The sequence below is a fragment of the Melanerpes formicivorus genome, unplaced genomic scaffold (genome assembly GCF_026170545.1).
Source record: "Melanerpes formicivorus ecotype bairdi unplaced genomic scaffold, bMelFor1.0.p_v2 SCAF_14, whole genome shotgun sequence".
Classification (NCBI taxonomy): domain Eukaryota; kingdom Metazoa; phylum Chordata; class Aves; order Piciformes; family Picidae; genus Melanerpes; species Melanerpes formicivorus.
In genome coordinates, this window is record NW_027142366.1 from 18,463,559 (window position 1) to 18,522,870 (window position 59,312).

The 59,312-nt window shown below is 59.8% G+C and overlaps 1 protein-coding gene across 1 annotated transcript; it reads right to left on the reverse strand.

Moving 5' to 3' along the window:
- Positions 1-2,491: 2,491 nt before the first annotated feature.
- Positions 2,492-40,960, reverse strand: PRR35 (proline rich 35). Its single transcript, XM_068147379.1, has 3 exons — positions 40,907-40,960; positions 5,754-7,468; positions 2,492-3,440 (listed from the first exon to the last, which is right to left on the reverse strand). The coding sequence occupies exons 2-3, from the start codon at positions 7,376-7,378 to the stop codon at positions 2,492-2,494; spliced, it is 2,574 nt and encodes an 857-aa protein (XP_068003480.1). The 5' UTR covers positions 7,379-7,468; positions 40,907-40,960.
- Between the last annotated feature and the right edge of the window lie 18,352 nt (positions 40,961-59,312).

Here is a 59,312-nt window from a genome sequence, read left to right on the forward strand (position 1 = left end):
CTCCTGCTGAAGCCCAGGTCACACAGCTCAGCTACCCAGCTGCTGTCTTGGGCCTCCAAGGTGGCCAAGTTCTGCTGAGCAAACCACTCGGGGCTGGGGGCAGGTGGAGGTGGATGGGTGGAAGGATCTACAGATCTCGTTCCTCAGGGGAGGCAAAGGCTGGGTGGGCAGGGAGGGATGTCACGGGGAAATGGAGCTCCAGGCTCTTGGCTGTGCCTGGGGGTGCTCTGCTGTGTGCCAGGTGAGGGTCCTGCTGTGAAAGATGCACAGAGAAGCTGCTGTGGGGGACAGTAGGGAGCCCTGAGATACGGGAGTGAGGAGCTGCTAGCGTGGGGAGCAGTGGCTGCCAGGGCTGGGTGAGACAGGGAGCTGGGAAGGGAGGGGGGGTGCCAGAGGGCACAGGGTGCCAGGAGGAGCTGGGGAGAGACTGGTGGGCTGTGGGGAGTGGGTGATGTGAGCAAGGTGCTCGGTGTGGGCAGCCTGCTGTGTGCTGGGGGCTATGGCAACATCTCCGGTGCTACGACATCCAAAGGTGACAGCTCCGTCCCCACTCAGCTGGAATGGCTCAGCACCATCTCTCCTGGGCTCTGGCACTGAGGATCCTGCACCCAGGCTCTGGAGTCTGTTCTGATGGGGGTCTCAGGACCTTCAATTTGACCTCATGGGGCCAAGGCCGTGCTGGGAAGCAGCAGGAGGTGGCCCATCAGGAAGATCTGGAGCTGGCTCAACAGGGCAATGGTGGTGAGCTGGAGCTCCTCTCCTTCTGAATGCCCCTCCCCACCCCACTGCACACCTTCCTCCACACAGAGGAGACCAGTGACTCCACAGGCCTCAGTGCCCTGAGCAAGGTCCTGCAGTGAGAAGTACTCCCCTCCCTTGAGCTTTGTTCAGAGACAGACACCTGAGAAGGGTCAACTCTTCCTCCTGCCTGTGTCCAGCAAAGTCCTTGGGAATCCCAGGTCCCACAGCAGGGTTGTCCACGTTGTGCCCAGAGAAGAGCCAGCATCCAAAGCTCCCTTGCTGTGCTGTCTAGGTCCCCTGTTAGTGGCTTTGCTCGTTGTTGTCTTTGCCCTGCCCTCCTGGCCCCCACCCCAGCTCCCCTCCTTGCAGTGAACAAGCTCTCAGGTCAGATCAGCGGAGGCCCTGAGTGCTAACAAGAGGGAGATTGGGTCCTAAAAGGATGAAATAGGGCCAAAATTGACTATCTGGGGGCCTAAGCTCCTGCCCAGGGAGGGTGGATGGGAGAGGAAAGCTGGCCTGGCTTTCCCAAGCTGAGCAGAGCACATTGTACATGCCACAGCAGCAAGGAGTCCTGGCCCAGGCATGGGGACATCCTGAGCCACAGCAGATGCTGCTCAGCAGGGTGGCAGAGCACAGGGAGCTGTGAGTGCCCTGGGGTGGGTACCAGCCTGCCCAGCAGAGGCAAGAGCATGGGGAGAAGGTGGCCTTGAGGGCACAAGAAGCAGACTTGAGTGGTTGGGTCTCCAGTGCTCTGGCTGAGGGGTGGCCACCCAGTGTTGTTCCAGCTTGGAACAGGCCAACCTTGTCCCTTCACAGCTGTTCTGAGGGTCTTTGCCCCTTGAGCAGGGGGTTTGTGACAGCATCTTCTCACTGTTTTGCTGTCCCACGTGTCATCAGGTTGGGGGCTAGGACTAGTGGGCAGGAGCTCGTGGGAGCTGTACTCTGCAGGCCTGGGAGGTGAGGAACATGCATCACATCTGCATGGGGAGAGGCCATCAGGGCAGAGGGGGAGAAGTCCTTTCAGTGTAACGGAGCCAGACACTTGGAGGACGTCTGGGGCAGGAACGAGTCAGCACAGCCCAGCAGTTCCCACACGTGGCAGGAGAGCTCAGGATCCAGGTGTGAAGAGGTGGCAAGGGGAGCTCCTGTGCCATCTTGTCATTGTGGCTGGGAGGAGGAAGCTGTTGTCTCCACAGGGCAGCAAGCACTTGGCCTCTGGGTCAGTCCAGTTCCCTGCCGTGACCCTCAGGCCACAGCGGGGAGAAGCCACTGTGTCCTTGCTCTGCATGAGGCGACAGCCACAGCCTGTTTGAGCACCACCAAGCTGAGGCTTGCCCTTGCAGACACCCTTTAAGTGGCCCCTCTCCTGTCCACAGCTGGTGGGAGCTGGGCGGCAGAAGTCCCTGAGTGTCTCTGAGGAGAGGGCTGGGTGAGCCTTCTGCTGACAGCTTCGTGCTTCCCTTTTGGAAGGCAGCTGCGGGAGCAGGGACCTGAGGCTGTGGAGCATGCAGAGCCCAGGAGCACCCCCCAAGGACGGGGGCAGGACAGGGTCTGGTTGCTCACACCTTGTGCAGCCAGCCGGGAGAGCTAACCGGGCCCCCTCCCCCGCGACGTGGCCCCCGGGCGGGCAGTGGTTAAGCTTCCATCCGTGGGGGAACTGCGGGAGGGGAGCGGCGGGGGAAGTGAGGAGGGGGAAGCATGAGGTGAGAGCAGCGAGAGCCAGGAGCTCCGGAGCGAGGAGGGCTCGGGCTTAGGGGTCTGCATGCAGGGGGCTGTGGGCGCCGGCGCCGTCGGGGTCGCCGGGCAGGCTGCAGGGCAGGGAGCGCGGCAGGGAGCGGCAGCCCCGCGGACCCTCCTCGGCGCCCAGCGGCAGCGGCGGCGCCTGGCCGGCGCTGGAGCGGCCGTCGGAGCACAGCAGGACGCTGGAGTCCGCCTCGCACTTGGTGGTGCGGCTGTAGTAGGGCTCCATGGCGTGCCGGAGCTCCGGGGGCACGGCCAGCGGCAGCACCTCGCCCTTGAGCAGCGCCGCGCCCAGCTGTGCCTGGCAGGAGGCCGGGCGCAGGCTCTCGGAGCGGCTCATCCGGACCAGCAGGTCCACGCTCTTCTTCTCGGCCTCCAGCAGGCAGCTGGGCAGCCCCTCCCCGGCCCCGGCCCCGGGCTCCCCCGCCGCTGCCGCCCCACATCTGCCGGCGGCGCCTTGGTCTTTGCCGTGGAGCTTCTGGCTTCCCAGGCCGGCGCCGCAGGGCTCCTTCTTGTCCTGCTGGACCTTCTCCAGCCCTTCGGAGGATCTCTTGACCGAGAGGTCCAGGGGTCCCTCGTGGGCTCTGGTGGCTTTCTCCAGCGCCTGGTGGATGTGGTAGAGCTCCCTCCGGATTTTGACCAGCTGGTCCCTCAGCTCTTTTTGCCCGGGGGTGTCCTCCTTCGCCAGGTCAGACAGTTTCTTCTCCACCTCCTGATACTCCTCTAAGGTTTTGGACAGATCCCCGATAAGCAGGGTGGTGGCCTCGGGGTCTGCCACGGCGGCAGAAGTCTCTTGGGCTTTGCTCTGCTTGCAGAGGCCATGGTCCAGGGCAGCACCCAGAGGGGGAAGGGCATCGGAGTCGTTGCCCCTCTCGGGTTCCTCGGGCTGGCCTGGGAGGACCTCTGTGTGCCAGTGCTCCAGGGCCTTGGGGATGTGGCCAGGGTTGGTCCTTGAGCCACTGCAGAGAAGAAGTGGATACAATCAGTAGGATACAATCAGTAGGGAAAGAGAAAATCCTTGGGCACATGTCTGGATTCAGCCTGGGTCCCTCCACTGGCAGCTGCCAATGGCAGACCTGTCCAGGAAGGGCAGAGCCCTGGCTGGGCCTGCTCCTGGCACTGATCTCCCAGGAGGTGGATGGAGCCTGGCACAGGCTGTTTCCTGACCCCCCCCAACAAAGAAGAGGACCAGTCTGGGGTGCTGATAACTGGACCTGAGCAAAGCCTTCAACACTGTCCTGCACCACAGCCGGGGCTCCAGGCTGGTGACACATGGGTGTGATGGGTGACCACCAGATGGATAAGGAACTGGCTTGATGGCTGCACCCAAAGAGTGGCTGTCCATGGCTCCATGTCCCAGTGGAGGCCAGGGACAAGCAGAGTCCCTCAGGGATCAGTCCTGGGACCAGGCTTGTTCAACATCTCTGTGGGTGCCATGGACAGTGGCACTGAGTGCAGCCTCAGCAGGTTTGCTGATGGCACCAAGCTGTGTGGTGCAGCAGACAGCTGGAGGGAAGGGATCCATCCAGAGGGACCTGGACAGGCTGGAGAGCTGGGCACAAGCCAACCTCATGAGCTTCAACAAGACCAAGGGCAGGGTCCTGCAGCTGGGTCGAGGCAATCCCAGGCACAAATCCAGGCTGGGCAGGGCCTGGCTGGAAAGCAGCCCTGAGGAGAGAGCCTTGGGGGTGCTGGGGGAGGAGAAGCTCACCAGGAGCTCTCAGTGTGCACTTGCAGCCCAGAAAGCCAACCAGAGCCTGGGCTGCAGCAGGAGAAGTGTGGCCAGCAGGGCAAGGGAGGTGATTCTCCCCCTCTGCTCAGCTCTGGGGAGACCCCACCTGGAGTCCTGCCTCCAGTTCTGGAGCCCCTAGCACAAGAGGGATCTGGAGGTGCTGGAAGGTGTCCAGAGAAGGGCCAGGAGGATGAGCAGAGGGCTGGAGCACCTCTCCTGTGAGAACAGACTGAAGGAGTTGGGGCTGTTCAGTCTGCAGAAGAGAAGGCTCCCAGGTGACCTCATTGTGGCCTTCCAGGATCTGAAGGGGGCTCCAGGAAGGCTGGGGAGGGACTGCTCAGGATCTCAGGCAGTGATAGGACTAGGGGGGATGGAATGAAGCTGGAGGTGGGGAGATTCAGGCTGGAGGTGAGGAGGAAGTTCTTGCCCATGAGAGTGGTGAAGCCCTGGCATGGGTCGTCCAGGGAGGTGGTTGGGGCCCTGTCCCTGGAGGTGTTTAAGGCCAGGCTGGATGAGGCTCTGGCCAGGCTGATCTAGTGTGGGGTGTCCCTGCCCATGGCAGGGGGCTGGAACTAGATGATCCTTGTGGTCCCTTCCAACCTTGACTGATGCTATGATACTGTGATCAGTGACCCCACCTCAGGCAGCCAAACCTGGATTCTCTTTCTTCTCATTGAAGCACAGGAGAAGGTTGATGGAAATGACCACTCAGGTTGCCCAAGGAGGTCATGGATGCCCCCTCCTGGGAAGGGTTCGAGGTCAGGTTGGCTGAGGCCTGGAGCAGCCTGGGCTGGTGGGAGGTGTTCCTGCTCATGGCCAGGCAGGGGGGGTTAGAACTCCATGACCTTTAAGGCCCCTCCCAACCCTTGTGATGATTCTATGAATCTGTGAATCCCACAGTCCTGGAGGCTCAGTTCCAGAGGACCTCTCCAGCCAGCCTGGAAGCAGGTGGCAACAGCAAACCATGGAGAGCTTCTCCTTCAGGTGCCCCAACAGCAGGGGGATTTTCAGTGACATTTTTGTCCTGCAGCCACAGCTGGACTTGCAGAAGCAGGGGAGGGACTGAAATTTCCTTCCAAGGAGCTGTGCACATTTCTAGCCCCAGGTAAAAGGAAATGTTTGGCAACCTGACCCTCCCTCTGGGCTTTGGAACCAGAAGGCAAATCCAAGGAATGCAAATGTGGCTGTTTAAAAATAGGCTCCAGCAGCCCTGGGGTGGCTGGGGACCCACCAGGAGATCTGCTGGTGCCTGGAGAGCGCAGGGCCACACCACAGCACTGCTGCCTCTCTGTAAAGCAGGGGACAGCAAGTGGTGGCATAGCCCAGGTGCTTAGATGAGGCCTGAAGGCCATTCAGGTCCTCTGTTCCTGCTGGGCACTGGCATGGACCCTCAAGCTGGAGCGTGCTCAGCCCTTGGAGACTCACCTCATGGTTGAGAGGCACTGGGAGCAGGGGGGGGGTCAGTAGTACCTTGGGGTATGAAGCTGATGCTTAGGGTCAAGCAGACGTGAGGGAGAGGCAGAGACAGCAGGCACCTTACCTGCTCTGGTAGCTGAGCTTTCCAGGCAGAAGCCTTTCTGGTCCTATCAGATCCAACCCATTGGCTGTCAGCTTCCTCTTCAGAGAGCTGCCTGGGGGGCTGCTGCTGCTCTCCAGGCAGGTGACCACCGGTAGCTCTGTCTTCCGCAGGCTGCCAGGGGCAAAGGCTCCGTCCTTCAGCCCCACCACGGGCTGGTAGATGTCACTGGCTGGCCTTTTGCCTAGGCTGTTGGGGCCCAAAGCTGGGTTGCTCTCCTTCTCCTGGGACAGCCACTTCTCCTCTTCCTCTTGCCCCACCATGGCAGGGTGGCCGAGCTCGGAGGCCGGCTCCTCTCTGACGCCTTTGGGCCAGGGAAAACCTGTCTTCAGCACTGGGACCTTCAGCAGCCCTGGCTTGCTAGGCTCACTGGGAGGTTTGGCTTGGGGCAGCGTGGGCATGACAGAGCCCAACAGCTGCTGGGTTTCTGGCTTGCTGGGGGACATCTTGCTCTCAGGGGAGCCGAAGGTGTGCTCGAAGAGCAAGGGGTAGTAGAAGCGGGGAAGGAAGGCTGAGCGCTCAGGGCTCTGCAGGGGCTGGAAGTGGGAGGCATGGGGGTGCATCAGCTGGGCTGTGGAGGCCAGGAAGGGCAGCTGAGCCAGGTGTGGGTGTGTGGTGGTGCTGTTGGCCATGCTGGGGCTCAGGTAGGAGAAGAGGCTGGGGTTCAAGGGGTAGTTAATACCTAGGAGCGAGAGGTTGAGGCCCTGAGGTTCGTGGTAGTCGCCGTAGGCTGGAGGAGGGTAGCAGGGGATGATGTTGCTGTCAGTACACGGAGGGGAGACCTCAGGTGTGCTCCTTCTTTGCCCATTTGCCACCAGCTTCCACTGCTCCATCAGGATCCCGCTGCTGGCCAGGCATTTCTTTGGCACTCTGCAATGCTTTGGCTTGGCGTCGAGCTCCGGGGAGGCTGCTTCCCTGCCTTTCATGACGTGGTTCTTGAGGGAGAAGACGTCAGTGATGATGAAGTCAGGCTCCACTTCCTTGCAAGGCTTGTCCCTCTTGTTCTTGAAACCAAAGACCAGAGTGTTGAGCTCTGCTTCAGCAGGGTCACCCTGGCACCCTGCCTCGTCGCTCTTCTCTTTCTTCTCCCCCGCGTCCATCTCCCCCAACAAGCCGGCGACGTCCTCCTCCTCATCTTGGAACGGGGCAGCTTCATCTCCAGCCCCTTGGGCGGGCAGGATCTCCACCCCCGGCCCGGGCTTGTCCTCCTGGCCGTCCCTGCCAGGGGGCTGCTTGGCCCTGGCCAGGCCTGCCATGGCGCTGCTGGAGTCGCAGGCGTCGTGCTGGTCGCGCCTCCCGCGCAGCCGCGCGCCCTCGCCGGCCTGCAGCAGCCGCAGCTCGGGGGGCAGCAGGTTCCCCTTCTTGTAGGGCCAGTCTGACTCGATCAGGAGGGAGAGGGAGTTCTTGCAGAGGCTGTACTTCATGTGGTTGTAGAGGTGAGACTTCTCCATGCAGGTGAAGGGGCACTGGAAGCATTTGTAGTTGTAGGGCTTGCCCCAGGGCCTCGGGATGTAGTGAGGCTTTTTCGGCTTCCTCTCCTTGTGCTTGTAGACCGAGGTCAGCTTGCAGCCCACATCCTCCTTGGACATGGTGGTGGGGGCCTGGAGCTGGCTCCTTGTGGGAACGAAGGGGCACGGCACAGCAATCTTCCCACCCTCCTCCAGGAGCCACTCTCTGCCCTGGAAGAAGCACAGCATGGAGCTGGTGAGCTGAGCCTGCAGCTCCCCGGGGACAGAGACCATCACAGAATGGTCCAGGCCAGAAGGGAGCTCCAAAGCTCATCCAGTCCAACCCCTCTGCAGTCACCAGGGACATCCCCGACCAGATCAGGCTGCCCAGAGTCCTGCTGAGCCTCACCTTGAATGGCTCCAGGGATGGAGCCTCAGCCACCTCCCTGGGCAACCTGTTCCAGTGTTCCAGCAGCCTCCTGGTAAGAGGGATGCTGAGCCTGCAGTTTCTCAGCCCAGCCCTTCTCCCAGTCCTGGGGCAGTGTTTCAGGAGGGCCACTGGCAAAGCTGAAGGATCCATCCAGCCTCAGCTCTTGGATCTGACACTCACAGTGAAGAACTTCTTCCTCACATCCAAGCTCAATCTGCTCTGCTCTAGTCTGAAGCCATTGCCCCGGGACTGTCCCTGCAGGCCTTTGGGAGCAGTCTCTCTCCATCCTTGTAACCCCTTCAGGTCCTGGCAGGCTGCTCTGAGGTCTCCCTGGAGCCTTCTCCTCTCCAGGCTGCACACCCCAGCTCCCTCAGCCTGTCCCCACAGCAGAGCTGCTCCAACCCCCTGAGCATTCTCATGGCCTCCTCTGGAGCCTCTCCATCAGCTCCAGGTCCTCCCTGTGCTGAGGGCTCCAGCCCTGCACCCAGCCCTGCAGGGGAGGTCTGCCCAGAGCAGAGCAAAGTGCCAGAATCTCCTCTCTGGCTCTGCTGGCAGCACTGCTTTGGGTGCAGCCCAGGCTGCCCTTGGCCTTCTGTGCTGCATCTCCCACTGCCTGCTCCTGGCCAGCTTCTCACCTCCAGCACCCCCAAGGCCTTCTCCTCAGGGCTGCTTTCTCTCCCCTCCTCCCCCAGCCTGTGCTGCCAGTGAGGAGGTGCAGGACCTGCCCTTGCTCTTGTTGAGCCTCAGGAGCTTCCCCTGGGCACCACCTCTGCAGCCTGCCCAGGTCCCTCTGGATGCCCTCCTGTCCCTCTGGGGTATGGACAGCACCACTCAGCCTGGTGCCCTCTGCACCCTGCTGCTGCTGCCTCAATCTCACTGCCTGTGGCACTGAGACAGATATTAACCAGCACAGAGCCCTGAGGGGCACCACTGTCACTGCACATGACTCTACCTGTGAGCACCTCCTGGCCCCGGGAGCAGGACTGCTGGGACCTTGGTCTGGAGCTCCTGTGCTTGAGATTTAAACCCAGACTAGGGCTGGAATTTTTGCCCAACCCCCACTGGTGTGCCCCTGCAGGCTGCTCCCGTTGCTAACCCTCTTCTCTCAAATCCCAGAGGAAAAGGAGGACACTGAAAGACATTGGAGCTCAACCACCTCGAGCTGACATTGAAGTGTTCAAGCAACCAGAACCTCCCTGGAGCAGCCCCAGCCCCAGCCCAGAGCTGACTTCCCTGCTGAGGGCAGGGAAGCAAAGCAAAACCTGGCAGCAGCCCCCAGTGCTGTGCTGGGCATGGAGCTGTGAGCTTGCCTGTCAGCTCCTGGGGTGCCACAGGGCTGGAGCCAACCAAGATGTTCCCAAGCTTGTGCACTAGAGCTGATGAAGAGCTGGGCTGAGTGCAGGCACCTGCAGCCCTCCCCAGGGATGTGCAGTCATAGTGCAGGGAGGACACAAAGATGCTCAGAGGGCTGCAGAACCTCCCATGGGGCCAGGCTGGGAGAGCTGGGGCTGTGCAGCCTGCAGAAGAGAAGGCTCCAGGCAGACCTCAGAGCAGCCTCCCAGTGCCTGAAGGGCTCCAGGAGAGCTGGGGAGGGACTTGGGCCAAGGGCTGGGAGTGCCAGGCCCAGGGCCAATGGCTTTGAGCTGGGAGAGAGGAGACTGAGAGTGGAGAGGAGGAAGAAATTCTTGGCAGTGAGGCTGGGGAGACTCTGGCCCAGGCTGCCCAGGGAGGCTGTGGCTGCCTCCTGCCTGGAGGTGTTGAGGACCAGGCTGGATGAGGCCCTGAGCAAGCTGTGCTGGTGGGAGGGGTCCCTGCCCATGGCAGGGGCTTGGAGCTGGGTGGTCTTGAAGCTCCCTCCCAACCCAACCCATTCTGTGAATCTATGGACAGGCTGAATGGGCAGAGGCTGGGCAGAGGCTGGGCAGAGGCTGGGCAGAGGCTGGGCACTGGCTGCCCTTGCCCTGGCAATGCTGCTGGAGGGGTCCTGCCTCCCTGGGGGCATGAGGCTGATGTGCCAGGGTGGTGGGTAATTCATCCAGGAGACCCAGTTTGGGCTAAACCACATCTCTCCACTTCCAGGTGTCTTTCCCTAGATCCAAATATCCCCTCAGCCTCCTGACACTGGCTGCTTCCCACCACAGCTCCCCTGGGGACAGCAGCCTGTCCCCCTGTCTGTCCCAGAAAGCAGGCAAGGGGAGCACAGTACCTCGACCCCTCACCTCCTGGAGGAGCTGGGTGCATACAGACTCCATGCTCACCAAACTGGAGTCCTTCACAGGTGGCCAGGCAGTGACTGCTGCAGGGCAGGGCACCCAACACTCACACCTCTGTCACTCCCCTGGGCACCAGGAGGCACTTCCTGACTTCTCCCCCAGCAGAACAAAACCTGGGTGCCCTGGGAGGGCAGCAGGCTTGAGGGCTCATCTGTAAGGCTGAGGGATCATTTGTCAAGGAGCAAATTCTTGCCCCTCACAGAAGGTCCCCAGGGAGCCCCCTGCAGCTGGGCTGGTGTGGGGGTGCACAGCCCAGGGAGGAGCAGTGGACAGCAACACCTCCAGGTTGTCATGATGTGGCGGCTGGAGCCAGGCAGGGACACAGTCTGCTCCCTGGCTCTTGGGGAGCAGGAGATGAGCTGTGGAGGATGGGAAGGGAAAGAGCACAACCCTCTGCATGGGGGCTTTGGGCAGCCAGGACCAGGAGCTGCCCAGGGGCAGGTCCAGGTGGTGGCTTCAAGGAGCTGCCAGCTCCTGCAGTGGGACCAGCCCAGCCCAGCCCCTGTCCAGCCCAGCCCACAGCCCCCAGCCTCTTGCACATGGCCTGGGGGAGGCTTCTCCGTGGGGCTGGGGGTGAGAGCTGCAGCTCCCAGGATGGACAGGCACAGCAAGGCCCAAGAGCTGAGATCAGAGTGGGATGGGCAGGGGAGGAAGGGGCTCACCTGGCAGCAGCACACCAGGAAGGGGCCACCGTGGGGCCCCATGATGCTGCCCTCCTCCCTGGGCTGCAGAGAGGTATCATAGTATCATAGAATCTGTCAGGGTTGGAAGGGACCACAAGGATCATCTAGTTCCAACCCCCCTGCCATGGGCAGGGACACCCCACACTAGATCAGCCTGGCCAGAGCCTCATCCAGCCTGGCCTTAAACACCTCCAGGGACAGGGCCCCAACCACCTCCCTGGACAACCCATTCCAGGGCTTCACCACTCTCATGGGGAAGAACTTCCTCCTCCCCTCCAGCCTGAATCTCCCCACCTCCAGCTTCATTCCATTCCCCCTAGTCCTATCACTGCCTGAGATCCTGAGCAGTCCCTCCCCAGCCTTCCTGGAGCCCCCTTCAGATCCTGGAAGGCCACAATGAGGTCACCTGGGAGCCTTCTCTTCTCCAGACTGAACAGCCCCAACTCCTTCAGTCTGTCCTCACAGGAGAGGTGCTCCAGCCCTCTGCTCATCCTCCTGGCCCTTCTCTGGACACCTTCCAGCACCTCCAGATCCCTCTTGTGCTAGGGGCTCCAGAACTGGAGGCAGGACTCCAGGTGGGGTCTCCCCAGAGCTGAGCAGAGGGGGAGAATCACCTCCCTTGCCCTGCTGGCCACACTTCTCCTGCTGCAGCCCAGGATCTGATTGGCTTTGTGGGCTGCAAGTGCACACTGAGAGCTCCTGGTGAGCTTCTCCTCCCCCAGCACCCCCAAGGCTCTCTCCTCAGGGCTGCTTTCCAGCCAGTCCCTGCCCAGCCTGCATTTGTGCCTGGGATTGCCTCCAGCCAGCTGCAGGACCCTGCCCTTGGTCTTGTTGAAGCTCCTGAGGTTGGCTTGTGCCCACCTCTCCAGCCTGCCCAGGTCTCTCTGGATGGATCCTTCCCTCCAGCCTGCCCAGGTCCCTCTGGATGGATCCCTTCCCTCCAGCCTGTCCAGCTCCCTCTGGATGGATCCCTTCCCTCCAGCCTGTCTGCTGCACCACACAGCTTGGTGTCATCAGCAAACCTGCTGAGGGTGCACTCAGTGCCACTGTCCATGGCACCCACAGAGATGTTGAACAAGCCTGGTCCCAGGACTGATCCCTGAGGGACTCTGCTTGTCCCTGGCCTCCCCTGGGCCATGGAGCCATTGACAGCCACTCTTTGGGTGCAGCCATCAAGCCAGTTCCTTATCCATCTGGTGGTCACCCATCAAACCCATGTGTCACCAGCCTGGAGACCAGGCTGTGGTGCGGGATAGTGTCGAGGGCTGTGCTCAGCTCCAGGGAAAGGACATCAGCTGCTCTCCTCTCATCTATTAATTTCATCACCTGCTCAGAGAAGGCCACCATGTTGGTCAGACAGGATTTGCCCCTGGTGAAGCCATGCTGACTGTTCCCAATCACCTCTTCACTATTCTTCTGAGCCAGTAGTGCCTCCAGGAGGATCTGCTCCATGATCTCCTCCATGATGCTGCCCTCCTCCCTGGGCTGCAGAGAGGTCCCTCCAGTGAGCCCATGTGGCTGCCCCAAGAGCCCCACTGCCCCCTGCTCCCTTCCCTGAGCATCCTGCTCCGGGTGCATGTCACTGCTCTGCAGAGCTGTGTGCCCTGCAGGAGTGGTGGCCCTGGGGACAGCAGCAGAACAAGAGGACAGAGTCTCAAGCTGTGTCAGGGGAGGTTTAGGCTGGATGTTAGGAGGAAGTTTTTCACAGAAAGAGAGATTGGCCACTGGGATGTGCTGCCCAGGGAGGTGGTGGAGTCCCCATCCCTGGAGGTGTTTAGGAAGAGGCTGGATGAGGCCCTTGGTGCCAAGGTTTAGTTGAATAGATGGTGTTGAGTCATAGGTTGGACTTGGTGATCTCAAAGGTCTTTTCCAACCTGGTTAATTCTGCTCTGTTCTGTTCTGTTCTAGCACCAGCTCCATGCCGAGGTGGAGGCTGTGTCGGGCTGCAGGGTGCTCCATGCTCTGCCACCCACTCTGCTCCCCTAGCACCAAGGGGCAGCACCTGCCCCTGGGAGCATGGGCAGAGCTTCTGTGTGGTGGCACAGGGAGCCACCTGTCAAGGACCCTTTCCACTTTCTTCCTGAAGCTTGTCACCACAGAGGAGAATCCCTTGTGTCAGGAAGGGGCCAGACCCTGCTCAGTGGTGCCCAGGGACAGCACAAGGGGCACAGACTGGAACCCAAGGGGTTGCAGCTGAGCAGGAGGAGAAAGTTGACTGGTGTGAGGCTGCTGGAGGCCTGGAGCAGGCTGCCCAGAGAGGTTGTGGAGTCTCCATCTGTGGAGACTGGATTGTGTTCCTGTGTGACCTGCACTGGGGGACCCTGCTCTGGCAGGGGGGGTGTTTGGATGATGATCTCCAGAGGTCCCTTCCAACCCCTCTCCTTCTATGATTCCATGATTCCAATGACCCCATGTCCCCCAGGGGTCTGAGAAGAGCTCCAGGGGTGCAGACCTGACCTCCAGCAGCCAAGGCTGGTTTCTCCCAACTCAGAGGGAGGGATGCTCAGGCACAACAAGCAGCAGCCTGACCACCTGCCCAGAGGAACACTCTTGTCCTTGAGCCCTCTGCCTGCCTCATGCCTGCCAGAGCTCTGCCACCCACCATGGCACTGCGGGCAGCACAAGGGATGCAGCAGCAACAGCTCTGCAGGATGGGATCCCTCCAAGCAGCTCTGCCTGGTCCCAGGAGCAGCTCTGCAGGATGGGATCCCTCCAAGCAGCACTGCCTGGCCCCAGCAGCAGCTCTGCAGGATGGGATCCCTCCAAGCAGCTCTGCCTGGTCCCAGGAGCAGCTCTGCAGGATGGGATCCCTCCAAGCAGCACTGCCTGGCTCCAGCTGCAGCACTGCCTGGCCTCAGCAGCAGCTCTGCAGGATGGGATCCCTCCAAGCAGCTCTGCCTGGTCCCAGGAGCAGCTCTGCAGGATGGGATCCCTCCAAGCAGCACTGCCTGGCCCCAGCAGCAGCCCTGCAGGATGGGATCCCTCCAAGCAGCACTGCCTGGCTCCAGCTGCAGCACTGCCTGGCCTCAGCAGCAGCTCTGCAGGATGGGATCCCTCCAAGCAGCTCTGCCTGGTCCCAGGAGCAGCTCTGCAGGATGGGATCCCTCCAAGCAGCACTGCCTGGCCCCAGCAGCAGCCCTGCAGGATGGGATCCCTCCAAGCAGCACTGCCTGGCTCCAGCTGCAGCACTGCCTGGCTCCAGCAGCAGCTCTTCAGGATGGGATCCCTCCAAGCAGCACTGCCTGGCCCCAGCAGCAGCCCTGCAGGATGGGATCCCTCCAAGCAGCACTGCCTGGCTCCAGCTGCAGCTCTGCAGGATGGGATCCCTCCAAGCAGCACTGCCTGGCCCCAGGCACCAAGCCTGGGCTGTCCCCAGCACCCTGGAGGTGGCTGTGCCCTGGTCCTGCCCCATCTTCCCCTGCACCCACCCTGCCAGAGGGCAAGGAACCTGCAGCAGGGAGCCAGGCACCTCAGCCCTGCTGTGATGATCTCCCAAGTCAGCTGAAGAAACATTTGCTGTTTATATGCCAGAGGCAGATTAAATCTTTGCTGGGAGACTAGAACTGGTTGTTCCATTCCTGCACACCTGATCCTCCTCCAACCAAAGCCCTTCATTCCCCTCCTGTGCCCAGCAGTGCAGAGGACAGCAAGAGACATCCCACATGGGGACAGGCAGCTTGGCTGCTGCCACCTCCTTAGTGCTGCAAGGGAGGAGAAGAGGCAAGAGCAAGGAAGAAGAAGGAGAAAAGTTGCCCAGCAAAAAAAAGACCTCGGGGTGCTGGTGGACAGCCCTCTGAAGATGAACCAGCAGTGTGCTCCGACAGCCAAGAAGGGCAGCAGCAGCCTGGCCTGGAGCAGCAGCAGGAGCAGGGCAGAGATTGTGCCTCTGGGCTGGGCACTGGGGAGGCCACAGCTTGAGTGCTGGGCTCAGCTCTGGGCTCCTCACTGCAGGAAGGAGATGGAGGAGCTGGAGCAGGGCCAGAGAAGGGCAAGAGAGCTGGGGAAGGGTCTGGGGAAGAGGGCTGGGGAGGAGCAGCTGAGGGAGCTGGGGGTGTTGAGCCTGGAGAAGAGGAGGCTGAGGGAGACCTCCTTGCTCTCTGCAGCTCCCTGAGAGGAGGCTGCAGCCAGCTGGGGCTTGGGCTCTGCTCCCTAGGCTCAGGGGACAGAAGGAGAGGCAATGGCCTGAAACTGTGCCAGGGGAAGGTTAGGTTGGAGAGGAGGCCAAATGTCTTTGCTGGGAGAGTGGTGAGGGCCTGGCAGAGGCTGCCCAGGGAGGTGGTGGAGTCCCCATGGCTGGAGGGGTTGCAGAACCCTGTGGCCATGGCAGCTGGGGCCAGGGTTTGGTGGCCATGGTGGGGTTGGGTTGCTGGTTGGACTGGCTGCTCTGAGAGGTCTCTTCCACCCCAAACAGTTCTGTGATCCAATGAGAAGGTGGAGCAGTGCCTGGCTGGGACCCAGGCTGGCTCCAGCGCAGCAGAGGCCTCCCCGGAGCCGGCTGGGGCCCCGCGGAGCCGGGAGCCGGGTGCTGGGCTCCTGGTTGCTGAGCAGCTCCCGCACCAGCAGATCTTCGTGGTCTGCTGAGCCTCTCCCTGCCACAACGCATTACTTCCAGCGGGCTGGCAGCTGCGGCGGTGGGGGCCGTGCCTGGGGGCAGCGCACGGCGGGGACCCAGCACCTGTGCCTGGGAATTGCGGCAGCCCTGCTCCCCTCGCCGGCACCGCCGAAGGGAGGGCACCGCTCAGACCGAGCCAGCCAGGCAGCAAGGAGACAAGGGGGAGAGACAAAGGGAAGGAAGGAAGGAGGGAGAGATGCCCGGGAAGGAAGGAGAGAGAGAGATGCCCAGGAAGGAAGGAGGGAGAGATGCCCAGGAAGGAAGGAGAGGGAGATGCCAGGGAAGGAAGGAGGGAGAGATGCCCAGGAAGGAAGGAGGGAGAGATGCCAGGGAAGGAAGGAGAGGGAGAGATGCCCAGGAAGGAAGGAGAGGGAGATGCCAGGGAAGGAAGGAGGGAGAGATGCCCAGGAAGGAAGGAGGGAGAGATGCCAGGGAAGGAAGGAGAGGGAGAGATGCCCAGGAAGGAAGGAGAGGGAGATGCCAGGGAAGGAAGGAGGGAGAGATGCCCAGGAAGGAAGGAGGGAGAGATGCCAGGGAAGGAAGGAGAGGGAGAGATGCCCAGGAAGGAAGGAGAGGGAGATGCCAGGGAAGGAAGGAGGGAGAGATGCCTGGGAAGGATGCCCAGGAAGGAAGGAGAGAGAGACAAAGGGAAGGAAGGAGAGAGAGAGATGCCCAGGAAGGAGATCTGCAGTCCCCAGTGCTCTGCTGTGCTGAATATCACACAATCATAGAGTTGTTAGCGTTGGAAAGGACCTCAAGGCTCAGCCAGTTCCAACCCCCCTGCCTTGGCCAAGGACACCTCACACTAGAGGAGGTTGCTCAGCTCCAGCCTGAGCTCTGGACACAGGGATGCAGGGAACTGTGTGCAACCATCAGGGCAGACGAGCTGTAGCATCTCAGGTTGTGCCAGGGGAAGCTCAGGTTGGACAGGAGGAATAACATCTTCCCAGCAAGGGTTCTCAGGCCCTCTCCCAGGCTGCCAAGGAAGGTGGTGGAGTCCCCAGCCCTGGGGGTGTTTAAAGCCTCCTGGAGGTGGTGCTGAGGGAGGTGGGGCAGGGGCAGTGGCTCAGCAGCCGTGGTGTGGTTATGAGCTCTGGGTGAGTGCTTGGACTGGGTGAGTTCCAAGGCCTCTTCCAACCTCAACAGTTCTATGATTCTGTGACCTCAGAACTCCATCTAGCTCATGTCTCCATTAACAGCCAAAAGCAGATGCCCAGGATGTGTGGTGAGCCCCTCTGGTGGCACCCCAGTGTGCCACCCCTCAGCTGCTACAGCACCTCCCTGCAGCAGCCTGGGTCCTGCTGCCTGCAGCACACGGTGGTGATCCTCCCCACTGTCAAGCTGAAGCTCTGGAAGCATTCAGCCCCCAAAGCATCCCACATCAAGGAGGTCCCAGCACACCATGCACAGCTTCACCCTTCAGCTTCCCAACTTTGTTAGTCCCCACAAGTTTCATTAGATGCCCAAAATTCTTTGGCTGGAGGAAGCAGCAACCGTGGTCCCTGCCCACCATCACACCACTGCTCCACTGGCTCCTTCCCAAGGCTGAAGCTGGACATAAGGCCAAACCCTTCCAGACCTCTTCCCCTTCCCTGAGTCTCCTCCTGGTCTGTGTGAGCTGTTCCACAGACTCACAGAGTGTTAGGGGCTGGAAGGGACCTCAAAAGCTCATCCAGTCCAACCCCCCTGCCAGAGCAGGAGCACCTAGAGCAGGTCACACAGGAACACATCCAGGCAGGTGTTGGCTGTGTCCAGAGAGGAAGAGGCTGGGTCTGGTGGGCTTCCTGTACCACTCCAGACCAGCACTGCACCCCTTGCACCAACGTGTCAGCATATCCTCTCCCACCATGCAGGGAGGGGGAGGCAAAACAGTGCTGAGGGCAGCAGCCTGGGTCAGAGACAGCTCTGCTGCAGTGTCCCTGCAGGAGAAGCTCTGCCCCTCTGACCTTGTCCTGTCTCCTTCTGCTGAACCCCAAGAGCTTTTCCATCTGGAGCAAAGACCCCACCTCCCAAAGTGATGTCCTCTCTCCCTTGCCCCTCTTCTCTGAGTTCTCCAGTGCCGTGTGTAGGCTGCCAGGGAGCTGCTCCCATGGAAATTGGCTGCCCTCAGCTGCTGCCAGATGGCCATAAGAAGGTGGCATGGAGGAAGAGGCTCAAGGAAGGTGCTGAAGTTGTTCTCTACTCAGTGATGCCGGTTTGAGCCTCCTGCCTCACACCTCACCCTGCAGCTGCAGGCTCCTGTGGTCTGTTCTGAGCTGCTCCTACCCTGCATGTGTGGTCCTATGCACACCCAGCACCAGCTGCAGGCACAACCCTTCCCTGCACCTGCATCAACCCAGGTGCTTCCTGCTGGGCTGCCCAGGTCACTCACACTCCTGGGGCCTGCCATCACACCAGTCTGGTCCCAGCAGACCACACCACTGGCCCCAGCATGGCTGTTTGTTGGCAGAAGTTGCCATCTGAAGAGGACCTGCAGGCAGGCTGGGGAGAGGCTGTTCAGGAGGGGCTGTGGTGGTAGGACGAGGGGCAATGGTTTGGAGCTGGAGCAGGGCAGGTTTGGGTTGGACATCAGGAGGAAGCTCTGCACAGTGGGGCTGGGGAGACACTGGCACAGGCTGCCCAGGGAGATGCTTGAAGCTCCATCCCTGGAGACATTCAAGCTGAGACTGGATGTGGCCTTGGGCAGGGGGTTGTACAAGATGCCCTTGGAGGCTCCCTTCCAACCCAAGGCAATCTGTAAATCCCCAGGGACCGTGCTGGCCAGGATGGTGCAGAGGGGAGCAGGCAGAGGGTGGCTTTGCTGTGGGCTGTCACGCAAACCATCCCCTCCCTGCCGTCATCCGGACTCCCCCGTTCCGCTGCTTGCCGTCGGGTTTTACGCGCGGCCGGGGCCGGCGCAGGGGGGGAGCGGCTGGCAGCGGGGATCGATGCAAGCCGCTGCCCTCCCTGCGTGGCTCCGCCGCAGGGGCCGGTGGCTATTAGCGGAGATCGGAGCCCTTCGCGTTTTCGTAGCCCGGGGTGGTGCGGTTTGAGCTTTTAAAGCGTTTATCGGAGGCTGGAGGAAGGTAATTGGCCATGGGAAAGCAGCGGGCACCCGGCAGGAGGAGGGGAGCCTGGCTGGTGGGCACCGGCAGCTCTGCGGCTCCTGAGCCTCACCCCACACGGCGGCTGCAGGCTGAGCTGCTCCTGCGGAGGGGCTTCGAAGCCATCCTGTCCCTTCGCCTTTGGGGCTACCTGCATCAGGCTGCCCGGGGATGTGGCTGAGGCTCCATCCCTGCAGGCATTCAAGGTCACACTTGCTGTGGCCCTGAGCAGCCTGCTCTGGTTGGAGGTGTCCCTGCTGGCTGCAGGGGGGTTGGGAAGATGAGCTTGGAGGGTCCCCTCCGACCCGAAGCTTCCTGTAATTCTGTGATCACACCATGGCAGGACTTGGAAGGGACCTCTGGAGATCATTGATTCCAAGCCCCTGCCAGAGCAGCAGCACCCAGGGCTGGTCACCCAGGTGAGCCTTGAAAGCCTGCAGGGAAGGAGACTCCACAGCCTCTCTGGGCAGCCTGCCCCAGGGCTCTGCCACCCTCCCAGGGCAGAAGTTCCTCCTCATCTTTAGATGGAACTTCCTATGGTCAAGTTTGGGCTCAGTGCCTCTTGTCCTGTCCCTGGGCACCACTGAGAAGAGTCTGGCCCCAGCCTCCTGCCACCCCTTAGATGTTTGTAAGCATTCACAAGACCTTCCTCAGCCTCCTCTGCTGCTGGCTGCCCAGCCCCAGCTCCCTCAGCCTCTGCTCAGAGCTGCTGCAGTGCCCTCAGCAGCTCAGTGTCCCTGTGCTGGACTCTCCCCAGCAGTTCTTTGTCCTTCCTGAGCTGGGGAGCCCAGAGCTGGACTCAGTGGCTTTGAAACTGTTCCCAACCCAAGCTGTTCTTTCTTCTGGCTTGGTCTCAATTGTTCCACCAAAATCTCTCCCCAGAGCCAGAGAATGTCTTCAGCAAGGCCTGGGGTTTCCCATCTGCCCCAAACTGCCGATCCTGCCACGTCTGCCCACCCACCACAGCTTTGTCTATGAGGCCCAGAGGCCGTGACCCACATCCTGCAGCTCAGCGTGGCTCTGCTGCTCAGAGGGTTCTTTCCCCACTTGGTTGCACATCTCCACACATGAGGTCACCAAACTCTGTGTTTCACATCTTGGGGGGAAGCCAACACCACGGTCCATGGGCCAGCCAAATCTGAGAGCATCTCCGTTCCTAATGTTCATCTTTCCAGCCCGGAGCTCCTGACTGGGAAAACTCCCACTGCCTTCTCAGGCAGCATTTGGGGAAGGCCACTTGCAGACCCAAAGCCAGCTTGTAGCCCTTCCCAAACAGCAGAGCTGAGCTGGCTCTGTCTTTGTGAGCACTGCTACCCAATACCACAGCGCAGGCTGCCAGGGACCTCCTGCTCAGCCCTGGAGCGGGCTCCCAGCCAGGCACCGCTCCCTGCTGCCTGCTGCGGCCGCAGCACCTTCACACACGCAGGTGCCCACTAATCTGGCCTCAAAACGTCCTCCCTCCTGCACTTGGTCAAGAGGTGTTTCTCTGCCTCTCACCTCTCCTGAGCTCCCCTGCCTCCAGCCTGCACCCCGAGCAGCAGCTGTCTGCCCCTGAATCTCGGTTAGCCTGAAGCCTCCCCGGGGCAAGCCTCAGCAGCCGATGAGAAACACGCAGGGTGGCAAGCGTTCAACCAAGTGCCAATGGCTTGGAGTCGTCGTCTCCTGCCTCTGACACACACAACACAACTCACAGGCTCCTTGAGAGATGAGATCAGGCCACCACAGCCTCCAGGCTACTCTGCAGAGACGCGGAGGTCCTCCACCGCAAAAGGCTTTCCTCCCACAGCCTTTCCTGCCGCAAGCCCTGCAGGGGAAGAGGCAGGGCCTGGGCAGGAGATGTAAGACTGTCTCTCCACATTATATCAAGCACCTGCACAAGCTTGTGCCTGGGTCCCACCACAGGAGATTCCTCTGTCTTCCTCCACCTCCACAGAAGTGGTAGAAACCTGCTAATGGAGCCCCGGGAGACCAGCGGCTGCCAGCTGTGGAGTCGGTGGCTCAGTGACAAACAGAGCTCCAAATCTGTGAAGACAACGTCAGTCTCCAAGTGAGAAGGGGCAGCTGGCTGCAGGAGAAAGTGGCTGTGTGAGAGCCAGGAGGGTCAGCAGCATGGCTGGCACTCAGAGGTGTCTGGGGGTGGGCGTCCGAGGCTGGTATGGTGAGCAGGGGGAGAGAGAGGTTGAACCTCCGGAGAGCACTGGGAAGGGGTTTAGGAAGTGCATGCAGCTGGAATGGGAAGGCATGGCCCAGCAATCTGTGTCACACCTGTGGTGTGCAGGGCTCCTGGAGGTCCACAGTCTTCTCTTCCCTTTGGCCAGGAGCTGGCAGGGTGCTTGGTGCAGCCACCTTTGTGCTGGGCACGAAATGCTGCACAGGGAACAGGTCCTGAACTTCCCCCAGCTCCTACCCCCCAGAGGTTTCTTTTCCCACTTGCAGGTTTCTCTTTGTCTTGTTGGTCTGACAGCCCAGGATGGCATCCCACTGCCTGTGACCACTGCCCTGGGAGGTGCCCTCTCAGCCTGGCAGACCTCTGGGGACGGTGATAATCTCTTTCCACTGGTGCCCTGTGATAGGGCAAGGGGCAGAAAGTGTCAGGCAGGAGGTTAGAGCTGAGCAGGAGGAGAAAGTTGTTTGGGGTGAGGCTGCTGGAGGCCTGGAGCAGGCTGCCCAGAGAGGTTGTGGAGTCTCCTGCTGTGGAGACTTTCAAGAGCCACCTGGATGTGTTGTGTGTGACCTGCCCTGGGTGCCCCTGCTTTGGCAGGGGGAGTTAGATGATGATCTCCAGAGGTCCTTTCCAACCCCAACCATCTTCTGATCCTATGGCCCTCAGAATCCTGCTCCTGCTCACCTGGGCCTGTCCCCTGTGTGCACCTGGGCAGTGTGGGGCTCAGCTCTGTGGTGGTTCCCCAAATCCACCTCTTCCTACCACCACACCACAAGCCCTGTGAAAGGTTTGACCTTGGAGGTCTCTTCCAACCTGGCTGATTCTGTGAAAGTCCTCGCTGTGGACTTAGACATCAGGTCACCTCTTCTGCCCCACCATGAGCACAGGTCCCCAGGCTGGGCATGGACACAGCACATCCTGCCCCCTGCCCTGCTCTGCCACACAACAAGGTGCATTTTGTCACCCCCTGCCCCATCAGGAGGCTCTGTGACCTTCCCAAGCCTCTGCAGTCAAGTTCCTCAGGGCCAACACTTAGAAACCTTCCCCTGCTTTCCACTTCCCATTTGTCCTTGGACAGTGAGAAGTGAAGGAGGGAAGGAGGGAGGGAAGAAGGAAGGAGGGAGGGAGGGAAGAAGGGAGGAGGGAGGGAGGGAAGAAGGGAGGGAGGGAAGAAGGGAGGGAGAGAAGAAGGGAGGGAGGGAGGGAGGGAGGGAGAAAAGGAAGGAGGAGGGAGGGAGGGAGGGAGGGAGGAAAGAAGGGAGGAAGGGAGGAAGGGAGGAAGGGAGGAAGGGAGGAAGGGAGGAAGGAGGGAAGGGAGGGAGGAAGGAAGGAAGGATGGAAGGAAGGAAGGAAGGAAGGAAGGAAGGAAGGAAGGAAGGAAGGAAGGAAGGAAGGAAGGAAGGAAGGAAGGAAGGAAGGAAGGAAGGAAGGAAGGAAGGAAGGAAGGAAGGAAGGAAGGAGGGAAGGGAGGGAGGGAAGGAAGGAGGAGGGAAGGGAGGGAGGGAGGGAGGAAGGAAGGAAGGAAGGAAGGAAGGGAGGGAGGAGGGAAGGGAGGGAGGGAGGGAGGAGGAAAGAAGGAAGGAAGGAAGGAAGGAAGGAAGGAAGGAAGGAAGGAAGGAAGGAAGGAAGGAAGGAAGGAAGGAAGGAAGGAAGGAAGGAAGGAGGGAAGGGAGGGAGGGAGGAAGGAAGGAAGGAAGGAAGGAAGGAAGGAAGGAAGGAAGGAAGGAAGGAAGGAAGGAAGGAAGGAAGGAAGGAAGGGAGGAAAGGAAGGGAGGGAGGGAGGGAGGGAGGGAGGAAGGAAGGAAGGAAGGAAGGAAGGAAGGAAGGAAGGAAGGAAGGAAGGAAGGAAGGAAGGAAGGAAGGAAGGAAGGAAGGAAGGAAGGAAGGAAGGAAGGAAGGAAGGAAGGAAGAGGAAGGAAGGAGAGGAAGGGAGGGAGGAAGGGAGGGAGGGAGGGAGATCTCTGCCTTAGCTTTGCTGGCTGGCAGAGCACAGCTCTCATCATGTCTCCTGAGACACACCAGAGGTGCCCCAAGGTCTTGATGCAAGCTTTCCCCCATGCTGAGCTCCGTGCCCCAGTGTGCTGTGCTTGCACCACCTCTCCAACTGCCCTGCTCCCACCAGGGTGCTGCCCATCTTGCAAGCAGAATTCCCTTTGAGGACAGGGGCACAGAGCCTGCCCTGCTCCTCTGCCTGCCCACCACCACCCCTGGCAGCCCAACCCTGCAGGAGCAGGGGAGGGTGAGGTTGGAGAGGAGGCCAAATGTCTTTGGGTGGCAGAGTGGTCAGGGCCTGGCAGAGGCTGCCCAGGGAGGTGGTGGAGTCCCCATGGCTGGAGGGGTTGCAGAACCCTGTGGCCATGGCAGCTGGGGCCAGGGTTTGGTGCCCGTGGTGGGGTTGGGCTGGTGTTGGCCTGGCTGCTCTGGGAAGGCTTTTCCAACCCAACCAGCTCTATGGTTCTGTGTGCCCATTGCTGTATCCTCACCCTTTTGCTACAGGAGAGGATCCCCACACATGGGCATCACAAGCACTGCCCTCGACCTCCCCCTTCACCCCAGTGGGGACTTCAGAATCCGCCGTTCAGTGCCTTCTGCCTTCCTCAGGGTCTTTCCCACCCTCTCCTCTCTTGCTCCAGCTCCTGGCAGACAACATTCTGGCTCTGCTCTTGTGGTGGATGTGGCTCCTTTCCTGCACAGCTGCCCTCTCTGCCAGCTGGCCCCAGACATGTCCTACCTCACAGGGTTACTCCACCCCAGACATGGAACCTCCCTCCTCTGAGTCCCCTCAGGTCTCTGCAGCCAGGAGCTGCTCTGCAGCCAGGAGCTGCAGGAGACCATGTCAAGGGCCCTGCTAAGGTCACATAAACAACATCCCCTTCTGTCCCCTTACCCAGGCAGTCTTCTCCTGGCATGAAGGCTGCTCTCTGGCACAATTTGCCCCTGGAAAATTCCCCCTGGCACCTTCTTGCCATCCATGAGGCTGGGTAGGACCTTACAGAGGACTTGCTTCAGACTGGGTCTCCCTGCTGGCTCTGAGACACAGGAGCCAGGAGCCATCATAGCCCCAGAGGGACCTCTGCAGAGCATGGGCTGGGGTGAGCAGTGCCCAGGGGATTGCTTGACCCCCCACAGCTGACCCCCTTGGGACATTTCTGAGGTGGGTCAGCGTTCCTGGGGGCTTCCCAGGCAGAGCCCTGTCAGTGGCAGCCACCCCTCCCTCATCTGGGATCACCCCAGGCAGCCAAAGAGCCTTCCTCAGTGCCCCCTTGGGACATGGACCTGTGAGCAGACACAGACCTGTGATCAAGCACATCCATTCACTCCCTCCCTCCTGCTCACCTCCCTGCCAGCCCGGGGGGGGCAGGGGGACAGGCAGGAGAGGGCACCCCTTGGCCACAGGAGAGGGCACCCCCTTGGCACAGAGACAGGGCACAGCCTTCCTTCATCATGTCTGGGTGGGGATCTTGGATCTGCCAGGGGCAAGCCCCCCAAAGCTCCCCCCAGCCCTGGGTTGGGAGCACAGGGCTCTTTGCAGCGCCAAAGCTGGCCAAGGTGGGGCACTGGACTCCAACCCCCCCTGTGCCCACAGCCAGGGGAAGGGTGGGCACCCTCCCTGCTGCCACCTGCCAGCTGCCAGTGCTGGCAGCCAGGATGCAGCTGCCAGGGAGATGTTTCAGTCAGCGGACGAGGTCTAACCAGCCACCAAGGAACTGCTGCCTGCATGGCACTGGCTAGGGCTAAGGCCAAACTAAGCTGGCATGGGGGTTGGCAACGGCCAGCCAGCAGGGGGTGGGCAGCACTTTGGTGGTCACACCCCCTGAGATCCAGCCCCTTCACAACCCCCCACCTCCAAATGCCCCCCAGTTAGAACCACGGAGTCCTCTGAGGCTGTTGAGGCCAAGCATCAACCCAGCACCGCTGCTGCCACCAAAGCATGTCCCAAAGGGGCAGGAACCTGAGCCCCTGCTGCTCCCTGCGTGCTCCTAGGTGAGCACAAGCAGATCCCTGGGGGGATGGCTTCCTTGAGGGATCTCTTGGGATCCCTCTTAAAGACTGAGCAATCTTACATCCCTAAGGGGTCTCTTAGGAACCTCTCCTGAGGCTTCTCTTAGGGATCTCTTAAGGATGAGATCATCTCTTAAGGATGATCTTAGATCCTGCAAGGATCTCTTAGGGACCTTCCCTTAGGGTATCTCTTAGGGATCTCTTAAAGGATGAGATCATCTCTTAAGAATGAGATCATCCTAGATCCCAAAGGGTACTGCTAGGAAAGAACCTCCTCTAAGGGATCTCTTAAGGATGATCTTCAGGATCATCTCTTAAGGATGAAACCATCTTGGAGCCCTAGGGGATCGCTTAGGAACCTCCCTTAAGAGATCTCTTAAGGATGAGATCATCTCTTAAGAAGGAGATCATCTTAGATCCCAAAGGGAACTGCTAGGAACCTCCACTAAGAGATCTCTTAGGGATCTCTTAAGGATTATCTCTTGAGGATGAAACCATCTTGGAACCCTAAGGGATCTCTTAACAACCTCCTCTAAGGGATCTCTCAGGGATGATCTCAAGGATCATCTCTTAAGGATCATCTCTTGAGGATGAAACCATCTTGGAACCCTAAGGGATCTCTTAAGAACCTCCCCTGAGGGATCTCTTAAGGATGAGACCATCTTAGATCCCTAGGAGATCTCTTTGGAACCTCCTCTGAAGGATCTCTTAGCAATCTCCCCTGCTTCTCCCTCCCCTTTGGTGAGCACAAGCCAGTACCTGAGAGGAGGATTCCCTGAGGGATCTCTCAAGGCTAAGATGATCTCTTGAGGATGAGACCATCCCTTAGGTGAGCTCCAGCACTGCCCAGGAGCAGGCTGGCTGCTGGGGATCCCAAGCTGGGATCTCTTTGCAGCCACTTTGCAGGCAGATTTCCCCCACCCCAAGGCACAGATTTAGTCTCAGGGACCAACACCAGCTGCTGAGTAAAACCTGAACTGGGAGATGGTTTGCTGCAGGTTGGCAGAGTCTGGGAGCAGTGAGGGCACTGCAGAGGGGGAGAGAAGGCTGGGATTGAGCAGGAGCAGGAGCTGAAGCAGGAACCATCCTGACTTGGGACCAGCAGGCAGCAAGAGCCACAGAATCTGCAGGGGGAAACTGATTTTTCCAGGGGGGATAAGATGACCCCAGCAGAGAGGAGGGAAACAGGAGGGCAAGGCCCTGGGAGGAGACTGGGGACAGGGACCTCCAGCACTGCTCTTTGCAGCTGCTTTGCAGGCAGAATTCACACACCCCCACACTCCCCAGAGTGTGTTTAGAGTCACAGAACTGCCTGATGGAAAAGACCAAAAGAGGATTGAGTCCAACCACAACCTACCAAGAGACACTGAGGAGCTGGAGCAGGTCCAGAGAAGGACAACAGAGCTGGGGAAGGGTCTGGAGAAAAGGGTTGGGGAGGAGCAGCTGAGGGAGCTGGGAGTCAGGGAGGTGGTGGAGTCCCCATCCCTGGAGGTGTTCAAGAGGGGATTGGATGTGGCACTTGGTGCCATGGGTTAGTCATGAGGTCTGTGGTGCCAGGTTGGACTTGATGATCTCTGAGGTCTCTTCCAACCTTGGTGATACTGTGAGACTGTGAGACTGTGAGTGTTGAGCCTGGAGAAGAGGAGGCTGAGGGAGACCTCCTTGCTCTCTGCAGCTCCCTGAGAGGAGGCTGCAGCCAGCTGGGGCTTGGGCTCTGCTCCCTAGGCTCAGGGGAGAGAAGGAGAGGCAATGGCCTGAAACTGTGCCAGGGGAGGCTGAGGTTGGAGAGGAGGCCAAATGTCTTTGGTGGCAGAGTGGTCAGGGCCTGGCAGAGGCTGCCCAGGGAGGTGGTGGAGTCCCCATGCCTGGAGGGGTCGCAGAGCCCTGTGGCCATGGCAGCTGGGGCCAGGGTTTGGTGTCCATGGTGGGGTTGGGTTGCTGGCTGGACTGGATGTGCTTGGAGGCTTTTTCCAGCCCAGACAGCTCCATGATTCTATGACCTCCCTGTGCACAGCTGTTAGACCACATCCCTCAGCACCTCATCCACTTCCCCCCACTTCCCTGGGCAGCCTGCTCCAGTGTCTGGTGACCCTTCCATGAAGACATTTTTCCTAATGTCCTACCTAAACCTCCTCTGGTGCACCTTGAGGCCATTTCCTCTCATAGTTAGTTGTGGGCAGGGGCACTGTGAGGCTGTGGACTCACCTGGCTGCCTTCTGCCTGCTGCTGGGTAAGGTTTGTTTGCTTAGGGTTTGATGAGGCTCAAAGCAGCTCCCAGGGTGATGCTCCCTGGTGGTCTCGCTCCCTGGTGGTCTCACTCCCTGTCTTTGCAGCTCCCCCAAAAGCAAAGGCAGAGCAGCTCAGCCCCTGGCCCCACTCTGTGGGCAGTGTGTGGGCTGCCAGGGACAGGGAGATGTTAGGTTATGGTTGGACTTGATCACAGAATCATAGACTCACAGAGTGGGTTGGGTTGGAAGGGAACTTCAAGCTCATCCAGCTCCAAGCCCCTGCCATGGGCAGGGACCCCTCCCACCATTGGGATGGCATTCAACAAGTCCAAGTGCCAGGGGCTGCACTTTGGCCACAGCAACCCCAGGCAGTGCTACAGGCTGGGGTCAGAGTGGCTGAGAGCAGCCAGGCAGAGAGGGACCTGGGGGTGCTGATTGACAGCTGTCTGAATATGAGCCAGCAGTGTGCCCAGGGGGCCAAGAAGGCCAAGGGCATCCTGGCCTGCATCAGGAAGAGTGTGGCCAGCAGGAGCAGGGAAGTCCTTGTGCCCTGTGCTCAGCACTGCTCAGGCCACCCCTTGAGTCCTGTGTCCAGCTCTGGGCTCCTCAGCTCAAGAAGGACATTGAGAGACTTGAAGGTGTCCAGAGAAGGGCAACAAAGCTGGGGAGGGGTCTGGGGCACAGCCCTGTGAGGAGAGGCTGAGGGAGCTGGGGTTGCTTAGCCTGGAGAAGAGGAGGCTCAGGGGAGACCTTCTTGCTCTCTGCAACTCCCTGCAGGGAGGTTGGAGCCAGGTGGGGGTTGGGCTCTGCTCCCAGGCCCCCAGCAGCAGAACAAGAGGACACAGCCTCAAGCTGTGCCAGGGGAGGTTTAGACTCGAGGTGAGGAGAAAGTTCTTCACCGAGCGAGTCATTGGCCACTGGGATGTGCTGCCCAGGGAGGTGGTGGAGTCCCCATCCCTGGAGGTGTTCCAGAGGGGATTGGATGTGGCACTTGGTGCCATGGTCTGGTCATGAGGTCTGTGTTGATAGGTTGGACTCGATGATCCTCGAGGTCCTTTCCAACCTAAGTTATACTGTGAGACTGTGATACTGTGATCAGCCCAGGCTGCTTAAGGCCTCATCCAGCCTGGCCTTCAGCACCTCCAGGGAGGGGACATCTTAAGGACATCTCTGATTCTGTGCAGCAGAGGGCCAGGAGCTCTGAAGGCAGAGGCGAGATGCCGAGCGGACGGCTAGCACTGGGCCACCAACTCAGCCAGTGAGGGCTCTACGGGCCAAGGAATGACCAGGAGGAGGAATAAGGGCCTGAGGCAGAGCCACCGGGAAGTCCCCACGGGGGGGCTGCTCTGAGCTGGTGGAGCAGGAAGGCAGCTCGTTAACCCCTGCCGTGCCAAACGGCAGCACAGCCACCCTGCTGCTGGCCCCGGCTGCCGGGCAGCGGCACCACCCGAGGCTCCCAGGCCAGACCTCGCTGGAGCAGCCACTGTGAAAGGCTCTGAGCTGCTTGCACAGCATAGGGGGTGACTTTCTGCTGCCCCCCACATCCAGCCTGGCTCCTTCCTGAACTGTCTTGGGGTCAGGCAGGGCTCTGAAATGCCTGGGGGTGGTCCAGGAAGGGGTGAGGGGACCCAAAGGGATGGGAGACGACACATCCACAACCTCCCATCCCAGACTGCCACCGAGGGGAACCCAAATCCTCCCTGTGGAGGATGGTGAGGATGGGCTGAGAGCAAGACTCCCCCATGCAGCACCTGACCCGTGCTCCAAACCTCTCCCCATCCCAGTCCCAGGATTTGCCAGCACCATGACAGACATCTGGGACTTGCTGACCTGACTTCCTTTCCCTTGCTCTGGCTGCTCTGAGCAGTTCCTTGTCCCATCACCTCTTGAATGAGTTGCTCAAGTTCCTCTAAACACACAGGCTCTGCTCCTCATCAAGACCATTAAGCAACCAACCTCCTCCAACAGTCCAGCAGCTCAGCTGGCTTTACACTTCCACTAAGAAGGACTTAGAGGGGATGAAAAAAGTCCTCATATAGACAGTGTTGCCTTACTGCTTCCATTTCTCCCTTCCCTATCCCTGGAGGGTTTTAAGGCCAGGCTGGATGTGGCTGTGAGCAAGCTGCTGTGGTGTGAGGTGTCCCTGGCCATGGCAGGGGGTTGGAGCTGGCTGAGCCTTGAGCTCCCTCCCAGCCCTGGCAGTTCTCTGATTCCCCTCCCTTTCTATTTATTTTTTTCCACAACTGCAAATGCTTCTCACACCTCCAAGCCTGCAGAAAACAACCTCTCTTCTGGATGAAGAACAGGGAGAGGGAAGGAGGTTGACATTAACTTGTGCCAAACACATCATAGAATCATAGAACCATAGAATGCTCAGGGCTGGAAGGGAGCTCAAGGCTCAGCCAGCTCCAGCCCCCTGCCATGGCCAGGGACACCTCACAGCACAGCAGGTTGCTCACAGCCACCTCCAGCCTGGCTGCAAACACCTCCAGGCAGGAGGCTTCCACCACCTCCCTGGGCAACCTGGGCCAGGCTCTCACCACCCTCCTGGGCAACAACTTCTTCCTCACAGCCAATCTCAATCTCCCCACTTCTACTTCTGCTCCATCCCCCCCACTCCTATCCCTCCCTGACCCCCTCCAAAGTCCCTCCCCAGCTTTCCTGGAGCCCCCTGCAGATCCTGGAAGGCCACAAGGAGGTCTCCTGGGAGCCTTCTCCTCTCCAGCCTGCACAACCCCAACTCTCTCAGGCTGTGCTCAGAGCAGAGCAGCTCCAGCCCTCTGCTCCTCCTCCTGGCCCTGCTCTGGACACCTTCCAGCCCCTCCAGATCCTTCCTGGCACAGAGGCTCCAGCACTGGCCCCAGAGCTGCAGCTGTGGTCTCAGCAGAGTGGAGCAGAGGGGCAGAATCACTTCCCTCACCCTGCTGGCTGGAAGAGAAGTCAGACCCTGCCCACCTGCCACGGAGGCACAGGAGAAACTGTTCCAAAACCTGCCACAGAGTTGCTGTTGTCAGAGCAAACCCCTGGTGGAGGCCGTGGGATCTATCCTCCTGAGAGCAACTCAAGCAGAGAGGCTCCGTATGACCTCCCCAGTGCCCAGCAGCTCCAATGAGAAGGAATTCAGAGGCTTGGGCAAAGCTGGGTGAGGAGGCTCAAAGAGCATCACCTGGAAAGCTGGGGAGGGACTTTGGAGGGGGTCAGGGAGGGATAGGACTGGGGGGGATGGAGCAGAACTAGAAGTGGGGAGATTGAGATTGGCTGTGAGGAAGAAGTTGTTGCCCAGGAGGGTGGTGAGAGCCTGGCCCAGGTTGCCCAGGGAGGTGGTGGAAGCCTCCTGCCTGGAGGTGTTTGCAGCCAGGCTGGAGGTGTCTGTGAGCAACCTGCTGTGCTGTGAGGTGTCCCTGGCCATGGCAGGGGCTTGAAGCTGGCTGAGCCTTGAGCTCCCTTCCAGCCCTGACAGTTCTGGGATTGTATGATTCTAAACAGGCTGCCCAGGGAGGTGGTGGAGTCCCCATCCCAGGGAGGTGGTGGAGTCCCCATCCCTGGAGGTGTTCCAGAACTGTGTGGCCATGAGCACCTGGGGCCATGGTTTGGTGTCCATGGTGGGCTTGGGTTGCTGGTTGGACTGGGTGATCCTGGAAGGCTTTTCCAACCCAAATCATTCTACAAGCCTGCACCCAGCAGCTTTGCTGCCAGTTCCCCCAGGCTGCACAGCCCCTGACTGGGTCCCAGCTCCTGTCCCCCTGCCAAGCCCCTGCCTGTGGCACAGCACCGGGCACAAGAGGCCAAGAGTGTAAAAGTGCCAGGAGAAGGCAGCCTTTAGCAGGGGGAGGCTTCCCTTGGTGGCTTTTTGTTCCTTAACCTGGAGCCACCCCCAGCACCACCCACCCCTTGCCCACCCCCTCCAGCCCCCAAACAGATTGAAATGGCAGCACTTACAGCTGGGTCCCTTTCCTGTCCCTGCAGGCAGCCTGGAGGATGGGGCAGGGGCTGTGCCCCCCGGCTGGCACCCGAAGCTGGCCGAGGCAGGGGGCAGGTGACTTCCAGAGCTGCTCCCGAGCATTTGCAGGGTTGTTTGCAGGAAACATCAAACTCGGGAGCAGAAGCACCAACCCAGGAGCCGTTCCCACCCCCCCACCACCTCGCTGTCCCTCCCCACCCTCTTGCTTGGTCTCATTTGTACCGATCTACCCCGCAGGCTTCTCGCTGATTTGCCATGTCCCTGGCAGGGCTTCGACCGGGGAGGGGGAGCGGGAGCCCGGCGGGGAGCGGATCGGGGGGGAGCCTGCCATGGGGAGGGCGGCGGGGAGAGGCCAACAGGAGCCTGGCTTGCCAAAAGCAGTTCAGACCCGGCAAAGGCTTTAATGTGCACAGACGGAGCGGGCTGGGAGCAAAACCAGCCGGGCTGGAGGAGAACGTGCTCGGCGCCAGGCTGCTCCGGGGCTGGGTGCTGCGTGCCTGGCTCGGGGCTGGCTCCTTGCTCCAGCCCCCTGCCGCCGCGGGGGGAGGCAGAGGCAGGAGGGGAAGGTTAGACGTGAAAATTCCCCTCCCAGCATCAACTCGTCCTGTTGGTGAGTGATGGGCACGGTGCCAGCCTGGTTTTCTCCAGCATTAATCATTTACCTGCTTCAGCCACCACCCTTGCCCTGACAGCTTCTGCATCACATCTCCAGTGCAAGGTGTCCCCATTGGTAAGACATGAGGGCTCCTCTTGAGCGGGCACAGCCACACCATCCTCCTGGAGTTCATGCCACCCTGGAGCTCCTGCCATCATCCTCACCCCATGCCCACCCCGGAGCTCCTGCCATCATCCCCACTCTGTGCCCACCCTGGAGCTCCTGCCATCATCCTCACCCCGTGCCCACCCTGGAGCTCCTGCCATCATCCCCACTCTGTGCCCACCCTGGAGCTCCTGCCATCATCCTCACCCCATGCCCACCCCAGAGCTCCTGCCATCATCCTCACCCTGTGCCCACCCTGGAGCTCCTGCCATCATCCTCACCCCGTGCCCACCCTGAAGTTCCTGCCATCATCCTCACTCTGTGCCCACCCTGGAGCTCCTGCCATCATCCTCACTCTGTGCCCACCCTGGAGCTCCTGCAATCATCCTCACCCCGTGCCCACCCCGGAGCTCCTGCAATCATCCTCACCCCGTGCCCACCCCGGAGCTCCTGCCATCATCCTCACCCCGTGCCCACCCCGGAGCTCCTGCCATCATCCTCACCCCGTGCCCACCCTGGAGCTCCTTACCCCGTGCCCACCCTGGAGCTCCTGCCATCATCCTCACCCCGTGCCCACCCTGGAGCTCCTGCCATCATCCCCACTCTGTGCCCACCCTGGAGCTCCTGCCATCATCCTCACCCCATGCCCACCCTGTAATTCATGCAATCATCCTCACTCTGTGCCCACCCCGGAGCTCATGCCATCATACTCACCCCGTGCCCACCCCAGAGCTCCTGCCATGATCCTCACCCTGTGCCCACCCTGGAGCTCATGCCATCATCCTCACCCCCGTGCCCACCCTGTAATTCATGCAATCATCCTCACTCTGTGCCCACCCTGGAGCTCCTGCCATCATCCTCACTCTGTGCCCACCCTGGAGCTCCTGCCATCATCCTTACCCTGTGGCCACCCTGCAGCTCCTGCCATTATCCTCACCCCGTGCCCACCCTGGAGCTCCTGCCATCATCCTCACTCTGTGCCCACCCTGGAGCTCCTGCCATCATCCTCACCCCGTGCCCACTCTGGAGCTCCTGCCATCATCCTCACCCCGTGCCCACCCTGGAGCTCATGCCATCATCCTCACCCCATGCCCACCCCGGAGCTCCTGCCATCATCCTCACCCCGTGCCCACCCTGGCGCTCCTGCCATAATCCTCACCCCATGCCCACCCTGGAGCTCCTGCCATCATCCTCACCCCGTGCCCACCCTGCAGCTCCTGCCATCATCCCCACTCTGTGCCCACCCTGGAGCTCCTGCCATCATCCTCACCCCGTGCCCACCCTGGAGCTCCTGCCATCATCCTCACTCTGTGCCCACCCTGGAGCTCCTGCCATCATCCTCACCCCGTGCCCACCCTGTAATTCATGCAATCATCCTCACTCTGTGCCCACCCTGGAGCTCCTGCCATCATCCTCACTCTGTGCCCACCCTGCAGCTCCTGCCATCATCCTCACCCCGTGCCCACCCTGGAGCTCATGCCTGCGTGGGGCTGAGCATCGTCACCCGTGGAGAGGCAGAAGCCCCTCGCGGGGGTGATTGAGACCTCGGGTGTCCCTTTGGCCTCTTGCAGATCCCTTTCTCCTACAGCAGTGACCCTCAGGCCCCCGGGTTCGGGGGCTGGTACCCAGGCTCGCAGGGAGGACCAGGGACAGCTCAGCCTGAGGAGCTCCTTGCAAGGCGCTGGGTCCGGCCCGGGCTGATCCCAATTTGCGTTGTTTGATGTCATTCCTTGAACCGGGAGCCTTCCCCAGCCTGCCTGAGGGCCTGGCTGCTCTCTCTGGGGACCAGGCAAGAGCACCCTGCGTGTCGCCTCGCCCTTCACCCCCACCAGTGTCCCCTGGTCGCATCCTGCCTTTTGCAGGACACCGAAGAGACAAGACACTGATAGAGGGCTCTGGTGCCAGGGACAGAGCACCGGCTCCAGCCCTGGGCACGACAGCACAGAGACCCCAAGACCCATCTCTGGCGCCCCCCCTTCCCCCCAGCTCGGCCTCCCCCCGCCCCGTGCCACGGTGGGGGGGCAGCGCCTTGGCTGCTGTCCCCGAGCGGTGCCAGGGCCACGCAGCCCTTCGCGGGCACGTTGCAGGCAGCCGGCCCCAATCTGCCGTGGCTCAGGGCCACCTGTGCTGGCTGCCTGTGCCATCTGCGCGGGGGGGAGGCCAGGGGGAGCCGCCTGCTGTCCCCCCCCCCCCGCCCCAGCCCGGGTCAGCGAGCAGGGGGACAGCCGGGGGGGGGGCACGGCTGACTCGCTCCATCCCAGGGTGTTGGCACTGCCACCCGCGCCCGGCAGGAGGAAGGGGAGGGGATGGCCACAGCCCCCACTCAGGTCCCTCCTGCCAGGGGGGTGGGAGGCTTCTGTGCCTAGGTGGGGATGGGCTGCACCAAGGTCCTCCTTGCTCCCACTGCCCCTTTGTGCATGGGAGTGGTAGTGGCCCCCAGCCAAGGGGTGTCTTTGGGGGTCTCTCAGATTCAGACCCCCCTTGGCTCTGCACATAGCTGAGCACAAGGGGGGGGTTTCATCCCCTCCAGCTGCCCCTGGATGTCCCCTTGTGCCCAGGAGCAGAGATGACCCCCCCCCCCCCCCCAAAGTGTGTCTTTGGGGGTATCTTGAATCTGGACCCCCCAACACTGTGTGTATGGCAGGGGTCCCACGGGGGGGGTCTCATCCTCTCTTACTGCCCCTGGATGTCCCCTGTGCACAGGAGCAGTGATGGGTCTGAGACAAGCCCTCCCCCCCCAGCCCCAATACTGTGCTCATGGCTGAGCATGGGGGTCCCCATCCTCTCGTGCTGAGGTGTGACTTTGGGGGACATCCAGCTCAGGGGCTGAGCATGGCTTGGGGGCCCATTCCCAACTACCCCAGTGGTGGAGCAGCCCCACACTGAGCTGGAGCTGGCTCTGCTGCTTCTGCCGGTGGCCATCTCCTCCTCCCTCCCTGCTCATGCAATCCTGGAATGGTTCGGAAGGGAGCTTCAAGATCATCCAGCCCCAACCCCCTGCCACAGGCAGGGACCCCTCCCACCAGCACAGCTTGCTCAAGGCCTCATCCAGCCTGGTCCTGAACACCTCCAGGGAGGGGACAATCCTCTCAGCTGTGGCCAGACCCCACCGTGCAGAGCAGCCAGGGCCAGCAGGCTCCTGCAGGAAGCCCTCTGGGCGCCGTGGCTGTGGCTGTGCTGCTCACGGGGACATTGTCCTTGGATGAGACAACAGCAGAGCCTTGCCCTGCTCCTTCCTACAGGTAGCTGGAAAGTTTTATTTGTCACCAGCTGCTGGAAAGGTCACAGTGTCCTCCTCCTCCTCCTCCTCCTGCTATTTCTGGCCCATGCCCTTTCTCCGTTGGAGCGGGGAAGAGCTGCCGGCCGCTGGACCCCGGACGTGGCATCTCCGTGCCCCCACGGCTCTGCCCCCTCGGCCCTGCCACCACGGCGCTGGGCACATGTGGCAGGGCCTCGGGGAGGAAGCTCTGCTCCTCCTGCCCACGCCGCCTGGGCTCTGCAGGGCTCCGCGCAGCTGCTGCGGGGCCATGAGAGCTGCTGCCAGCTCCAGCCCGGCGCAGGGAAAGGCTGGGAGTTTGGGCATGCAGGCAAGGGGGGGGGTGCTGCTGGGGTCTCCTCACTGCTGGAGTCTCCTCAGTGGAGTCTCACTGCTGGAGCCTCCTCACTGGAGTCTCCTCCCTACTGGAGCCTCCTCACTGGAGTCTCCTCACTGGATTCGCCTCCCTGTTGGAGCCTCCTCACTGGAGTCTCACTGCTGGAGTCTCCTCACTGGAGTCTCACTGCTGGAGCCTCCTCACTGGAGCCTCCTCACTGGAGCCTCCTCACTGCTGGAGTCTCCTCAGTGGAGTCTTCTCCCTGCTGGAGCCTCCTCACTGGAGTCTCCTTGCTGAAGTCTCCTCCCTGCTGGAGCCTCCTCCCTGCTGGAGTCTCCTCAGTGGAGTCTCACTGCTGGAGCCTCCTCACTGGAGTCTCCTTGCTGGAGTCTCCTCCCTGCTGGAGTCTCCTCTCTGTGGGAATCTCCTCCCTGCTGGAGTCTCCTCATTGCAATCTCCTCACTGCTGGAGTCTCCCCACTTGGAGTCTCCTGGCTGGGACACCCATGGGTGGGGGCTCTGGCCCCAGGTGTCACGGGCACAGACATGCTGCCAGGGTAACGGGGCTGAGGCAGCTGGTGCCGTGCTGGTCAGGGGTGCCAGGGGTGCAGTGGGGGGCGTGGGTCTGGAGGGACCCCGGGAAGTGCCAGGCCCTCACCCAGGGGATCAGTCCTTCGGCACACACACACTGGCAGGCAGCTGCTAGGGGCTGCCAGCATCCCAGCACAGGCTGGGCTGAAACTGGTGTTGAGAGGCAGAGTGGTAGGACCACTGCTGAAGCACAGGCTGTGGGATGCTCCTGGGTCTTACTGGTGCCACTCAAAGACAGGGAACAAAAAGAGGACACCCCCCCCCCACGCCCCTGCCCCCCACAAACAGGAGACAGGAAAAGGAGATCCACCCTGAAAATTGCCCTTTGCCCAAGCCCTGCAGGTTTGTTCCTAGTGCTGAGCAATATCCAAACCTTCACCTGAGCTCTTTCCTCCTGGGGGCCAGCCAGGGGCAGCCCAGGGATCTGCAGCACCCTGGGCTCACCCAGGGCTCAGCTCAGCTCACAGACCATAGGAGGAGCCCTGGAGACCCTTCCAACCCTGGCGAGGGCAGCTGGGGACCCCCATTGCCACCTGCTCCACCCCAGCACATCTTGGGAGGGTTGGGAACCCCAGAAGGAGCCGCAGAGGAGCCCAGCTCCCACCTCCAGCCTTCCCAGCTTGCCCAACCGGTGCTGTACCATCAGCCCCAGCCTCTCTGTGCCGAGTTCAGCCTCTTCCAGCTCTGGGCCAACCTGAAGAGGCTTCAGAAAAGCCCCGGGGAGGTGTTTGGTTGGGGTGTTTTTTTCATGCCTCTTTGTTTGTTGAGCAAAGATATTCCCAGCCCTGGATCTATAGATTGGCCTTAAACTAAAGCAAGCTCTGGGGAGCAGAGAAGCAGAAGTAGAAGTGGGCTGTGGTTTGTTGTGTTTGGTTGTTGGTTGTTTCCCCCCCCCCCCGCCCTCCCCTTCTTTCCTTTTCCTGCACAGACAGCCTTTGCCCAGGAGGGGTGAGCATGAAAAATGCATGTGGGGATTGGGGGAATGGGGGAGTGGGAGGAAGAAGCTATCGATCAAGCATCTCTGAAAGCCACACAGCTGTGCCAGGCCCCCTCCCCCCCCCCCTCCCTCCCACCCCACACCTCTACCAGCCCCTCCCGGTGCGCCCGGTGCCGGGCTCGGTGCCCGCTCGGGTCTCGGCCTGGGGAGGCTGAGCCTGTGCAGAGCATCCTGGAGAGGAGGAGTGATCAGATGCCTCTGTGATCCATGGAATCACACAGTGGGTTTGGCTGGAAAAGACTCTGAAGAGCATCGAGGCTGGAGACTTCCAAGAGCCATCTGGATGCGTTCCTGTGTGAACTGCTCTAGGTGATCCTGCTCTGGCAGGGGTCCCTCCCGACCCCTACCAGTCTGTCATTCCATCATTCTCTGACTCCATGATTCCATCATTCCATGCTTCTCTAGTTCCATCATTCTCTGACCCCATGATTATGTTAATGCCATGATTCCATGGTTCCATGACTCTCCAATTCCATGCTCCTCTCATGAGTCTATTAGTTCTGTGAGTCTGTGACTCCATGATTCTCTAGTTCCATCATTCTGACTCCATGGTTCTCTCATTCCATGCTTCTGTGACTCCATGATTCTGTAAGTCCTTGAGTCTACAGTTCCATGATTCTACCACCCTGTAGTTCTCTGATTCCCTGATTCCCTGGCTCCCTGATGGACTCCATGATTCTATTAATCCCATGATTCTATTCATCCCACGATTCTATGGCCCTGTGGCTGTGTGATTCCCTGACTCCATGATTCTCTCATTCCATGCTTCTATGACTCCATGATTCTGTAATTCCTTGAGTCTACAGTTCCCTGATTCTACCACCCTGTAGTTCTCTGATTCCCTGGCTCCCTGATTCCCTGATTCTGTTCATTCCCTGATTCTACTCATTCCATGATCCCCACCAGTCTGTCATTTCATCATTCCATGACCCCATGATTCTATTCATTCCATCATTCCATGACTCCATATTCTACTCATTCCATGATCCCCACCAGTCTGTCATTCCATCATTCCATGACCCCATGACTCTACTCATTCCATGATCCCCACCAGTCTGTCATTCCATCATTCCATGACCCCATGACTCTATTCATTCCATGATCCCCACCAGTCTGTCATTCCATCATTCCATGACTCCATATTCTACTCATTCCATGATCCCCACCAGTCTGTCATTCCATCATTCCAGGACCCCACGACTCTTCTCATTCCATGACTCCACGACTCTGTGGTCCTGGCATTCCCTGATTCCCTGCTTCTAACAATTCCCTGATTCTATTCATTCCATGATTCTGTTAATCCCATGGGTCTGTGACCCCCGTGGCTGTGTGATTCCCTGGTTCCATGGCTCCCTGATTCCATGGTTCCATGATCAAGCCCTGCCCTGCCTGGGGCTCCCCGGGGCCGGGCTGGCAGCCGGCTCCGTGCGCCGCGGCACGTCGGGAATGGGGACGAGCCCTCCTCGCCCCAGATCTGAAGGGATGCTTCTCCCAGGCTCTGCAGGACCCCAGTGAGGACCTACAGAGCAAAGGCTCTGCCCTCTGTGCCCATCGACCCTCCTGCCAGCCCTACCCCTCTGTGCTGCTCTGCTCTGGCAGGTCAGAAGTGCTGCTGCTGATCGCTAATAAGATTGAACCCAAGCCCGAGGCAAGCACAGACCCCAGCCCAGGCTCCAAGGTGGGCAACCAAACCCACATCCCGGCACGAGGAGAGCATCTCTGGGTCCAGCAAGTGCTGGTGCTGGCAGGATACCGAGGACACAGGTCCCAGCTCCCACCTCTGGTCCCTGAAGAGCTGAGTGCCACCACGAAACCCTGGGTATGATCCCCGCAGCTGGGCAAAGCATTGCAGGGGCAAAAGCTTCTCCAGATGGTGCTCAGCAGCAGTGGGAACAGCAAGGGATGGTGCTGGAGTGGATGCTTTGTGCTGTTGGTGTCTCCACCATCCAAACCAACAGTGCCAGCTGAAACCAGCCTGGCAGAAGGGCAGGGCTGGCTCTAGGCTTCAGCTTGACCGAAAATGCCCCGAAATTTGTCCCAAATTTGCAATGTGGGAAGAGGGGGGGAGGAGAAAAGCAGCCAGGAGAGCAGCAGTGGGAGCTGGGGAGGCTCTGGTCTCATGAAGGGGGGTGGAAAAAAGACTCCCTGATGTTTGTGCTTCATGCTCTGGCTGGACACCTCCAGCTTCACCAGTGGGCACTGGGATGGGGGCACCCTGCTCTACCTGCTTTGCCACCTTGATTCTGCTGTGCTCCTGAGATATGTGCACACACCTACCCCCCCCACCCCCCTTCCCAGCCCCCCAGCCTGGGGGCACAGCTCAGTGCTCTGCTCCTGGCTGGGATTTTGCAGTGGGCAGCTGAGCACAACAAGCATGGTTGGGAAGAGGCCTCCAAAGAGCTGACTGGGGCAGGGGGAGAGGGGGGAGGGTCTCATTTCACCAGGGGCAAAGCTCAGACCCTTTGCTACCAGCAAAGGTTTGCTGAGATCCATCAGCTGTCCCTGTCCCAGAACTGAAGGGACACAGCCACCAGCACCTGCTGGCTGCTGGCTTCCTCTCTCCTCTCCCAGGGCTGTGGTCCAAGCCGTGGACAGAGGACCCCCTGAGCCCCTGCCAGCTCTTCCTGCACTGACACTGAGCTGTTGGGAGCAGTCCCCCACCCAGGAAAAGCTCATGGCAGCAGAGAGCCAGTTTGGCCCAAACCATTGACTGCATGGCAAGACACCCAGCACAGCCCCCTGGCACCCTGCCCACCGCTGCCAACCCCACCCCTGGGCACATCTCTGCCCCTGCATATCTGGAACCCAACTTGGTCACACGGAGTTGCCTTCAGGATGGGCAGCTGCAGCCATGCCTGGACCCCCTGGCTCCTATGGGCAGGGGGCAGGCTGCTGCCGGGGTGTCCCCCAGCCCCAGTCTGGTGCGTCCCTGTCCCCCCCTGGCAGCACCCTGCAGAACTGGCTCTGCTGGCAGAGGTGCCTCTGACTGAGCGTTGCAGGTTCTCCCTCATCTAATTACAATCTTAATTGCGATCTGTGGCTGGATTCTGCTGCCCCCGTGAAAAGCTGCTCCCCTGGGCTGACCCCTGCGACGGTGGGGAGGGACAGCAGCGACCGCTGCCGCTGCTGGGGGCTGCCGGGGCAGGGAAGGAGGAAAGGGGAAGGGCACAGATGAGGAAACTGAGGCACTGGAGAAGGGAAAAAACCCTGGGCTCCCCTGGCACACACTGAGCAGCATTATCAGCTGGGGGGTACAAGCAGAAATGCCCCCCAAGATTCATCGTCCTGATTTCCTCCCTCTTTACCCCATCCCCAGGTGCGGGTTCGTTACACTCACAACTACAGCAGTCAGGCGCGGGGGGAGCTTGCTCAAGCCTGGCACTTCCCAGCCATTCCCAGCCCCAAAACACAGCTGGGGCTCCTCAGTCCCCACCTCCCCATCAGGCACCGTCGCTACCCCAAGGAAAAGCACAAAACAACCTCCCCCTAAACTCCGCGGGGACCTCGGGGCCGTCGCTGGGATTCTTTTCCCTGCAGTAGGACACAAACTATCCAGGGGCACCAAACCCCTGCCCCGACCGCCCCCACGGCTCCGTGGCACCGGCTGGGCTGTACAGACCCCCTCGTGTCCCCTCCATACACCCCCCGACACGCACAGGCAGGGTGGCCCCCACGGGCTTTGTGCCGCACGTCGCCGCCGCGGTGTCCCCAAGCCCTGTCCCTGCTCAGCCCGGCTGGGAGCAGCTCCGCGGCGAGGCAGGCTCCGGCGCAGGCAGGTGCCGGCAGCGCAGGGCAGCGGCGAGCCGCAGCCAAAGTGCCTCTTAAAGTTGTTGGGGAATTGTTTGTGCTCCGTTGTGAAAGGCAAAAGGAGCTTCGAGGTGAGGTGGGGTGGGATGGGATGGGTGGGATGGGTGGGATGGGGTGGGGTGGAATGGGACGGAATGGGTGGGTTGGGATAGATCCCCGGTCTCGGAGCAGCCGTGCACAGCCCAGGCAGCCGTCGAGAGCGAGAAACGAGAGCAGAGGAATGCGCGGCCGCGTTTGGGATGCTCTCCAGCTCATACCATCAGTGTCCACAAGGAATGGGGCTGAGGCTGGGCTCTGCCTGACCCAATCTCCTCCTCACCCACCTGCCATCCCCAACCCTCACAGGCACCACAAAAAAAGGGCTGAATAAATCCCCACCACCACCAACTGCCCCCCAAGAGCCAGGCAGGGCTGCTCGCCAGCTCCCTTAGTGCCTTCTCCCCTCCCCAGGACAACCTCCTGGGGCAGGAGGTGCCCAGGACTTACCTGCAGGCAGGACTCCTCTGGCCTCCTGGCGGCTCGGCTCTGCCTGATGTTGGCTGTGTGGGAAGTGGGAAGCGTTTGAGATCCTGCAGTAGGTTATATATTGTCTGCAAGTCTGGCCCTAGGGCGTCCATCAGTTGGTCTTGCTTTGCTCCTGCCCCTATATGGAAGATGCATCACATGCTCCACGGCTCCCAGCGATCAGCCTGGTGGAAGGGGGGAAAAAGAAGAAGGAGAGGAGAAAGGGGGGGAAGCAACAACAACAAGGGGGGGGGGGGGGAGAAGGGGGGGTGTTGGGGGGGGGGGGAAGAAAAGAAAAAGGGAAAAAAAAAGGGAAAAAAATAATAAAGAAAGAAAGAAATGTAAAAGGTTTTCATCCTCATGAAAGAGGCAGCCAGAGAGAATTTCTCAGTGGAAAACCCACCAGCCAGAAACCCCTGCCTGCCCCCCAACTTTCCCTGCTCCCACTGGCCCCCTTTCATCTGCTGTTCAAGGCCAAGCCGAGATGTGAAGGCTCTTTCGCCTTGATCCCACTCCTGCCTCGCTGCCCAGCAGGTGAGGGGCTCCCCAAAGCCCCCAGCCAGCTGCAGCTAGCTCTCCTGCTGCACAACATTTATCCCTCCTCGGGAATGGGCAGGGATCAAGGCCTCCCAGGGCTTCCCTGGAGGTGCCCAGAGCGCTGGGGCTGGGGCATCAGGGCCACCACACCGGTGCCAAGCTGCTGAGAGGGCAGCTCCTGGAGCGGGGGTGAGGGGCAGGAGGAGCTCTGCGCGCTGCTTGGTGCTGGGGAAGATCTTTCACCCATCCAGGGGATATGGGTGTTGGTGGGGAGCTGCTGGCGCATAGTCAGGTGTGTGCCACCACCATGGGGGGGATGATAAGGGCAGGCAGGAGGCTGGCACAATAAGGACACCTGGGGACAATAAGGGCAGGCAGGAGGGTGATGCTCCTAATGTCCTGCCACATGTCATAGAACCACAGAATGGTTTGGGCTGGAAGGGACCTTCAACATCATCCAGCTCCAAGCCCCTGCCACGGGCAGGGACACCTCCCACCAGCCCAGCTTGCTCAAGGCCTCATCCAGCCTGGCCCTGAACACCTCCACGGATGTCCCCAGTGGTTTGAGGACATCTCTCCAGCAGCAGCAGAGAGGTTTCCACCCTTTTCTCCATCTAAAGGCTTCCCAAGTGCCCAGCTGGTTGTGGGGAATGGGAGCTGCAGATTTGAGGGCAGAAATCCTCACTTCATCCTCATTTCTCCTGCAAATCTTCCCTGGTGGCTTCTCAGCCCTTGGTACCACTGCCACCATCCCTCCAGCTCCCCATGGCACCACTCCTGCTTCTCTGCTCTCCTTCTCAGCATCACAGCTGTGATCCAAGGGGAGCACATCTGGTTTGGGTAGAGCATTCCCAGCTGGAGCAGGAGCTGGCATGGATGAGGAGCTCCCAGAACAGCATCCCCCAGGTGATGCCCATGGCACAGCACAGGGACTGCCAGCCCTGCACCATGGCTTGGTGCTCCCAGCAGCCATGGGGGTGACTTGGCCTCCATGTCCAGCAAGTCTGTCCTCAAAAAGGGGGCACTGAAGACCTTCCAAGCCCCCTGCCATGGGCAAGGACCCCTCCCACCAGCACAGCTTGCTCAGGGCCTCATCCAGCCTGGCCCTGAACACCTCCAGGGAGGAGGCAGCCACAGCCTCCCTGGGCAGCCTGGGCCAGAGTCTTGTGGTGGGCTTGGTCCTGCAGGGCACAGCTGAATTCTTTCTCTGCCCATAAGAATGGGTTCCTGCTTTGCCCTCTCCTTGCCTTTTTTTGTTTCCTTCTCATTTTTATTTTGTTAAGGTTCAAAAATGAGGAATCTTGGGTTAAAAACTTGGTTTGCTCCCTTCCCAAACCACCTCAGCCTGGATTGGTAGGACAAGGTCCAAGGCCCTGCTTGCCAACTGGTATCTTCCGACCTCCCTTTCCACCTCCTCCAGAAGTATTTGGGAAGAGATAACCTCTTGAGGTGCTATCAAACCCCAATCTAGACCCTTGGGACAGGGACTCTCCAGCTGGCACAGCATGGGGAATGGGACTTTGAGGTGGCACCTGGTAGGACCACCCATGATGTGGTGTCTGCAGCTGAGCCTCCTGAGCAAAGCCTTCCTTATAACCTAACCTTAGGAGCTGAAGGGCCAAGGGGCAGGTTGGGAATGTGCCTGCACAGCAGGGTGGTTCCCTAGGGCAGCTCTTTCCCAGGGCAGAAGGCATCTAGCAGGGGTTGTGCCTACTGCCTTTGGCTCATCAGGGATGGACTGAGTTAAGGTCTCCTCTCATGGAGCTTATCCATCCCATGTCCTAGGCTGCATCCGGAGGAGTGTGGTCAAGAGAGGGGATTCTGCCCCTGGGCTCTGCTCTGCTCAGCCCTCACCTCCAGTCCTCCCTCCAGCTCTGCTGTCCCCAGCAGCAGAAGGACACAGAGCTGCTGGAGAGAGGCCAGAGGAGGCCACAAAGATGCTGCCAGGGCTGGAGCAGCTCTGCTGGGAGCACAGGCTGAGGGAGCTGGGGCTGTGCAGCCTGCAGAGGAGAAGGCTCCAGGGGCTCCTCAGAGCTGCTGCCAGGAGCTGAAGGGATCCTGCAGGAAGGCTGCAGAGGAACTTTTGCTGAGGGGGTCTGAGGCAGGCCCAGGGGGAATGGTTTGGAGCTGAGGCAGAGCAGGGTTAGAGTGGAGCTGAGGAAGAAATTGTTGAGTGTGAGGCTGGGGAGACTCTGGCACAGGCTGCCCAGGGAGGCTGTGGCTGCCTCCTGCCTGGGAGTGCTGAAGGCCAGGCTGGATGAGGCCTTGAGCAACCTGGGGCTGGTTGAGAGCTGTCCCTGCCCATGGCTGGGAAGTTGGAGTAGATAATCTCTGAGGTCACTTCCAACCTGAGCCTCTCTAGGATTCCTCAGGCAGCCCAGCCTCAGCAGTTGCCATCCTCCTGCCCTGGAGAGGCCTTTTCTGGCCTCATGTTTTGAGCAGTTGGACACTGACTTCCCCAGAGAGCCTCCTGCTCGCTCCCTGATTGCTTCTCAGGTCCCTGTGTGTTCTGCAGCCTTGCAATGCCGCTGCTGAGGGCCCATGGGGACACCAAACCAGCTGAGCTTCCCAAGCTCATTTCAGCTAGCTGTGCTGGAGTAAAGGTTGCGACCCTGGACCACCCCAGGGACTCACTGCTGCGTGACCAGGCTGAAGGTGCCAGCTGAGACCAGCACCTCCTGGCATCCTGTCAGAGCCTGTGGCTCCTTCTCTGCAGCAAAGGAGCACCAAGTCCTCTCAGGAGCCTTTCTCATGGCTCCCAGGAGAGGGCCTGGCCTGAAGCTGTGCCAGGGGAGGTTCAGGTTGGATGTTAGGAAACATTCCTGATGGAAAGGGGAATTAGGCACTGGAATGGGCTGCCCAGGGAGGTGGTGGAGTTGCTGTCCCTGGGGGTGTTTAAGGAAGGATTGGATGTGGCACTCAGTGCCAGGGTCTGGTTGTTGTGGTGGTGTTAGGTCACAGGCTGGGCTTGATGATCTCAGAGGTCTCTTCCAGCCTCAACAATTCTGTGATTCTGTGATCTTCTAGGCTCAGAGAGGAGTGTTTGGAGATGGCTTTGTGCAGAGGCACAGGTGACTCATTCCAGAGGCAGAGGAAGCCTTTGCCTTTCACAGGATCCCAGGCTGGTTTGGGTTGGAAGGGACCTTCAAAATCATCCAGTTCCAACTCCCTGCCATGAGCAGGGACACCTCCCACCAGATCAGGCTGCTCAAATCTCCATCAGCCTGGCCTTGAACACTTCCAGGGATGGAGCCTCCATAACTTCACCTGGGGAGCTCTGCTACAAAGGGAAATGGCACTGATCCTTCCTCCTTGGTTGCAGCTGCACTTGGGTCCACTTCAGCCTCTTCTAAAGCCTTTCAGTGACTCTTCAGCAATCCTGAAGGTGCAGTTCTGATGATGGAGTTTGCTGCAGGATCCATCCCTTTCTTAAAGTTTGGTCACACATCCCAGAGCCCCAGCAGGGTGAGGCTGGAAGGGAGCTCTGGAGCTCACCCAGCCCAAGCCCTGCTCCAGCAGGGCACCCACAGCACCCTGCCCAGCAGCACAGTGCCCAGCAAGGGTTGGAAGCTCTCCACACCAGCAGACTCCACAACCTCTCTGGGCAGCCTGCTCCAGGCCTCCAGCAGCCTCACCCCAAACAACTTTCTCCTCCTGCTCAGCTCCAACCTCCTGCCTGACACTTTCTGCCCCTTGCTGTCCCTTCTGCTGGCCCTGGGCAGCACTCAGCAGAGCCTGGCCCCAGCCTCTTGCCCCCCACAGCTCCTTTAGCTCTTGCTGAGCATTGCTCAGCTGCCCTCTGGGGCTGCTCTTCTGCAGGCTCTCAGCCCCAGGGCTCTCAGCCTTTGCTGCTCCCAGAGCTGCTCCAGGCCCCACAGCAGCTTCCTGGACCCCTCCTGCAGTTCTCTCTCTCTCTTGGCCTGAGGAGCCCAGACGATGGAGATGCTTTGTCACCTTTCCCATGGGGTAAGTGTCCCTTTGTCCCTGTCAGGACCATCCCACCTGAGTACAAACTTTCCTCTCATGCTGATGACAGCTTGGTGTGCTTGGAGTTGTCCTTGCCCAGGTGCCAGAGCTGCAGGCAGCCTTAAAGCTGCAAGGCAGCACACCTGCAGCATGACTCCTCTGTGCCTGTCATCTGCTGACCACCTTGGACCTCCACACAGCCTTCATGCCTGGCTTCATGGGGGACATCCATTTGGCTTTGAAGGACCCAGGAAAGCTGAGTCCTGGTGCAAACTCAACCTTCCTCTGTGTGCTGTTCAGCAGGCTCCCACCCACCAGACTCAGGCTGCTCTGAGGGGTTGGGAGCAAGCAGGGTGAGGAATGTCCCTGAGGTTCTGCAAATGCTCCTGGCTCATGGGAGAAATCTTCCAGAACCTGCCTGGTTTAGGGCTTGAAAAGCCTCTGGAAGGGCATAGGTGAGCACAGCTAGCACTGCTGGGGTGGAAACCCCACCAGGAGTGACTGAGCACCAAGGAATCCTGGCTGCTTCATGAGCCTGTTGGAAGGCTTGGGGAGCATCCAAGAGACGCCTCCTGTAGGTTTTTGCTCTGCTTTTGGCCCCTCCTCTGGGCTTCCTCTCTTGAACACCACCCAGAGACCTATCTAGAAGGAGTTTAGTCATGACCTTGTGCAGCCACCAGGCTCTTGTGCAATAAAGAATCAGAGAACCAGAGAATAGTTTGGGTTGGAAAGGGTCTCCAAGCTCATCCAGGCCAACCAGCAACCCAATCCCACCATGGAAACCCAATCATGCCCCCAGCTGCCATGGCCACAGGGTTCTGCAACCCCTCCAGGCATGGGGACTCCACCACCTCCCTGGGCAGCCTCTGCCAGGCCCTGACCACTCTGCCACCAAAGACATTTGGCCTCCTCTCCAACCTAAGCCTCCCCTGGCACAGTTTCAGGCCATTGCCTCTCCTTCTGTTCCTTGTTCCTAGGGAGCAGAGCCCAAGCCCCAGCTGGCTGCAGCCTCCTCTCAGGGAGCTGCAGAGAGCAATGAGGTCCTTCTTGGATCAAGGGGCACAAAACTGAACTCAGCACTCAAGGTGTGGCCTCCCCAGTGCCCAGTCCAGGGGGGGCAATCACTTCCCTTCTCCTGCTGTGGCCTCTCTCACTGATGATGGTTTCCATCACCTGACTCACAGCACTATGGAAATTCCCCCTCTTGGCAAGGGGGTTCCCCAACCCTTCTACCCCATCAGCACAGCCTGCAGTGGGGGCAGGCTGCCCTAAGAGGACTCTGCCATTCCCTAGGGAGGTTCCAGTCACCAGCTTGACACCAGCTGCAAAGGTAAGGTGGACTTTGGCAAGGATGGCTCCTTAGGGGGCAAAACCCTCTGCCCCTATCCAGGCTGAGGTTCCTCACTTCAGGTCCTAACTACCCACATCTGCCCTGCACACATCTGTGAGTGTCTGCAACTCAGCTCTGAGGCCCTCAACACAACCCTTCTGGTGAGGCTTTCAGTTGGACAGACAAAGGAAAACAGAGGACAGAGTCTGTAGCAGTGGGAACAGGAACAGCATCTTCCATATGCTGGATCCAAGGGATTGGGAAGTGGTCCTTTGGTCCTCAGAGCAAAAAAAACATCATTCCAAAAGCTGGGTAATGCACAGCTGGTGAGTGTGCACCTGGCTTCTGGAAGGCTGTGGTCAAGAGAATAACTCTTCCCCAAAAGAGAAAGAGAAAGAGAAATGCTGAAGCAGGACTAGAGGACATCATCTGGGCCCCCCTGCAGCTGACCTGAGACTCCCAACATCTTGTTCACCAGCAGCCTGGCCTGGAGCAGCAGTGGGGTGGCAGCAGCAGCAGGGCAGGGATTGTGCCTCTGGTTTGGGCACTGGGAGGCTACACCTTGAGTCCTGTGCTCAGTTCTGGACACTGCCCTGCAAGAAGGAGATTGAGGAGCTGGAGCAGGGCCAGAGAAGGGCAAGAGAGCTGGGGAAGGGTCTGGGGAAGAGGGCTGGGGAGGAGCAGCTGAGGGAGCTGGGGGTGTTGAGCCTGGAGCAGAGGAGGCTGGGGGAGACCTCATTGCTCTCTGCAGCTCCCTGAGAGGAGGCTGCAGCCAGCTGGGGCTTGGGCTCTGCTCCCTAGGTTCAGGGGATAGGAGGAGAGGCAATGGCCTGAAACTGTGCCAGGGGAGGCTTAGGTTGGAGAGGAGGCCAAATGTCTTTGGTGGCAGAGTGGTCAGGGCCTGGCAGAGGCTGCCCAGGGAGGTGGTGGAGTCCCCATGGCTGGAGGGGTTGTAGAGCCCTGTGGCCATGGCAGCTGGGGCCAGGGTTTGGTGGCCATGGTGCCACTGGTTTGCTGGTTGGGTTGGATGACCTTACAGGGCTTTTCCTGCCCAAACAATTCCATGATCCTCTAAGTGATGGAGAAGACAGAGGTCTGTCAGGGCCGTAGCTGCAAAGCCTCCCAGCTCCTGCTGTGGCAGAGGAACTCAGCAGCCAGCTGCTCTGACAGAATGCAGCCCCTGCCCACCTCCCTCCCTGCTGCAATTAAGGAGGAGGAGGAGGAGGGGGGAAGGAGCAGCTCTTGTGGTGACCTTTCCCTCCTGCAAATCTCAGCCCTCCTCACTTCAGACACCAGCATCAGGAGCCAACAGCCGGGCTGGGACCTGTGCGGAGCGGCAGCGGCTCGGAGCCGGCCGGGGCGGCCGCGTCCCTGCGCAGCAGCCCTGGCTGCTCTCTGCCCGCCCGCAGGCTGCCGCGGGGAGGGGGCGGGCTGGGGGGGGGGGGGGCCTTGGCTCACCAGCTCCTCCTGAGGTCCACCGAGAGGTGTCTGTAGGGCTCATCTCCAAGAATGTCAGAGTGCATGTGCTGTGCGAGGCGGCCTTTCAGAAGGCATCAGTCCTGCTGTCAGGCAGCCCGCCGCAAATCGGGAGTGACAGCTGTCTCCCTGCGCACCATCCATCTGTGGCAAATGTGTCAGCTAGCTGAGCACTCCCCAGGAAACTGCCACGGAGCTGCCAGAGCAGCAGCAGCAGCAGCAGGAGAGGGCAAGGGGACTGAGTGAGTGAGTGAGTGTGTGTGTAGGGAGGGAGGTGGCAAAGCAGCAGCAACAGGGGTGAAGACCTCTGTGACCTGTGCTGGGTGCTGTGGTCCTGCTCTGGCCGGGGGGTTGGAGTCACAGAATCACAGAATGTTAGGGGCTGGAAGGGACCTCCAGAGTCTAGTGATCCCCCCAGTCCCCCCAGAGTCTAGAGATCCCCCAGCAGCATCACCCAGGGCAGGTCACACAGGAGCACTTCCAGGCAGGTTTGAAAGTCTCCACAGGAGGAGACTCCACAACAGCCTGCTCCAGGGCTCCAGCACCCTCACAGCACCAAAGAGCCTCCTCAGGATGAGGTGGGACCTGCTGTGCTCCAGCTTGCACCCATTCACAGAATCAAATCACCAAGGCTGGAAGAGACCTCAAGGATCATCAAGTCCAAGCTGTCACCACAGACCTCATGACTAACCCATGGCTCCAAGGGCCACATCCAATCCCCTCTGGAACACCTCCAGGGATGGGGACTCCACCACCTCCCTGGGCAGCACATCCCAGTGGCTAACAACTCTCTCTGGGAAGAACTTTCTCTTCACCTCCAGCTTAAACCTCCCCTGGCACAGCTTGAGACTGTGTCCTCTTGTTCTGCTGCTGGGTGCCTGGGAGCAGAGCCCAACCCCCACCTGGCTCCAACCTCCCTGCAGGGAGTTGCAGAGAGCAAGAAGGTCTCCCCTGAGCCTCCTCTTCTCCAGGCTAAGCAACCCCAGCTCCCTCAGTCTCTCCTCTCAGGGCTGTGCTCCAGACCCCTCCCCAGCTTTGTTGCCCTTCTCTGGACACCTTCAAATCTCTCAATGTCCTTCTTGACCTGAGGAGCCCAGAACTGGGCACCACTGAGAAGAGCCTGGCACCTTCATCTGACACCCCCACAAGCAGCTATTGATAGACATTGATCAGATCCCTCTCAGCCTTCTCCTCTCCAGGCTAAACAGCCCCAGGGCTCTCAGCCCTTCTTCACAGCAGAGATGTTGCAGGCCCTTCATCATCCTCATGGCCTCTGTTGGAGTCTCCCCAGCAGATCCTGGTCTCCCATGAACTGGGGAGCCCCAAAGCTGAAGGGATCCAGTTTGTACTGGAAAGGACCCAGTCTGTACTGGGGCAGGATTAGGGCTTCAGAGTGTGCTGGGACAAGGCCCAGCTTTACTGGGAGAGGCCATGGGGTCAGCTTCTTACTGGGAGGTGACTTGATGATCTTCAGAGGTCCTTTCCAACCCCTAACATCCTGTGAGCCTGTGAAGAGCTTAACTCAGCCATGCCAAGTGTCCTGAGTGGTCTTGGAAGAGAAAGGCAAAGGGTTGATGTGTGCTGGGGTTGATGGGTCCTGTGGAGGGGTCCAATGAACAGTGGCCCTTTGGTGGCCCAAGCTGAGAAGGTCAAAGCTCTCCATGAGCAGTAAGGATGTCAAAAAGCTGCCTCAGAAGAGTGCAGGTCCTGTGGCTGGAGGAGCTGGGGTTGTTCAGCTTGGAGTACAAGGAGTCTCAGGGGAGACCTTCTGGCTCTCTACAGCTCCCTGAAAGGAGGTTGGAGCCAGGTGGGGATTGGTCTCCTCACCCAGGGAGCAAGTGACAGGACAAGAGGAAACAGACTCAAGTGGCACCAGGGGAGGTTTAGGTTGGACCCAGCACACACAAGGAACAATTTCTTCCCCAGAAGGGTTATCCAGGCCTGGCCCAGGCTGCCCAGGGCAGTGGTGAAGTCTCTGGAGGGGTTCCAGAGCTGTATGGCTGTGGTGCTGAGGGCTATGGCTCAGTGGTGCCCTGGCAGTGCTGGGGTGAGGCTTGGGTTGGATGATCTGAAAGGTCTCTTCCAGCCAAGAGGATTCTGTGGCTCTGTTACTGGCACTGGTGGAGGAAGCAGGATGGATGGACTCCTCCAAGAGCACAGCTGAAGGTGCAGCTGCCCTGGGAAGGGGATGCAGCAGTCCCAGCACCACCTCTGCTGCTCACTGCTGCTCAGGGCCAAGGAACAGGCCAGGCACCGAGGACACTGAGTAGCTGTTCCCTCTTCTCCACCTGTGGATATCACCTTCCCCTTTCCTCCTTTCCCCTCTTGTCCTTTCCATCACACTGAGCCCTTCACCCTGAGAGGGCAGATGGCAGCCATGGGACCTGCTGGGGTCTCACAGTTCTTCTGGAGCAGGTGGGCTGTGGTTGACAAGGAGAAGCTGCCCCTTGCCTTCACTTGCTCTCTGCAGCTCCCTGAGAGGAGGCTGCAGCCAGCTGGGGCTTGGGCTCTGCTCCCTAGGCTCAGGGGATAGGAGGAGAGGCAATGGCCTGAAACTGTGCCAGGGGAGGCTGAGGTTGGAGAGGAGGCAAAATGTCTTTGGTGCCAGAGTGGTCAAGGCCTGGCAGAGGCTGCCCAGGGAGGTGGTGGAGTCCCCATGGCTGGAGGGGTTGCAGAGCCCTGTGGCCATGGCAGCTGGGGCCAGGGTTTGGTGCCCATGGTGGGGTTGGGTTGGTGTTGGACTGGATGTGCTTGGAGAGCTTTACCCACCCAAACCATTCTATGACTCTATGATTTGTGCTTGCAGAAGTGATTTCTTGGGCTGGAAGAGGCCTGCTACTTGCAGACCACTCAGTCATCCTCTAGATGATGCCAAGAACATCAGCTGACCTCACTTGGCAGAGCTTTTGATGCTTTCCCAGCCATACCTTGTGAGAAACTCTATTGCAAACTGACCATGGGCACAAAACAAACCCACTTGGAGGAGCTGTCATAGGATCAGAGGATGTTAGGGGTTGGAAGGGACCTCTGGAGATCTTCCAGCCCAACTCCCCTGCCAGAGCAGGAGCAGAGAACCCAGCACAGGGCACACAGAACACATCCAGGCAGGGCTGGGAAGGCTCCAGAGCAGGAGACTCCACAACCTCTCTGGGCAGCCTGCTCCAGGCCTCTGGGAGCCTCACAGTGCAGAAGTTCCTCCTCCTGCTGAGGTGGAACCTCCTGGGCTGCAGTTTCCATCCACTGCTCCTTGTCTGCTAAGTTAATGAATTACCACTGCCTTCCTCAGGGAAAGCTCCTTGGAGGATTCCTTCTGTAACTGGGGAGGAGAGGAGAGGAGAGGTTCAGAGAGGAGAGGTTCAGAGAGGAGAGGTTCGGAGGGGAGAGGAGGGGAAGGGAAGGGAAGGGAAGGGAAGGGAAGGGAAGGGAAGGGAAGGGAAGGGAAGGGAAGGGAAGGGAAGGGAAGGGAAGGGAAGGGAAGGGAAGGGAAGGGAAGGGAAGGGAAGGGAAGGGAAGGGAAGGGAAGGGAAGGGAAGGGAAGGGAAGGGAAGGGAAGGGAAGGGAAGGGAAGGGAAGGGAAGGGAAGGGAAGGGAAGGGAAGGGGCAGCAGTGCCCATCTCTTCCATCTGCAGCCCTTTCTGAGGATCATCCTCACAAGCTGAGCCTTGCATCCCCCAGAGCTGCTTTCCCCCCTGCACTCAGTGGAGTTCCAAGGCAAAGTTTCCAGCAGAGGAGGCATGAAATGCCTGGCACCAGGCAGGCCGAGCTGGACATCTCCCCCACGCTCTGGCACTGGCCAGGGAGCCCCCAAAGCACAGGCAGTGACATTTGCATGTTGGCAGCCCTGTGCAGCGGGCTGGGAGTGCTGATGGCAGGGAGGAGGGTGTTGGGCTGCCCAGGGACAGGAGCCCACCGGCTGGGAAAAGGCAGCAGCAGGGTGAGGAGCACTGCTCCCGACGCTGGATGTGAAGTCACAGCAGCCGCTGCAATCTGAAGGCAATTAGGGCTAATTGCAGCTCCTCACCCTTCAGTTTAAATGCCAGAACAAGCACCGTGACCCTCCGCTGGCTGGGGCCGAGCACAAAGCCCTCCAGCAGCGTTTGCTCGACACCAAACCACCCTCTGAACATAGGTCCAGCCCCCTGGCTAGGAGGGGAGAACCTGCCAGAAGACAGAGCTGGTGGAAGGTGTTTCCAGAGGGAAAGCCTGGCAGGCCACTCAGGTGGTTTCCAGCTCCCAGGGGGGGTTGGAGAGAGGGTTGCAGCTGAGGGTTATCCATCCCAGACCATGGTCCTGTGGAAGACTCTTGCTGCTGGATTGGGATGGTTGCAGGGGTGATGGATCTGCTGCTCCTGTGCATTGGCAGCTCCAGCCTCTCTCCTACACACTGCTAAGGGCTGCTGGGAGGAGTCCCTGCCCATGCTGGGGAGGTTGGGACTGGATGGTCTTGAAGGTCCTTTCCTTCTTTAATTCCATAACTCAGTAAGTGCAGTGATGAGCTCCCAAAAGTCACCCCTGACTGGCACAGCTGAGGCTCCACTTAGGAATGGAGGGGAGGAGAGCTTTGAGAAGAGGCTGAAGGGAGGTGGGGGTTGGTCTGCTCAACCACAGAGCCATGGAATGGTGCAGGTTGGAAGGGACCTTCAAGATCATCCAGTTCCAGCCACGGGCAGGGACCCCTCCCACCAGCACAGGCTGCTCAAAGCCTCATCCAGCCTGGCCTTCAATACCCCCAGGCAGGAGGCAGCCACAGCCTCCCTGGGCAGCCTGTGCCAGAGTCTCAAGTAAAAAGTGACAGGGCAAGAGGTCCATACAGACTCTGCCCAACTCTACAGTCCCCCCAAAGGGAGGAGGCTCAGGGGAGACCTTCTTGCTCTCTGCAGCTCCCTGAAGGGAGGTTGGAGCCAGGTGGGGGTTGGGCTCTGCTCCCAGGCAGCCAGCAGCAGAACAAGAGGACACAGTCTCAAACTGTGCCAGGGGAGGTTCAGGCTGGAGGTGAGGAGAAAGTTCTTCCCAGCAAGAGGAATTGGCCACTGGGATGTGCTGCCCAGGGAGGTGGTGGAGTCCCCATCCCTGGAGGTGTTCAGGAGGGGATTGGATGTGGCACTTGGAGCCATGGTTTAGTAGTCAGGAGGTGCTGGGTGACAGCTTGGACTTGAGATCCTTGAGGTCTTTTCTAACCTTATTGATTCTGTGAAACCACAGCAGTGACTCCTTCAGCCCCCCATACCCCCCCAGTGCTGTCCTCATTACAAACACCCTGGCTGCTGTCCTCCAGGGCTGTGCAGATCAGGGAGCTGGAAGCTGGCCTGCTTCTCATCACCTCCAGAGCTGTGGTGCTGGGCCAGGGGCAGGTTTGCCTCCCCCAGCCCCTGCCTGTGCAGGAGGCAAAGTGAATCTTCCTCTCCCAGCTTATGCCTGCCAGGACCCCAAGCTTCTGCAGTGCCTCAGCTAGGGAGGGAGGGGATGCAATGGCCTTGTTGCCTCAGGCTCTGTGTCCCAGGGCCACAAGCCCTGCTGGTGCTGAGGAGCTCGGTCTGTCACCAAGCCAGCCCCTGTGTCCCCAGTCTTTACCAGGCAAGCTTCCTTGCTGCAAGGTGGGAGAAGGGCCTTGGCTCACACTCTGCAGCTTGCACTGCTTGCTCCTCACTACGGACCATGGGGGTGGGATGGGAGCGTGCCACTAGAAGCTGTGCAGTCATAGAAGTACAAGAGAGTTTCCTTTTCCTTACCATATGCTGCCCTTCAGCTGGGGGCACAGGGTAATTACTGCATCCCCCACGCTGCCCTGCCTGCCACACAGCCTGCCCAGAGCAGCCAGGGCTGCGGGCACGGCTGGCACCGCCCCGCCTGGGCAGGCTGCTCCCCTGCTTTGCTCCTTCCCAGCAGCAGCCTGAAGGCAGCAGAGGTGGGGAGCAAGCTGCACAGTCCCCTTCCCTGGCACTGCTGCTGGTGCCACTTCTCCACCAGTCGCAGCCCAGCTGCATTTGAATGTCTGCAGCCCTGGGTCCAGCCCTGGGCTCCCCAGCTCAGGAGGGACAGAGAACTGCTGGAGAGAGCCCAGGGCAGGCTGCAGAGCTGCTGAGGGGCCTGGAGCAGCTCTGGGAGCAGCAAAGGCTGAGAGCCCTGGGGCTGAGAGCCTGCAGAAGAGCAGCCCCAGAGGGCAGCTGAGCAATGCTCAGCAAGAGCTAAAGGAGCTGTGGGGGGCAAGAGGCTGGGGCCAGGCTCTGCTGAGTGCTGCCCAGGGCCAGCAGAAGGGACAGCAAGGGGCAGAAAGTGTCAGGCAGGAGGTTGGAGCTGAGCAGGAGGAGAAAGTTGTTTGGGGTGAGGCTGCTGGAGGCCTGGAGCAGGCTGCCCAGAGAGGTTGTGGAGTCTGCTGGTGTGGAGAGCTTCCAACCCTTGCTGGGCACTGTGCTGCTGGGCAGGGTGCTGGGGGTGCCCTGCTGGAGCAGGGCTTGGGCTGGGGGAGCTCCAGAGCTCCCTTCCTGCTTGGACAGAATGGGTTGGGTTGGAATGGACCTTCAAAATCATCCAGCTCCCAGCCCCTGCCTGGGCAGGGACCCCTCCCACCAACACAGCTTGCTCAGGGCCTCATCCAGCCTGGCCTTCAACACCTCCAGGCAGGAAGCAGCCACAGCCTCCCTGGGCAGCCTGGGCCAGTGTCTCCAGTAACAAGTGACAGGACAAGAGGAAATGGCCTCAAGTTGTGCCAAGGGAACTTCAGGTTGGACATTAGGAAGAATTTTTTCACTGAAAGAGGTCTCAGGACTGTCCCAGGCTGCCCAGGCAGGTGGTGGAGTCCCCATCCCTGGAGGTGTTCAAGAGTTATGCAGATGTGGTGTTGAGGATGTGGCTTAGGTGAGGACAGTGTGGGGCTGATGGTTGGACTCAGTGTCCTTAAAGGTCTCCTCCAGTGTGGGCAGCTCTGTGCAGTTCTGTGCCACAGCCAAAGGGTTAATCCTGCATTTCTTAGCCAACACAGGGCAGCTGGAAATCAGGGCAGGTGAGTTAAAGCATGCTGTGGAATACAAATTGTCCAGGGAGAGATGGGAGGGTGAGAGCAGAAGCAAATGTAGTCCCAGCATCAGCTGTCACAGGTAATAGAGCATCGTGGATCAGGCTCTAAACAAGGAGCTTCTTCCATGTCATTAAAGCTGCAGCTCCTCTGATTGCCTCACTGGCACCCAGAGCCCACCCTGCCCTCATCTGGAGCACTGCTGGATGGGATCAGTGGCAAGATTCCTGCAGAGCTGTGGTGAGGAGGTCAGAGAGGTTCTCCTGCCCCTCTGCTCTGCCCTGCTGAGGCCACCTCTGGAATCTTGTCTCCAGTTCTGGGCCCCTCAGCTCAAGAAGGACCTCAGGGAAGTGCCTGAGAGAGTCCATGGCAGAGGCACAGAGCTGCTGCAGGCAGTGGAACATCTCCCTGGGAGGCCAGGCTGAGGCAGCTGGGGCTGGGAGCTGGGAGCAGAGCAGCCTGAGGGCTGCCCTCAGTGCTGGGGCTAAAGATGTGCAGGGCTGGAGCCAGGCTCTGCTCAGGGCTGGCCAAGGAGAGCACAAGGGGCACTGGGGGCAAGCTGGAGCAGAGGAGCTGCCAGAGGGCCAGGAGGGAAACCTTTGTCCCTGTGAGGGTGGCAGAGCCTGGAGCAGGCTGCCCAGAGAGGTTGTGGAGTCTCCTGGGGTGGAAGCTTCCAACCCCCCCTGGCTGTGTTCTGGGTGCCCTGCCCTGGGGGCTCCTGCTCTGGCAGGGGCTTGCTCTGGGTGCTCTCCAGAGGTCCCTTCCAGCCCCTCACATTCTGTGATTCTGTGCAGCTGTTTGCTCCTCAAAGATGGCTCAAAGAACAGAAATGCAGCCCTCTGGGGGCCTTCCCAAACAGCAGCCACTGGTGTCTTGATTTGGGGATGGAAGAACGTGGTAGGGGTTGGAAGGGAGCTCTGGAGCTCAGCCAGCAGGGCACCCCCAGCACCCTGCCCAGCAGCACAGTGCCCAGGGGGGGTTGGAAGCTCTCCAGAGAAGGATGAGGACAGTGTAGGAGCATTCAAGCAGAAAGGACATCATTAGAGCACTCCTAACTGTATTAAACTACTCAGGGGTGTCTGAGACTCCAAACTGAGCAGAGGTGGCAAGAGCTGAACCTCTGAGCAGTGAGAAACTGGAAGCTGAAGTCTGGAGCAGTATGGGTTAGGGGCTGGCCTGATGGAAAGCAGCTGGAACCCAGGGGGTTGGAGCTGAGCAGGAGGAGAAAGTTGTTTGGGGTGAGGCTGCTGGAGGCCTGGAGCAGGCTGCCCAGAGAGGTTGTGGAGTCTGCTGGTGTGGAGAGCTTCCAACCCCCCCTGGGCACTGTGCTGCTGGGCAGGGTGCTGGGGGTGCCCTGCTGGAGCAGGGCTTGGGCTGGGGGAGCTCCAGAGCTCCCTTCCAACCCCACTCCTGACTCTGATTCCAGCATGGGGCTGGAGGAGGCCACTGGAGATCATCCAATCCAACCCCCCTGCCAAAGCAGGGGCACCTGGAACAGGTTGCACAGGGGAGTGCCCAGCAGGGTTTGGAATCCACCAGGGCTCTGCCAGCCTCACAGTACAGAAGTTCCTCTTCCTGTTCAGATGGAACTTCCTATGCTCATGTTTGTGCTCACTGCCCCTTGTCCTGCCCCTGGACACCACTGAAATAAGGCTGGTCCCACCCTCCTGACACCCACCCTTGAAGTGTCGATAGACTATGAGCAAATCGCCCCTCAGGCTGCTCTTCTCCAGGCCCAACAGCCCCAAGCCCCTCAGCCTTTCCCCATCACAGAGCTGTTCCCCTCCCCTCAGCATCTTCATAGACCCTCTCCAGCAGTTCCCTGTCCTTCTTGAACTGGGGATTCCAGAGCTGAACCCAGGACTCCAGATATGTCCTCACCAGGGCAGAGCAGAGGGGAAGAAGAACCTCCCTAGCCCTGCTGGCCACACTCTTCTTAATGCCCCCCCAGAACACTGCTGGCTCCTTTGGCCACAAGTGCTCATTTCTGGCCCATGGGCATCCTGCTGACCCCCAGCACTCCCAGGTCCCTCCCCATGGAGCTGCTTCCCAGCAGGTCAACTCCTCACCTGTCCTGCTGCAGGAGGCTGTTCCTCCCCTGGGCCAGGACCCTACACTTGTCCTTTGTGAGCTTCATGTGGTTCCCTCTGCCCAGCTCTGCAGCCTGGCCAGATCTCACTGAGGGGTCTCAGCCACCCCTCCCAGTGCTGTGGGTCAGCTGAGGGTCCCCTCTGTCCCTTCCTCCAGGTCATTGATGAAGATGCTGAACAAGACTGGACCCAGTGCAGGCCCCTGGGGAACACCACTTGCTGGGGACCCCCAACTAGACTCTGCCCCAGCGATCACAACCCTCTGAGCTCTGCCCTTCAGCCCGTTCTTAACCCACCCCAGAGTCCATTGGTCTGCCCCACACTGCCTGAGCTGGCCCCTGAGGGTGCTGTGGGGAATGGCAGCCTTGCATGAAGCTGCCCCATCCTGCCCCTGTGTCAAAGGCATCCAGAGGTGGCTCATGATGAAATCTGGGCAGCCAAGGCCAGCAGAGAGCACAGCCTTGCCCAGGGAGTGCCTGAGCAGCACAGGTACAGAGTGCTCAGTGGTGTGGAGAGAGGAGCAGTTGGCTTTGGGTCTCTTCAAGCCCCTCCAGGAGCACAGGAGCCCTGAGAGGCTCTGCACAAGCTCCAGTCTGCTCCTTTCCAGTTCAGCTCACCTGCTTGCATCATCACCTGCCCCATGCCTTCCAAAAGACGGGGTGGAGACAGAGGGAGCCGAAGCATTTTTGCCCATCTGATCTCCTGTTTGGTGTCACAGATGTCCTGCTTGCCACAGGTCTCTGCTTGGCAGTGTCCTGGGGCCCTGTGACTTGCATACCAAGCAGCCTCCTCTTGGCAGCTCTGTTAACTGCCTGCTCTTCCTTTCTCCCCAAAGCTCTCCTGGCACTGAGCTTTGGGCTGTGTGTGCAGGCCTGGCCACTTTTTGTTGTTGCTGTTGTGGGCAGCTGGGAGAGATGGAGCCACCAGCTTCCAGGACTCTGCCTGCTGGGCTGGTGCCACCACTCCCACTGAAGCTTGGCAGCAGCACCCTGGCTGCATCCTGCCAGCCCTGCCCTTGGGAAGGTGCTTTTCACCAGCCCAGGGACACTCAGTGTCTTTCTAAACAGCATGGACAGAGCCTCCCCCAGCCTGCCCTCCCCCTCCCAGAGCAGGGATCTCACACAGCTTGGTTTCCTAATGAGGGCCTAAGCTCAGGTCTCACCTCCCTGCCTGGAATGGAATGGAATGGAATAGGATGGGATGGAATGGAATGGAATGGAATGGAATGGAATGGAATAGAATAGAATAGAATAGAATAGAATAGAATAGAATAGAATAGAATAGAATAGAATAGAATAGAATAGAATAGAATAGAATAGAATAGAATAGAATAGAATAGAATAGAATGGAATAGAATAGGGTTAGAAAAGACCTCTGAGATCACCAAGTCCAACCTCTCACCCAACACCATCTGATCAACTAAACCATGGCACCAAGGGCCTCAGCCAGGCTCTTCCTGAACACCTTCAGGGATGGGGACTCCACCACCTCCCTGGGCAGCACATCCCAAAGGCCAATCTCTCTGGCTGGGAAGAATTTCTTCCTCACCTCCAGCCTGAACTTCCCCTGGCACAGCTTGAGACTGTGTCCTCTTGTTCTGCTGCTGGGTGCCTCAGAGAAGAGCCCAATCCCCCCTGGCTCCAACCTCCCTGCAGGGAGTTGCAGAGAGCAAGAAGGTCTCCCCTGAGCCTCCTCTTCTCCAGGCTAAGCAACCCCAGCTCCCTCAGCCTCTCCTCACAGGGCTGTGCCCCAGACCCCTCCCCAGCTTTGTTGCCCTTCTCTGGACACCTTCAAGTCTCTCAATGTCCTTCTTGAGCTGAGGAGCCCAGAGCTGGACACAGGACTCAAGGGGTGGCCTGAGCAGTGCTGAGCACAGGGCAGGATGAGTTCCCTGCTCCTGCTGGCCACACTCTTCCTGATGCAGGCCTCTTGGTCTCTTCTCCCAGGCACCCAGCAGCAGAACAAGAGGACACAGTC

Excerpts from the sequence above, each read along its gene's own strand:
- PRR35 (XM_068147379.1), bottom strand. The coding sequence starts at position 7,378 with ATGTCCAAGGAGGATGTGGGCTGCAAGCTGACCTCGGTCTACAAGCAC. Across the intron at positions 3,441-5,753 it reads AAGCTCAGCTACCAGAGCAG|TGGCTCAAGGACCAACCCTG; the intron begins GTAAGGTGCCTG and ends TCTTCTCTGCAG.